This window comes from Lampetra fluviatilis, chromosome 71 (assembly GCF_964198595.1).
Source record: "Lampetra fluviatilis chromosome 71, kcLamFluv1.1, whole genome shotgun sequence".
Taxonomy (NCBI): Eukaryota; Metazoa; Chordata; class Hyperoartia; order Petromyzontiformes; family Petromyzontidae; genus Lampetra; species Lampetra fluviatilis.
This window is the reverse complement of record NC_136345.1, coordinates 2,108,958-2,170,389: the sequence shown is the minus strand read 5'-3', so window position 1 is coordinate 2,170,389 and position 61,432 is coordinate 2,108,958. Positions and strand designations below refer to the sequence as shown.

Sequence of the window (61,432 nt, the reverse complement as noted above, 5' to 3'; positions counted from 1 at the left end):
CTGGGATGTTTCCCAGTGGGACGTGCCTGGTAGAGTTCCAGGGACAGTCTATTGGGGGGACTCCTTACAGATAGTATATATTGATATCACTCATAGAACGATGCCTGGTGGCTAGCAGACCCACGTAACCCATTTGGGCTCAACCTGGAATGGCTGCGTGGCACCGTCCTGTGCGCCCACCATCCACAGGACGAAGGGTGAGAGGCAGGTGCGATGCCAATATGACAAGGAGAGGGGATGATCTCAGACAGACTAGACCTTGGTGATGGACACTCACAGCTTTGTATGGAGCAAAAGTCCAGGCAGCTTTCACAGTGTTACACAGTCTAATGAAATAATGCTGCTAGACAAATTTAAAGTGAGACTTTGGCTGCCAAACCAGAGCTGGTCGTGAACACATTAACCAGGCATGGGAACTCCTCCATTACTTGTAGAACTGCCTGATTGCTCATGGAGAGTTGAGCAGGTACAGTGTTGTATGACATGAAATTCCCAGGCAGGTGATTTATTTTTGTGGAACATACGCAAGGCCACCTTTCATGATGGAATTATCCAGGCACAGAACAAGATTATCTAACCCCATCTCATTGATAATCAACGTTTTTGGGTTTAGATCGCGTTATTTATAAATGTGTCGTAACCCTCTACCACCCGACACGGCCAATCAGGTTTACCAAAAAATATTCCGAAACTCGCAGACCATTGTTTAAATAACACTTACTTCTTATGGAGAGGCGAATTCTTTAAACAAAGGGAGGGAGCAGCAATGGGCTCTCCTTTATCTCCTGCTATAGCAAATTTGTACATGGAAAACTTTGAAACCAGAGCACTTGCCTCGAGCACATTAAAACCATCCTTTTGGTTTAGATATGTGGATGACACTTTGGTTGTCTGGCCACATGGTAAAGATACACTTAACGATTTTCTAAATCATCTCAATGCACAAAACCCGGCCATTCAGTTCACCATGGAAATGGAGGTGAATAACACTCTCCCGTTCCTGGATATTTTACTTGGGCATGGCCTAAATGGTAAAATAACACACAGCGTTTACAGAAAGCAAACGCACACTGATGCCTATCTGAATGTAGATTCGCATCATCACCCAGCTCAGAAATCCTCTCTTATCAAGACGCTCATACATCGGGCTAAAACAGTGTCAGATGGTGAAAGTCTAGTGAGAGAGATTAAACATGTTAAAGAAGCACTAAGACAGAATGGCTACAATAATGCTCAAATTAACAGAGCACTAAAAGCCAAATCACGATCGCAAAGCAACACTGCTGAAAGCGATCAGATTATTAAAACAATAAAAATACCATTTATCTCAGGAGTAACTGACAAATTAGCCCGTGTTTTGCAAAAGCAAAACATTACAGTAAGATTTGGTACAGTACACAAAATTCAACAACTAGTAACGTGCACTAAAGACGAATTACCTAAATTATCAACAGAAGGTGTATATCGGATTAATTGTGTATGTGGCAGATGCTATATTGGACAGACAGGGCGTAACGTTAGTGTAAGACTAAAAGAACACCAGAGAAATATTAAACTATCACAAACACAACTGTCGGCAGTGGCAGAACATGCATGCCAACAGGGACACTCAATTGATTTTGACAACGTTGAAGTGTTGTGTAAAACTAGTTACTACTGGCAAAGACTAATTAGAGAATCGATTGAAATTGAGAGAAACAGAAATAACTTTAATCGCTCAGACAGCTACAGGCTTAGTGCGGCCTGGAAGCGTATTATTAAATAAGATACATTACAATTCCTTATAAGGGAAACAAACACTAACTGATTACTAATGTAGCATAATCACAATAAAACACATTCCAAATGATTACTAATCTACAACTCGCATCGTAACAATAGCCCGATTACTAATCTAGTATATAATTACAATCACTCCCGCCTTGAATCTTTGCACCTGATGAGTTAATGATGACGTCACCCTGCTGCTGCTCTATATAAGGACGGGAGACACAGCAGAGCCTCACCATGCCCGATGATGCTGGATGCAATTACCAGCGAAACGTCGTACTCAAATTGTAAATGTTGTGGCTTCAACACACCGGTGGGCTAAAGCAGTGAACTATTTGTCTTTTGTCAACGTGACACTTTTTTGCTAATTGGCCGTGTCGGGAGGTGGAGGGTTACGACACATTTATAAATAACGCGATCTAAACCCAAAAACGTTGATTATGAATAACATTGGTCGCGAAAGCCTACGTGTTAAACCCATCTCATTGAGTAGCCATTTCCAGATCATCAGCCGATATAACATGGTTGACCAGGGAACGATCCCTTAACTATAACCAGGCATCGATGCGGGTATCATTTTAACTGTAATGAATGCAATTTATTTTTCAAACTGCATAACTAATGAAGATGCTATGTAATGTAATGCATGGGGACAGATTTAATTTCTGTCACAAGCCAAGTTGAACAGCAAATGGCTCCAACTCCTGGTCACGCAGCTTTAGACGGGCTTGCCCAAAATCATAAAAATCGTCAATGAATGTGAGCAGAGTCAGGGACATACAAAACAAAGAACCCAAATCCCCAAGCCTCGATATGGTACGATAGACCTTAATTACATAAAAAAGCAGAGACATTACTCTTAATGCTTGATTACTGAGACCTGAGCTAAGCCGGGTAACTTAGTTATTGCTGGATAAATACTATACATCCGATGAAGTTTGTGAGTGAGTGGGGAGCGGTAGTGCAACGGTTAGCGTGCTGCGCTATGAACCCAGCGAGCCGATTTCTATTCCCACAGAGCCAAGCCGCAACATTTGGCTGTCGTCTGATGAAGCTGGTTGGAATTACTGTCAAAATGTTGTACTTAGATTGCAAATGTTGTGGCTTGGCTCTCCAACACACTGATATTCTGTACTAGTACACTACACTATACACAACTATACACTACATTATACACTACACTATACACAACTATACACTACACTATACACTACACTATACACTACTATACACTACACTATACACTACTATACACTACACTATACACTATACACTACACTATACACTACTATGCACTACAAATTAGTGCTGTACTAGTGACGCATTGGCCACGTTCTGTTTACGTGACAAACCTCTTACTAAATGGCTGTGTCGGGTGGTGGCGGGGTTAACGACACATCGATTTATTTACGCGATCAATCCCAAACAAACCTGTATTATGGCTGTATATTTGGAGTTTGCGTGTCCCTCTCTCTCCGTGGTCGCGTGGATTTTCCTCCGGATCCTGCGGTTTTCCCTGCACATTTAGAGTCAACATCACCACGCGTTTAGAGTATTTGACCGATAAACATTTCCACACGTTGATCAGCCCACTGCGTTGTGGGCAGGTCGCTTCTGAAAACGAGCGGTGTAGCTCAAGTGGGCTATGCCTGGTAAAATAAAATAGTAGAAATATTTAAAGTAAAACAAAGTTTCAAAGTAGTGAGCCAGGTGAAGACAAATTAAACTTAAGCAGAGAATTATAAAGCAAATGCAATCAGGCGAGGGCAGGAGGCAAAGCCCAACAGGAAGTTAGCTGTCGAAATGTACCATGCGTCGGAAAATGTGAAATTAATCTTATCCAAAATAATAATAATAACAATAAATTGTCCTCAACTGGGTATTTGAACGGAGAAAATTGTCACAGGTGGAACGGGCGAGATACGGTGGCTTCGTGTGGAGCCGGGGAGGTTTGAGGGACTCGACTTTAGCCACAGCCGCCGTCACATGCGCAACGTGTTCCCTCGTTTTTGAACACTTTAACACACTTGTTGTTTTGTTGCGGTTGCACCCGATTCAAGAGCCGAATGGCTCACAGGGCAGGACATCTGGGAAAAAGAGCTTTATCGCTCATCAGATTCCTTCTACAGTATAAATAAATAAGTATAAATAAATAAGTCCCCGCATGGCTAGGCCCCGCTTTGTAATGTTCCAACCTGGACATCGATTCCATACTCGCTGCTACTCAATTGATATCCCTACGATAGAGAAGGAGCGAGGCTCTACCTGGGTTCACAACAACAACCACAACAACAATCACCACAACAACAACAACAACGACCACCACGATGTAAACTTCTCACCTCGGATCTCAGTGAGCGAGCGTGCGCGCAGCAGCAGCTACCTGGTAACTCGTGACGTCATGCGGCAGCAGGAGGTGACACGACGTAATTTGCGGGGTTCACAATTCTCTCCCCCAAGAAGCAGCAGGGTAACTGAATAAATAATGTTAATGAGAAGGACCCATGTTAGGTGATGGTGCTTGGCTGCTGACCCCGTCCAAATAAGCACTTTACTGGAACGGAAATCGGCAGACGTGACGTCACGCTCAAAATCACGTTGGAGGGGGTAAATACCTCGGTTACATGACGTCACTAGTGGGGGACACCTCCCCCTCGCATATAATGCAGAGTTAATGAGGGGTGACGTCAGAGAGCGAGATCAGGGTTAGAGTTCAAGTTTATTTAGATTCCATTTCTGTGGCTCCCTCTCTTGAACAGAAACCCATTGGGTGCGTGAGCTCAACAACAACGTGAACATTGTGTGTGGACACTGTTTGTTGGCGCAGTCAGGGGCAGAGGTGGTGCATTGGCCAGTCATTTAAGTCAGTCGACCCATGACACCTGGATCTGCCCCGTGCAAATAGCCTGGCACAAGCGCCTTGGTGACGTCACCGCCACTTAGTGGCGAATGGCGGTTGTTACTGTGTGTATACACTGTGCGTGTACAGACTGTTTGTATACTGTGTGGGTAAACTGTGTGTACGCTGTGTATATGGTGTGTGTAGACCTTGTGGGAACACTGCGTGTGTACAGTGTGGGTTGTCTGGATCAGTCGGGCGGCATTATCTTTTCATCGGCTGCGCTATGCTGTGTGGAAGCTACCTGGTCTGTCGCTCCGCATGAAGCTTCGGTTCTTCTCGGCCAGTTTTGCCCTCCCTTCTGTAGGCATGTGAAACGTGGACCCCTCTAAATGGAACATCTGCGCCAGTTAGAAACATTCAGGCTGTCATGCCTACACTCAGATTGAGGGAAGCCAAGTGGTAGCACATTCTCTATTTATTGCAGAGGTTCAAGGTTCAAATCCGACAGGCACGTCTGGCTACTCCAGTAACATTAAACAAAATATGCACCGTCTGCTTAACAGTGGATGTAAAACATACGATTGTGTCATTCAAAACGCATAGGTCATTGCATGTTGGTGTCATGGTCAATATTTGGGCAATTTCAAACATTATCCAGAAATTACATAATGAAGATTACACATCAATCATCACCCCCTACTGACAGACTCATGCCCATATGCAGGTGACAGCAGTGTCACCTTATGACACAGAGGCAGCTGCCACTTGAAGGTGCTCTTCGAGTGTTTGTGATGAGATATGAAACTGAGTTGCTGAGGCAATTAAACACCATATCAAAGCAAATATAAATATAACAGTGGAATACTTAGAAGCGTATTGGCTCTTGCTCCTGATTCTTCATCTACCCAACCCACAGGTCAACAAATACTCGCCGCTCTTACTCTGCAGGTTGAACCCAGGAATTCAGTGTTCAATTTCACGTTCTTTTCATTAAAGGCCTGTGACAAAGGTGCATCTATTGGAGCTTCATTGTCTCAAGTCTACCCATCTACCGGGTCTCCATTTGACTTTGTATTGTCTAAGAAGTCCACCCACACCTCCACTTCCACAAACTGCTGGGAGTTGCCTAGCTCTGCCTCGCAGTCAGAATTCTCCTCCTGCTTCACGTTGTCTCCATCGATGTGAAGGTACGATTTTGGAGTTGAATCTTCATCTTCACAGTTTACCGTCACTTTTTCGCTCTTCACCATCACTTCACATTTCACCTTCACTTCTTCGCTCTTCATCACTTCTTCACATTTCACCTTCGCCTCTTCACATTTCACCTTGATACCTTTAAAAGTGTCCAAGCTGGGATTCACTTCTGGTTTCATGAGGGATGGGCTCATTGCAGCACTTTGACTTTCACAAGCCAATTTCAGACTCCATTTCTTGGGGATCTTCTGATGCTTGTGTGTCCTCTGGTGTCTTTTAAGAATTGATGACTGTGCAAACGCCTTCCCACACAGAGTGCAACTGAAGGGTTTCTCTCCCGTGTGTGTTCTCTGGTGTCTATGAAGACCTGATGACTGTGCAAATGCCTTGTCACACACAGTGCACTTGAAGGGTTTCTCTCCCGTGTGTGTTCTCTGGTGTAATTGAAGATGTTGTGAATGTGCAAACGCCTTCACACACACAGTGCACTTGAAGGGTTTCTCTCCAGTGTGTGTTCTCTGGTGTAATTTAAGATATGGTGATTGTGCAAACGCCTTCCCACACAGAGTGCAACTGAAGGGTTTCTCTCCCGTGTGTGTTCTCTGGTGTATTTTAAGATGTTGTGAATGTGCAAACGCCTTCCCACACAAAGTGCAACTGAAGGGTTTCTCTCTCGTGTGAGTTCTCTGATGTAATACAAGAGCAGATGACTGTGAAAACGCCTTCCCGCACAGACTGCACTTGAAGGGTTTTTCTCCTGTGTGTGTTAGCCGGTGTTTTTTAAGAGGAGATTTATCTGAAAATGCCTTCCCACACACACTGCACTTGAAGGGTTTATCTCCCGTGTGTGTTCTCTGGTGCGATACAAGACCAGATGACTGTGAAAACGCCTTCCCGCACAGACTGCACCTGAAGAGTTTCTCTCCCGTGTGTGTTCTCTGGTGGTTCTTAAGAACTGATGAATGTGAAAATGCCTTGTCACACACAGTGCACTTGAAGGGTTTCTCTCCTGTGTGTGTTCTCTGGTGTATTTTAAGATGTTGTGAACGTGCAAACGCCTTCCCACACAGAGTGCAACTGAAGGGTTTCTCTCCCGTGTGTGTTCTCTGATGTAATACAAGAGCAGATGACTGTGAAAACGCCTTCGCGCACAGACTGCACTTGAAGGGTTTTTCTCCTGTGTGTGTTCTCCGGTGTTTTTTAAGAGCAGATGAATGTGAAAATGCCTTCCCACACACACTGCACTTGAAGGGTTTTTCTTCTGTGTGTGTTCTCTGGTGGTTCCTTAGAACTGATGGATATGAAAATGCCTTGTCACACACAGTGCACTTGAAGGGTTTCTCTCCTGTGTGAGTTATCTGGTGCTGTGTTAAATGTCCAACACGATCCGTGCTGTATGCACGCTGGTCGCGTTGTTGCCTTTTTGTACCGAGCTGCGCTGAGTGCCTTTGCTCCATCAAACCAATTTTGCAGAGGAAGCGTCAGCTGCAGAGAGAAAAAAGAGAATATCCACACCATCTACGTCAGTATTGAGGCACAAAGGAATGCATATATACAGTCACACATGACTTGCATGTCTATACTCATTCACATATTCATGATAATATGAAAAAGATTCCCAAATTCATCACACGGGCACACAATTAGAGGGCAAATGGTCAACCTGGAAGCCCTAGTATCTTCAAAATGAATGTTAACCTAAAACTCCAAGCACACAATTTCGGTTGTCTGGCTACAAAAGGAATATTTATGAAAGAAAAATGCAGCTAACATAGCAAAGGGTGTTGAAAATAATACTATTTTTATTATGCAGAAATGCATAAATTAATGTTCAATCGCTAACTTAGAGGCATGAAGCCAGGCTCAGATTTCCTTGAATGCTGGGATGAACAGATCTAACTTCAGCTGCATATGTGCAGTGTTAATTTCCTGTTTCCATTCTCCTAAAAATTTTCAGAAGAAAAAAAGTATATACTATTGTTTTGATTTAACCTCCGTGTTCAATCGAGTTAATATATTTTACTGCAAATACAAACTTGACACTGTAACACACACTGGCATGGAAAAAAGGTGGTGGTGTGTTCAGAACCATGCCTGGCCACCTTCATATGCTCAGTATTAATGCTTCCCCACAATAAGTTACGTTTTCACGAATCAATCACGTTTGTTGTCGGAGATAATCAAACTTTAATTGTGATAACACTATGTAACACAATTTTTGTTCCTGGGTACTAAGTGTTATTTTTTTATTGCTTATGCCTAAGAGTCAAGAAATTGGCTATTATTCCCCACAAATTTTGCTTTTGTGACCAGAATTGTACGTGAACGAAAATAACAAATTCACCTGTTTTTTCATTGAAAAGAGGTAAATTTCTAAATATCACTGTCCTGGTCACAAAAGCAAAGTTTGTGGGGAATAGCCATTTTTTGTACTTAAGAGGCAAAAGCAATTAGGAAATAACACATACTACCCAGGAACAAGACATTGTTTTTGTTACACAGTGGAAAAACTGCGCCACCGCTCCCCACATAGATAAACTCTTACATACACATATATTTCACATGAATGCCATGTAAGTGTGGATCACTTGTCAGCATGTCATGGGAATGATCCAGGTGTCAAGGGATGACTGACTGAGATGATTAACAGACGCACCAGCTGTTTTTCCTGCTGTCTTGCTGCATTTGAGGCACCCAGCGTTCCACCCATTCATGTGATCGTTGCTACTCCAACCTCATTGTTGTTGCAGAGCAAATACCTCCAACTGCCCTGCAGCATACGTCACGGGCCTCTTCCAGAGGCAGGTCTGATCAACTCCACACCCTCCAATCTCTTCTCTAGCCAATGCCATGCCCGCATAGCCCGTAACATCTGGACTAACAGAAGATGCTTGAGCATGCTGTCTGTTTATGCGGAATTAATGACCCAACCAATGCAGCCTCGCCTGCCAAAGTCTCAGATTATATTCTGTACTGATATTTTAGGGCTCTGTAAGGTTTTAATACAATCTTTGTTTGGTTCAATAGAGGGGATCATAAGCAGGCCAGCCTTAATTAAAAGCCAGAACAGACAGTCCTTAAAATAAGTTCATATTTTGCATCCACAGAGAAAGGAGTAATATATGTGGCCAAGAAGACTCACAGCTTTTGTTCATTCATTTATTTCTAAATCCTCGTCTTGGTGAGGTTGGTGGTGGCGGCACATTCAGTAGGGCAGTCTAGACCTCCCTTTCCCTGGCGACAGAATCTAGCTCTTCCTGGGGAATTCCCAGGCGTTCCCAAAGCCAGCCAAGCGACGTATTCCCACCAGAATGTCCTGGGCCAGGCCCCTGGGACGTCCCCCAGTGGGACGTGTCTGGTAGAGTTCCTAAGACAGTCTATTGGGGGAACTCCTTACAGATATTATATATTGATATCACTCATGGAACGATGCCTGGTGGCTAGCAGACCCACATAACCCATTTGGGCTCAACCTGGAATGGCTGCGTGGCACCGTCCTGTGCGCCCACCATCCACAGGACGAAGGGTGAGAGGCGGGTGCGATGCCAGTATGGTAGGGAGAGGGATGGTCTCAGACAGACTAGACCTTGGCGATGGACACTCACAGCTTTGTATGGAACAAAAGCCCAGGAAGCTTTCACACAGTGTTACACAGTCGAATGAAAGAATGCTGCTAGACAAATTTCAAGTGAGACTTTGGCTGCCAAACCAGAGCTGGTCGTGAACACATTAACCAGGTATGGGAGCTCCTCCATTACTTGTAGAAATGCTTGATTACTCATGGAGAGTTGAGCAGGTACAGTGTTGTATGACATGAAATTCCCAGGCCGGTGATTTATTTTGGTGGAACATACGCAAGGCCACCTTTCATGATGGAATTATCCAGGCACAAAACGAGATTATCTAACCCCATCTCATTGAGTAGCCATTTCCAGATCATCAGCAGATATAACATGGTTGACCAGGGAACGATCCCTTAACTATAACCAGGCATCGATGCGGGTATCATTTTAACTGTAACGAATGCAATTTATTTATATGGCTATTGAGCTTTTCAAACTGCATAACTAATGAAGATGCTATGTAATGTAATGCATGGGGACAGATTTAATTTCTGTCACAAGCCAAGTTGAACAGTAAATGGCTCCAACTCCTGGTCACGCAGCTTTAGACGGGCTTGCCCAAAATCATAAAAATCGTCAATGAATGTGAGCAGAGGCAGAGACATAAAAAACAAAGAACCCAAATCCCCAAGCCTCCATATGGTACGATAGACCTTAATTACATAAAAAAGCAGACATTACTCTTAGTGTTTGATTACTGAGACCTGAGCTAAGCCGGTTAACTTAGTTACTGCTGGATAAATACTATACTTCCGATGAAGTTTGTGAGTGAGTGGGGAGCAGTAGTGCAACGGTTAGCGTGCTGCGCTATGAACCCAGCGAGCCGATTTCTATTCCCACAGAGCCAAGCCGCAACATTTGGCTGTCGTCTGATGAAGCTGGTTGGAATTACTGTCAAAACGTTGTACTTAGATTGCAAATGTTGTGGCTTGGCTCTCCAACACACTGATATTCTGTACTAGTACACTACACCATACACAACTATACACTACATTATACACTACACTATACACAACTATACACTACACTATACACAACTATACACTACACTACACATTAGTGCTGTACTAGTGACGCACTGGCCACGTTCTGTTTACGTGACAAACCTCTTACTAATTGGCTGTGTCGGGTGGTGGCGGGGTTAACGACACATTGATTTATTTACGCGATCAATCCCAAACAAACCTGTATTATGGCTGTATATTTGGAGTTTGCGTGTCCCTCTCTCTCCGTGGTCGCGTGGATTTTCCTCCGGATCCTGCGGTTTTCCCTGCACATTTAGAGTCAACATCACCACGCGTTTTGAGTATTTGACCGATAAACATTACCACACGTTGATAAGTCCACTGTGTTGTGGGCAGGTCGCTTCTGAAAACGAGCGGTGTAGCTCAAGTGGGCTATGCCTGGTAAAATAAAATCGTAGAAATATTTCAAGTAAAACAAAGTTTCAAAGTAGTGAGCCAGGTGAAGACAAATTAAACTTAAGCAGATAATTAAAGCAAATGCAATCAGGCGAGGACAGGAGGCAAATCCCCGCATGGCTAGGCCCCGCGTTGTAATGTTTCAACCTGGACATCGATTCCATAATCGCTGCTACTCAATTGATAATCCTACGACAGGGAGAAGGAGCAAGGCTCTACCTGGGTTCACAACAACCACCACAACAACCTCCACGATGTAAACTTCTCACCACGGATCTCCGTGCGCGGAGCAGAAGCTTCCTGGTATGTCGTGACGTCATGCGGCAGCAGGAGGTGACATGACGTCACTTGCGGGGTTCGCACAATCCCCTCCCCGAGCGAGCAGCAGTGTAACTGAATAAATTATATTTCGATTTAAAGCTTTCGTGACTGCAGGGATTCATTTTCTTGGTTATTTCGGTAAAGTCACGTAGAAGGGAGATAATAAAATAATAAAAATAAACCATAATAAAATAAAATTCTCACGACGTTTCGGCCACAACAAAAGCAGCCGTCCTCAGGTGAAGAAGAGAGCTGTCGGAAAAACAGCGTCTCAATGAACGCTGCTAAGCTTGGCAGCGTCTTTTCAGCTGGGTGGGAGGAGCAGAGCGCCTTGACAAAGGAGTTACATATCAACAGGGGAATTTAGCATATTGACGCTAAACAACTGCAACTACCCTACTACCATACAATAAACCGACGTGAAAACAACTAAATATAAACTACATCAATATAATCAATGTACTCAATATACTCTCCAATAACCTGAGCTCTGAACATTACGTAACTGGGTATACACTACACTATATAATGACTACCAAAACTCCTTTGTCAAGCACTCTGCTCCTCCCACCCAGCTTAAAAGACGCTACCAAGCTTAAAAGCGTTCATTGAGACGCTGTTTTTCCGACAGCTCTCTTCTTCACCTGAGGACGGCTGCTTGTGTTGTGGCCGAAACGTCGAGAATTGAATTTTTTGATTTCCCTTCTACGTGACTTTACCGAAAGAACCAAGAATATGAATACATTATGATGTGCCGGGCTCATTAACACTTAGTGACGAATGGCGGTTGTTGAACCCGAATCCCGCTCCGTCCTCACACACCCCCTTATATCCTCCTCCCAATTATCCAGCTCCTCCCTTGTGTCTCTTTAGGGACCGACAGGCTGGCACCTGTCAGGCCATCAATCACTCCTTATCACACGTCTCCAAGGCGACACCTCCGGTGCCAGCGTATAACCCCGGACCGACCCAGTCTGCAACCGAATCTCCCGTTAGAGAGGTAGCGGTTTGCAAATGCAACCTTACTTTGCACACGCACACCAGCCTGTTCTCGGTTGCCCTCGGGCAGCAGTGCGCACCACGTATTTTACCACACTACATCCCCCCCCCCCCACGAACAAAAACGCAGCCATCCTGGCTGTAATATACATCCCTTGTGCGCACGCAACGTGACAACCCATAAACACAACAATATAGTGACCAGTGACCGACCCCAAACTACAAGACAATCATAAGCAGTGACCATGAAAATAAACAAGAACAAGGGAATGGGGAATTAACGAAAAACAATGCGTCGCGAATGGGTATGTGCAGCAGGCCCATCCCCGCAGGTCGAGACGGGTCTGCTTGAGTGTGATGAGTGTCCGATGAGGGAGTCCGCAAGGCTCCGTCCGTGGTCTTTAGATCCTCCAGCCCTGCAGGCAGTATAGAACATTCCTCCTCACGGCCTGTTACTTTAGGCTTGCCGGTTGGCGTACCAGACACATCAGACACCGGCCGGCAGGGATGTGGGGATGAATCGACCGGACCGGACAGAACGTAAGTTTTTAACCGTAAAGGATGCACAAACCAGCGCCGCCGGCCCAAACGGATACACACACACTGCGACCGCCAAACCTCAATGACCTCGACCGGCCCATGACAGGGACGGTACAGTTTCGGGGACGTGCCCACAGGCACCTGGAGGCAATGTCGCCAAGCCTTGTCCCCCACTTGCCACGGTATTCCGGGCCCTTCATGACCCTTCAGCCGCTCGTTACAGGTCTGTCTGCGGGCCGAGTTGACCCAAGCGGCTTCACGGCCCAACCGTAGCTGCTCCAGTGTTTTCAATATGGGGTCAAGTACTGCTGAACCTTTCCGCAGGGGGCTCAGTCCCAACTCAACTTGCACAAGGGGTTCGGGTTCCCTCCCATACATCAAATAAAACGGTGAGAAACCTGTCGAGGCATGCGGAGCAAGTCTGTATGCAGCAAGGACCCCCGGGAAGTGCAGATCCCAATCCGCCTGTCCGCCAGTCACTTGCTGGCATAGCGGTGAGGGTTCTATGCAACCGCTCAACCATCCCGTCACTCTGCAGATGATACGGTGAGGTGCGTATTTTCTGCCTGCCCAAAGACTCACATCCTGGAGCAATTTGGAGGAGAAATTCATACCCTAATCCAGGGGTCGGCAACCTGCGGCTCCGGAGCCGCATGCGGCTCTTTTGAACCTTGACCGCGGCTCCGGGGCGGATGCTAGCGAGGGGAGGAGGCGCACTGTGACACCTGCTCTGGCGTTGCCGCTGCTGACAGGTCGCCGCTCCGCTCCACACTGCCCGCCCGGTGACAGGCAATAACGTTGCCGTTGCTTTGTCACATGTTTGGAAGAAGTAAAAACCTTCCTGGGCAGCAAAGAGCTCACCTTTGCTGAGCTGGAACAGCCAGAGTGGCTGGAAAAATTACATTTTATGGTAGACATGACAGCACATCTAAACACGCTAAATACAACCCTTCAGGGGAAAGGAGGCACAGCCCTGCACATGCTGGAGGAGGTTTTGGCATTCGAGCGCAAGTTGACAGTGTTTGTCAAAGATTTACAGAGAGGTACACTGTCTCACTTTCCCTCTTTGAGAGAGTTCAAACAAAGTCATGATACGATAAATTTGGAATATTTCAAGTCTGCAATCACCACAATGCAAAGTTCGTTTGGGAAACGATTCTGTGAGTTCAGAGAGGAAAAAACGACATTATCCTTCCCTGTCACTCCCCTGGCGATCGATCCATCCCTATTGAATATGACTGCATTTGCAGGTGTAAGTCAACCTGATCTTGAGATGGAACTGGCCGATATAGCCGACAAAGATATATGGGTGTCCAAGTTCAAATGCTTGACCGCTACTCTTGAGGATGTTGCCCGTCAGAAGGCCATTCTGGCTCAGAATCATAAATGGAGTGATATTGAAAACCTTCCCAAACAGGACAAACTTGTATTCGAAACATGGAATGCCATCCCCAACACTTATATAAACATGAAAAATTATGCATTTGGAGTCCTGTCGATCTTCGGCTCCACATATGTATGTGAGCAGGTCTTCTCCAACATGAACTATATTAAAAACAAACATCGATCACGCCTCACAGATGACAGCTTGCAAGCCTGTGTGAAAATGAAGGTGACGTCTTACAGCCCTGATGTGCAGACACTGTGCACTGAGGTTCAGGAGCAAAAATCCCATTAACCAGGTAATTTAGCTATTAATTTGCAAAAATATATTTTACATTGTTAAGTGAAAAAGTCCTTTTTTTATTCAGATTGACAGCTGACTGCACGATCCTATATATATAGCAATAAGGTAAGAAACAATATATGCAGTGTTATATTTGTTTTAAATGTTGCAATGGTTTTGCGGCTCCCAGTTTATTTTTTCCTTCGGAAACGGGTCCAAGTGGCTCTTTATGTCTTAAAGGTTGCAGACCCCTGCCCTAATCCGTGAGCAGTTGCTCCGGGGCCCCCTTATCCAGGACATAGCCATTCACAAAGGCGTCGGCTATAGACGCAGTTGACTGGTCAACCAAGGGCCAGGCCATAGGCCTACGGGTCAAATATTCGACCCCCACGAGAGACCGGGAAGGGACCCAAATTGTCCAGGGCCACAAATTCATTCAGCCGTGACACAACAATGGACTGTGACGGAATCTGCGGTCGCGTGGCAGGAGATTTCCAACGCGCACAATCGACACAACCTAGAGATTAGATCAGGAGGATATCACTCTACATCCCGGGCCTGTAAAAGTCCTTTTTCAACGTCGCCAATGTTTTATGCACACCCAAATGCATTAACTTTTCGTTTACGGCCTTGCAAAATTAACCCCTAAGTGTCAGCGCTGGTGACCAGCGGACGAGCTGCGAGCGATATCGGGCACCGCCAAAGGCAATCATCGTGCAGACTCAACAATCATCCAGCAGTGGAGAAGCTTGGAGCTGCTATCAAGAGAGAGCGCCGTGTGTATGACACGCCCACACACACACACGACTCATCGCCCAGGAGGCAAGCGAACAGAGGTATTCTCGGTACAAGGAAAGCCCCACCTCGGCGCCGGCTTCACTCAAAGAGTTGAGCACGAAGACAATACACACACACACATCGGGAACTAATAAGATTGCTCCAAAAGTGATCTTTGTTTCGAAAAAGGCCATCCTAAGGTGGTGCATTAACTATTAGCTGATCGTGGAAAACATTGTCTGGTCCATTGAGCTGCTTGAATAAGGTCGTATAGAAGTATTTTAGTCATTCGGTTCGTTAATTGCATAGCTTTAGCAATACATTAATTGACGTTAAACATTTATAAGCGTCGATGTTATGAATCTACACACTCACAGGAATACTATTGTGTTGAGATTTATTTCTTTTGATCACGGAATCTTGCCCGCGGATTCAAGCCCATTAGCCAATTGATAAGCATTTATTAGGCAAACAGGCACACTGACACACATTATTGTTCCAGGGCATTTCGATCAATTGCATAATCTTACCAATTAATTCATTGAAAACTACTTTGGCCTTGGGCACATGTTTCTTTACTACTGTTCATATGAATATTGTAACAGATTCTTAAGGACTTTTTCCTATCGGCGTGTATGGTCGCTTTACTCTGAGCAATTAGCCGATTGTTCTGTTATCCAGTTAATAAACGTAACCATTGAGGGTTACTTGTATGGATCAATGAGTAGAACATTTCCAGGAGTACTGGGTTGACAATTCCTAGCGTAAGAGTTAGCATATTACAGTGTTTTGTTTTTAGATATTAAAGTTGCTTAACGCAGAAGAGTCTGAGTGTCCCTTCCCAAGTTCATGCGTAATAATCATAATTATAAGAACTGTATCCTGCGGTGAGATCTGAATTTTGAGACCTGACATAAACACACTAAAACATTAATCGGTAAACGTTCAAGCGAGAAAGACTGTATTATATTCTTTAGGTCTTTCGGTAAAGTCACGTTGATAGGTTCAAAGAAAATAACAAAAACCTACCTACGTGACTTTACCGAAAGGTCCAAAGAATATGAATCCAGCTTTAAGTCAATGTATTAGCACGATTGGTAATACACCCTGAGACAACAAAGCAGAGCCTAATTCGCATAATTACATACACTTGCATAACTTCATACAATTACACCTTCATATTATTATCACGATTGGTAATACCCCGAGATATAGCATAAATACATAATTAGCATCATTTCAAAACATTGCGCATTTTCAGTTATCATTTAATTTTCATTCTTTTTCAAGACCTAATATATACAATACTTGGGAGCTTATTGGCTCTTGCTCATGGTTAATCATCTACCCAACCCACAGATCCACAAATACTGGTCGCTCTTACTCTGCAGGTTAAACCCAGGAATTGAGTGTTCGACTTCACGTTCTTTTCATTAAAGGCCTGTGACAGAGGTGAATCTATTGGAGCTTCATTGTCCCAAGCTTACACATCTACCGGGTCTCCATTTGACTTTGTATTGTCTAAGAAGTCCACCCACACCTCTACTTCCACAAACTGCTGGGAGTTGCCTCCCTCTACCTCACAGTCAGAAATCTCCTCCTGCTTCACGTTGCCACCCTTGATGTGAAGGTCCAATTTCGGAGTTGAATCTTCATCTTCACAGTTTACCATTACTTCGCTGTTCACCATCACTTCACATTTCATCGTCATTTCTTCGCTCTTGATCACTACTTCACATTTCACCTTCGCCTCTTCACATTTCACCTTGATACCTTCAAAAGTGTCCAAGCTGGGCTTTAGTTCTGGTTTCATGAGGGATGGGCTGATTGCAGCACTTTGACTTTCACAAGCCGATTTCGGACTCCACTCCTTGGGGATCTTCTGATGATTGTGTGTCCTCTGGTGTGTTTCAAGAATTGATGACTGAGCAAACGCCTTCCCGCAGAGAGTGCACGTGAAAAGCATCTCTCCCGTGTGTGTTCTCTGGTGGCAATTAAGACCTGATGGCCATGCAAATGCCTTCTCACAGACAGTGCACTTGAAAGATTTCTCTTTTGTGTGTGTTCTCTGGAGTTGTTTAAGATGTGATAACACTGTAAACGCCTTCCCGCACAGACTGCACTTGAAGGGTTTATCTCCCGTGTGTGTTCTCCAGTGTCTTTTATGAGCAGATGAATCTGAAAATGCCTTCCCACACACACTGCACTTGAAGGGTTTCTCTCCCGTGTGTGTTCTCTGGTGTAGTTTAAGATGTGATGACGCGGCAAATGCCTTCCCGCACAGAGTGCACCTGAAGGGTTTCTCTCCCGTGTGTGTTCTCTGGTGGCTCCGAAGAACTGATGGCCATGCAAATGACTTTTCACACAAAGTGCACTTTAAGGGTTTCTCTCCTGTGTGAGTTCTCTGGTGCTGTGTCAAATCTCCAGGACGATCCGTGCTGTATGCACACTGGTCGCATTGTTGCCTTTTTGTACCAAGCTGCGCTGAGTGCCTTTGCTCCATCAGACCAATTCTGCAGAGGAAGTGTCAGAGGAAGCGTCAGCTGCAGACAGAAAAAAGAGAATATCCACACCATCTACGTAAGTATCGAGGCACATATGACTTACACGTCTATACTTATTAATATTCCCAAATTCATCACACGGACTGTTATGACAAACAATGAGGGCAAATAGTCATAAATATGCCTCGAAGCCCTATGTTAACCCAAAACTCGAAGCATACAATTTCGGTTGTCCGACTAGAAAATGAATATTTATGAAAGCTAAATTCAGCTAACAAAGAAAAGGGTGTTGAAAATAATACTGTTTGTATTATGCATAAATTAATGTTCAAACGAAACTTAGAGGTGTGAAGCCAGGCTCAGATTTCCCTGAATGCTGGGATTAAAAGATCTAACTTCAGCTGCATATGTGTCGTGTTCATTTCCTGTTTCCATTCTAATAAAAACTTTCCAGAGGAAAACAAAAATAAACTATTGTTTTGATTTAACCTCCGTGTTCAATAGAGTTAATCTACTTTACTGCAAATACAAACTTGACACTGTTACACACTGGCATGGTAAAAAGGGGGTGGTGTGTCCAGAACCATGCCTGGCCACCTTCATCTGCTCAATATGAATGCTTCTCTCACTTCACCAAGTAATTAATTGAAGATCAATCAACATAGCCGAGACCCACAAGAAGTTAAGTTTTCACTTATCAATCACGTTTGTTGTCGGAGATAATCAAACTCAAATTATTGAATTCATAATACAGTAATAATACTATGTAACACAATTTTTGTTCCTGTGTACAAAGTGTTATTTTTTAATTGCTTATGCCTAAAAAGTATACAAAATCGCTATTATTCCCCACAAACTTTGCTTTTGTGACCAGGACTTTATGTGAACGAAAAGACACAAATTAGTCCGTTTTCTCATTGAAAATAGGTAAATTTCAAAATATTACTGTCCTGATCAAAAAAGCTAAGTTTGTGGGGAATAATCTGTACTTTTGAGGAATAGGCAATGAGGAAATAACACTACCCAGGAACAAAAATGTTTTTTTGTTATACAGTGTAATAACTGCGCCACCGCTCCCCACAGCTAAACTCTTACAGATCTAGTGACATCGCGGGATGTCACTGTGTCGTGCTGGCCCTCGAGAGGCACGGCGTGCGGTGTAACGACATCGCGGATACCACTATGGTGGGTGTCGTACCAGCCCTAGAGCGCTGATTGATAGCGCAGGATGGCACCACGCTTGGCATGCAGTGCTGGCCCTACAGGATAGGGTGTGGGAGTGACGGCCGTAGGAATGAGGTTACTAAAGGCCATGGCACTCTGGTTGACCCGAGAGGACACGTGACCAGTTAAGTCTACGAAGGGGCCCCAAGTGGGGGCTAGGGGTGGTCACGTGGTCGGGGTCCAGATCCTGCTCGAGGATTCTGGAAAGTGGTCGTGGCCAAGGGAGGGAGCCAGCCATACCGCGGAAAATATAAGCCGGGTCCCCCAGAGGAACCGGCGTTGTTGTTCAACCTTAAGAAACCTTCGTCTACATCTACGGTCTACGTTCCACTGAGTCTCCAACACGTGGAACTGGACCCGAAACAAACAACCAAAAGCCCCAAGCCTCTTTATGATACTATAGGCATTAATTATATAAAAATGCAGAAATCGAGTTTCCGCTAAAAATCCGTACTCCTCTTCTGTACTCGATCGACAGAAAATAAATTACCTTCTTGGAAATTGCTGAGCGAAAGCTAAAAGTGCGATATTCAATACTTAAGTCTTTCCAAAGTAATGGTGTTAGGTAAAAAACAATCTTGCTGTGGTTTTCACACCTGATGATGATTGCTTGTGTTGCAATCGAAACGTCGTGAGAATTTTATTGTTTTTATTATTATTTTATTATTTCCCTTCTACGTGACTTTACCGAAAGAACCAAGAATAAGAATATAAAATTCACATCACAATCGAAACAAGTACTGTAGTGCATTCCAAATCAACTAAAAACTAAACAATTGAAATAAACATTCAGAAACCGTAAACAAAAAAAAATTGAAGACGAAAAATAGTATGAAGCTAATTAAATAAAGCAGACTTTGCGCATGTAAATTTTTTGTGAACCAAATTGTGCCAACACCATTAAACCTACACAGCGTAAACATTCAATGAGTACTCACAGGTGAGTTAGTGTGTTTGTCACACTATTTTCAGCTTACCTGCTCAACTTCAAAACCTCAGACACCTGCACACTCCAACCCCCCACCATTCCTCACCCCCCCTTCATTTCTATCACCATGGGTTAGCCACACACGCAAACACATTATGACATTTCATATACTACAATTCCAAGCACTCATCATAACATAAGTGTCTGCACTGCAATATTTGTTGTCATATTTACCATGTTATCCGTCCCTATTATCAGACCTGCGTTTTTGCTGCCAAATTAATCCACATAGAGCTCCTTACTGTCCTCTCTGCACATGCACGGCTCACCTCTAACACACACTGCAATATTTATTTTAAAAAGACATGTACGATTCTAAAATATCTACATCTATGTGCCAGGACTACCGACCTCCTCCTACACAATATAGACGCTATACAACAGCTACGACTAAATAAATCAAGTCTAGATCGCCTGGTAAGGAATAAAAAGCACGCACACACACATTCAACTTATTTTGTGTATACGCACCACCACACACATACTATGCATACCCACTTCAAGCACTACAAACAATTACTCCCTCCAACAACTTACATCCTCATACTTTATTCCGTTGCAGCTATGTCTTCATATTCTTATAACGATTCCACATTCAACTATAATTTAATAAACAATCTCACCACAGCATTTACTCACACACTCACTATTTATGCTTTTTTCTGCTTACTAACTTTTACCTCCACCTATAATGTTCCTTGCGGAAAACGTGCGCTTCTCTTCACCAAAGCGGATTACAATAATTGATGCTATTTGTGCAAGTGCTGCGATGGCTGCACCTATTGAGGACACTCCTGAACACCAAACAAGACGGCATGCTGCCAGTGCTGCTATGCCTGCACCTACAGTAAATGCATCTCATCAAAAGCAATAAGTTCCACAGAAAGTAACACAGCACAATTGGCTGTTGCCACAGCTAATAAACTCCAGTCCGCCAACAAGCACGTCAGCTTGCAAACAGTACTACAATGGCTGCAACCAGGTGCCTACCCTGCAGCCAAAAGGATAAGTATTTTTTTCCATAAATTTCTCACTTCATTTACACCGATCCATTAGTTGCTATTGGTTCCATGTCTACTTCTTGCAGCTACTGCCATACAATGACATTGAAAGGAGACCCTCCAAGGCTATTCTGCAACAGTACCATGGTTCAGCTTCCTACAATTAATGACCATACCGAGCCTATTCATGTATTGATACCTGAAAAGCCATTTCCAAAACAACAATTTAAGATTTAACTCATGGTTCCAAATGATCATGTTTTGGCACCGACCAACTCATCGTAACATCTGGCTACATGCCCACATTTAAGTACAGGGCCAGGTACATAATCACATTGGCAGTCTGCTGCCACTACCTAATAACCTACCTACATTTCCAGAGATCTACTTGCATATCTGACAATACCAGACAGGCTCACCAGCATTGCAAAAATGTCATAAACACCAAGATGCCAGTCCTATTGCTGTTGCAAGACATGCTCCATAAGGAAAACTCTTACATTCAGTTTCAAGTGTGCCATGGAAAAAATGACTTCAGAGTTACAATGTTGTCATTCATGCAGACTAAATTCCACATGGTCAACATGAGTGCCGCTTAAATGCACTCACATCTGAAGTCGCTGTCATTCTGACTGCTGAACATGGCACTCGAGGCATCGTCTTGCAACTGAGGAACAATACCTTACACAGAAATGAAACACACCGATCCTATGATGCTCTGCAATATCTACTGATTTTCTGGCAAGGTGATGATGGCTACAATTTTTCCGACTTCGCCAAACTGACCTAGCAATAGGCTTGCCAACACAAAAGAAGATTTCCGCCATGGACTGCTTTGCCTTCAGGATCATGGTGCGAACGGCAACTTCAATCTGTTCTTGAGATGCAAAGAGCTCTTCCACAAATTTTCTGTCGACATGTATACCAAAATGGAAGCTTCATTTGATGAAACCCACCAGATGGCAAAACATCCAACATTGTCTATCATGAAGCTCTCCAAGGGCCACTGATTTAGAAGTTGTCCTCATTATGAAACAAACAAGCCCTGATATTGTATAACACAACCAAAAAACCGAGACAATATACACACATTTACAGACTTCATTGGCAAAATTCAATAATTGTAATAAAGTCAGAATGGCAAGACATTACCCTTAATGTTTGATTACTGAGACCTGAGCTAAGCCGGGTAACTTAGTCATTACTGGAAAAATACTATACTTCCGATGAAGTTTTTGCGTGAGTGGGGAGCGGTAGTGCAACAGTTAGCGTGCTGCGCTATGAACCCAGCGAGCCAATTTATATTCCCACAGAGCCAAGCCACAACATTTGGCTGTCGCCTGATGAAGTTTGTTGAAATTACAGAAGAATCTCGGAGATGGAACGCACCAGAACTCGAACAAATCGGTGTTAGAACGATATTTCCGACCATTTTTTGCCCCGGAAACCGAACGAAATTCGGAGGTCGAACGGGCAATCGCGACTTGAAAGAACCTGTACGGCTGAGACGCGTATGGCCAGCATGCATGACGCTTGCCCAGACAAACGTTTTACCGTGCGAGAGGCTCAGTTAACGCGTAGCTCTCACCCAGTGCAGACCGGCAAAACATCGTTCCTTAACTTTTTAGTTAATTTCCTTTATTTTAGTGTTTTTTGGTGTTTATCCATACACAATGTCTCCTAAGAAGGTTAGTGGTAGTGAAGTTCAATGTTCATTTATTTCATTTATTGTTTGTTTTTTTGTATGATTTTATTCATGTAATTACTGTAAACTTCGTGTAAAAATGCTGTATGAGAGATGTATTGTGTCTGGAACCAATTCATGTCCTTAACATTAACTCTTATGGGGGAAATTAATTCGGTGTTCCAACAAATCGGTGTTCGAATGGCCTTCTGTAACGAATTAAGTTCGATCCCCGGGGTACCACTGTACTGTCAAAACGTCGTACTCAGATTGTAAATGTTGTGCCTTGGCTCTCCAACATACCGATATGCTGTACTAGTACACTACACACTACCATACACTACACTATACACTACTATACACTACACACTAGTGCTGTACTAGTGACACATGGTCCACGTTCTGTTTACGTGACAACCCTTGCTAATTGGCTGTGTCGGGTGGTGGCGGGGTTAACGACACATTTATTTATTTGCACGATCTCACACAAACAAACCTGTATTATGGCTGTATATTTGGAGTTTGCGTGTCCCTCTCTCTCCGTGGTCGCGTGGATTTTCCTCCAGATCCTGCGGTTTTCCCCTGCACATTTAGAGTCAACATCACCACACGTTTAGAGTATCTGACCGATAAACATTTCCACGCGTTGATAAGCCCACTGTGTTGTGGGCAGGTCGCTTCTGAAAAAGAGCGGTGTAGCTCAAGTGGGCTATGCCTGGTAAAATAAAAAACCGTAGAAATATTAAAAGTAAAACAAAGTTTCAAAGTAGTGAGCCAGGTGAAGACAAATTCAACTTAAGCAGAGGATTAAAGCAAATGAAATCAGGCGAGGGCAGGAGGCAAGGCCCCGCATGGCTAGGCCCCGCGTTGTAATGTTCCAACCTGGACATCGATGGCGGCGCGTATACATGCAGCGGCTCCTCTCTCCCATCAGATCGATGTTTTTTGTGTTATCCATCTACGTGCATTTGTTCGTCATCATCACGTCGATTAAACGTAAGGCGCACATACTCTCGCGAATTTCTGCTCGCCATCGGCAGAACCACACTCATGGATATAAACCCAGCAGACGCGGAAGAGCTACGCGACTGCGGTCTGCTCCAGAGGCCTGCTCTACCACCGACCCCTACTACTGCAACCAGCCTACAGTGGAAGCGCCACAGGCGGTGTATGAGGAAGCAGAAGAGGGGAAAGCGCGGAGGTATCGAGGCTAGGCGAGCGGCTAGCCCTCACCGGCCGGCTATCCCTACCACCACACTGGCCAACGTACGCTCGCTGGAAAACAAACTGGACTATATCCGCCTTCTTCGTACAACTTCCAGGACTGTGAGTGCTGTGTCCTTGTGTTTGTGGAAACATGGCTTAACGACAGCGTCCCGGACCATGCCATTCAGCTAGCCGGGCTAACATGTTACCGGGCGGACAGAGCGCTCATCGAGGGGGGGGAAGACTCGCGGCGGGGGACTCTGTGTTTACATCACCGATGCCTGGTGCCGCGACGCTGTTGTGGTCTGCCAACACTGCTCATCATTGGTGGAGTTTATGGTAATTAAATGCCGGCCATTCTACCTGCCGAGGGAATTTAGTGCCATATTGCTGGTGGCACTATACATCCCCCCTGGCTCCGAAAACAACAGGAACGAGGCACTGTATGAACTCCATCAGCACATCGGTGACCAGCAGACAGCCCACCCAGATGCCTTCCTCATTCTGGCTGGGGATTTCAACCATGCCAACCCCAAGAGCGTGTTTCCACAACTCCAGGGACACATCAACTTTCCCACACGAGGAAACAATATCCTGGACAATGTCTACACTACACACAAAGGTGCCTACAAAGCCCGTCCCCTCCCCCACCTTGGGGCCTCAGATCACACCACTGTTCTGCTAACGTCAGCGTACAGGCCGCTGGTTAAAGTCACCAAACCAGTTATAAAGCGGATATGCGTGTGCCTGAGGCGTCTTCAGAGGCACTCCAGGACTGCTTCTCCACCACCGACTCGAACATGTTCAGAAAGGCAGCCACCTACAACAACACCGTAGACCTCCAGGAGTACACGGAGACCGTCACTTCCTACATGAGGAAGTGCATGGAGGATGTCACGGTCACCAGAACCATCTCCATTCGGGCCAACCAGAAGCCATGGCTGACAGGGGAAGTCCGCAGGCTCCTGAGGGCTCTGAACGCCGCCTTCAAAGCTGGCGAGGAGATGGGCCTGAAGACAGCCAGGGCCAACCTGTCGCGAGGCATCAGATTGGCCAAGAGGCAGTACTCCAGGAGGATCGCCGACCGCTTCAATGACAGCAGAGACACCAGGAACCTGTGGCGAGGGATGCAGACCATCACGGACTATAAACCCTCTCCGCAGACCTGTGACAGCTCCACCTCTCTGCTGAACCAGCTGAAGGACTTCTTCGCTCGCTTTGAGGCAGACAACAGCACCCCAGCACAGAAGACTCCACCACCTCCCGGTGACCAGGTGCTGATGCTATCCCCAGATAGCGTGAGGAGATCCCTCAGAAGGACGAACCCAAGGAAAGCCCAGGGCCCTGACAACATTCCGGGTCGTGTCCTGAGAGACTGTGCTTAGGAGCTCACAGATGTCTTCACCGACATCTTTAACACCTCGCTGAGACAGGCTGTTGTACCCACGTGCCTCAAAGCTACCACCATCATCCCGGTCCCGAAGAAGTCATCTCCCTCCTGCCACAATGACTACCGCCCGGTCGCACTCACTCCCATCCTTATGAAGTGCTTCGAGCGGCTAGTCCTACAACACATCAAGTCTGTCCTTCCCCCCGCCCTGGACCCTTTCCAGTTTGCGTATCGGTCTAACCGCTCGACCGATGACGCCATCTCCACTACCCTCCACTCAGCTCTCACCCATCTGGAGACTAAAGACTCCTACGTCATAATGCTGTTCATCGACTTTAGCTCAGCATTCAACACAATCATTCCCCAGCAGCTCATCCACAAACTAGACCACCTGGGGCTCAACACCTCCCTTTGCAACTGGCTGTTGGACTTCCTGACAGGGAGACCACAGGCAGTTCGAGTTGGCAGCAACACCTCCAGCACCATCACACTGAACACAGGGGTCCCCCAAGGATGTGTGCTGAGCCCCCTCCTCTTCACTTTGCTGACCCACGACTGCACACCATCATTCAGCTCCAACCTCTTCATTAAGTTTGCGGATGACACAACTGTGGTGGGTGCCATCAAAAACGGTGATGAGACAAACTACAGGAGTGAGGTGAGCAGGCTGGCCTCGTGGTGCAAGGACAACAATCTGCACCTGAATGTTGAGAAGACGAAGGAGATTGTTGTGGACTTCAGGAGAGTGCACACCCAGCATACTCCGCTAACCATCAACGGTGCTGCAGTGGAGAGGGTGAGATGCACCAAGTTCCTGGGTGTGCACATCTCTGAAGACCTGTCGTGGAGTCACAACACTGCATCACTGGCCAAAAAAGCCCAACAGCGCCTGTATTTTCTCCGCCAAAACTGAGAAGAGCAGGAGCCCCGCCCCCCATCATGCACACCTTCTACAGAGGCACCGTTGAGAGCATCTTGACGAGCTGCATCACCGTGTGGTACGGCACCTGCACCGTGTCCTGCCGCAAGACTCTGCAGCGCATAGTGAGAGCAGCTGAGAGGATCATTGGTGTCTCTCTCCCCCCTCATCTGGACATTTATAACACCCGCATCACCAGCAAAGCAATCAAGATTGCAGGTGATTCCACCCACCCATCTCAGCCTCTTCAGCCTGCTGTGTGGGGGTCGCTAGCCCCCGAGGTCCCTCCCGCCTCCATCCCCTATTTCGTTTACGTTACCCCACCTCCCTATTACCTGCTACGGTTTCGCCGGCATTCGAACGCGACGCCCCTACTGTTACAGCCTCGCGCCGCGCTCCCACGCTGCGAGCATACGTGCGCACAGCATCATCACTCAAACGCCACACTCCCCCTCTTTACACCGCTACGTACAGCTCTCGCACACTGCGAGCGTGTGCCCGTCTATAGCCCTGTGCGGCACGTTACCAATGCGCATCCGTATCCGCCATGTAACGAACGTACGCGCACTCACGCACACAGCTCCCCGCGGCACCCACTCACCACGGAGCACTCACGTTGTGATCGCACACCTGTATCATACACGTCGTGAATGTGCGTGCACACACACACATACAGCTCCACACGCGATACCCGCTCTGCGCCGCGCTGGCCGCTCACGTTACGATCGCGCACCTGGGGTACGCCGATTTACGCACGCCGAGAGCTTACGCAAGTAACGAGCACACGCAAGCGGGGCACACGCCGACACAACGACTCAAGCCGCCGCCGCCGTGCGCGCGAGACAAACCGTACAACAATGCGCAGCCGATTACGCGCTCGAGCCGCGGGGTCGGGGGTCAGGGGTCCACCACCGCGCCGCACTTCACGCAAGTAACGAGCACACGCAAGCGGGGCACACGCCGATACGACGACTCGTCCCCTCCCCCACTCGCGCGTGCACGTCAACACAAGTATCGTACAAGGACGATTCTCCTCTCACACGGCTGCGTAGTCACGCCAACACACAAAAGTGCTCTCCCCGGGCGTTAACACACACACCTCCGTACCCGCACAATCGTACAGAGACCACGGCCTTTACGCATACAACGACCACACACCCGCGAATGCAGTGCACGCTAATACCACGTTCAAAAAACACCCAACAACACGGTTCCGTTACTACGCTCGAGATTTTATTAGCCCTTGTTAACCCACCGAGCCACCCGTGTGTGTGTGCGGGCCAGCAAGGCGCTTCTAACCCACTCTTTGGTGGCGTGCAGCCCTACTCTATGCTGCGCCCTCCGCTAAACCGCTTTCCTACCCGTCCTTACCCCGAACTAACCCTCTCCCACGGATCCTACTCTCCGCTCTGAGGTGTTGTAAGGCGCGCAACACGATACCGTCGGTAGTCCCTGGTGACCTTGCGGCGCTCAGATCGTCCTGCAGACAATCTAGCGGCTCGCCCGATGACTCCTTCGTCGCCGACTCCGTGTCCAAACTCCAGAAGAAGGGCCTTCACTACTGCCCCTGCGTTTTCTTTTAAACTATTCACATCAAAGGCTAGGCGCCCCCGTCCCGACCGCCTTGGTCTCTCGACCAATCCTGAGCCTAGGATTTCCCGCTCTTTTGCGATCCCGCCGGCCTTTGACCTTTCGACCAATCAGTCGTCCCGGGTCCTGATCCCAGCTATCTGCCCTGCTGACCCGTGTTTGTGTTTGTATGCGTTTCTAACTGCGGGGCTCTGAGCTCGCCGTGGTCGTGCGATCTCAAATCCGCCCACGGCGCCGCAGTGTTACTTGGCCTGGGAAGGGTCCTGTCCAATTCCCTGGCCCTGAGAAACCGTGGGGTAACCCCCCTAGGGGGCCCTCGGGTGAAAACTCAGGGTAGGTGACCCGACCACGAGGCCCTACGTGGGTGCGGGTGCGTGTTTATGTGGGGAGGGTGATGGGGGGCAGTGCGGCGGTGGAAGCCGGGCGGCTCCCTGGCTCGGCAGAGCGGCCCCGTCGCTGTGGCACCACAGCTGCAGTCAGGGAGGAGACTGCGGAGTCTTTGGGCCAAGACCAGCAGGCTCAAAGACAGTTTCTTTCACCAGGCTGTCAGGAGACTCAACTCCCTCCCTGCTCTACCATCACTCCCCCCCTCTGCCCACCCTCCCCCCTTTGCCCCCTGACCCCAACCCCCACACACACATTCACTCGTACATCCTGATCTCTGGACTGCACATTGCACTACATCGCACTACCACACCGGTTTAAATATCTTATTTCTTTAAATACTTTATTTAAATAATATTTTACATTTTATAATTCTTGACTGTTGTTTATTTTAAGTCTATTACATTTTTGAGTATTTATCTTGTGTTGATCGCCGATTGTTTATTGTTTATTTATGTCTGTTAATTGTGATTCATTTTTTAATTGCTTAGTTGCACCGTGGGACCAAGAGAGAGGACTGTAATTTCATCTGTGTTGTATGTCATGCATGTAACACACTTGACAATAAAGTGACTTTAAGACTTAAGATTTCATACTCGCTGCTACTCAATTGATATCCCTACGAGGGAGAAGGAGCGAGGCTCTACCTGGGTTCACAACAAGAACAACAACCACCACAACAACAACCACAACAACGACGATGTCAATTTCTCACCTCGGATCTCAGCGAGCAAGAGCGGAGCGGCAGCTTCCTGGTATGTCGTGACGTCATGCGACAGCAGGGGACATGACGTCACTTGCGGGGTTCACACAATCCCCCGCCCCGTACGAGCAACAGGGTCACTGAATAAATTATGATATTCTTTGGTTCTTTTCGGTTAAGTCACGTCTAAAAATAAAATAATAAATTAAAATAACATATTACGACGTTTCGATTGCAACACAAGCAATCATCATCAGGCATAAAAGAAACAGCAACAAAAATCTAACTAGAAAACTATAGACAGACATACAAGCAGACAGACATCACGACGGCACACAGAGAGAGGACACAAATCGGAAAACTATAGACAGACATACAAGCAGACAGACATCACGACGGCACACAGAGAGAGGACACAAATCGGCACAAAGAGAGGGGTCGTTTCTGTGACGGTCCTTAAATATATTTTCTTTCTGGCTATTTGTTCTCTCTGCCTGTGTCCTCTCTTTAGAATTTTCACACTTAAAATTCTAACTTAGCAAATTTTGAAACACGTAATCAACCAGGCTATGCGTTAATTGTGTGTTAACCGACTCTCTGTTGTATTACATCACATTTCGATATTTTGCTAGGTTATTTAATTTTCGTGTGCCTCCTAGTTTTCAATCTTGCGTGCCCGTTCCACAGCAGTACGTTGCCGTACACTACGTTGCCGTACACTCATTGATGTGCTAATTCTCTCTGCCCCCTCCCTCTCTCCGTCCCCGCCCCCCCCTCTCTATATTTAAGGACCGTCACAGAAACGACCCCTTGTGGGGGTCGCTAGCCCCCGAGATCCCTCCCTCGATAATGCTAACGGCCGGGCTAGCATCATCAATCGCCCCCCCCCCCCGCTGCTAGGTTCCTCACCCGTGGTGTGGGAGCCATCGCCCGAGGTTTCCCCTCCACCGCGGGTCCGCGTAGCCGGCATGGCTAATTACGTAAGCGCACACCCACACACAGCCCTGCGCGGCACTCACTCAACACGGAGCACTCACGTTGTGATCGCACCCCTGTATCATATAGTAGTGAACACACGCGCACCCACACGCGCACCGCTCTGCGCAGCGCTCCCCCGAGGCGAGCCGCAGCACTACAGAACCACTGCGTACGCACGCTTCCCCACGCGCTCACACTGCACGACAAGATCACGCGAGACCACGCTTCGCTATTAATGATTTATTACCTGGTAACTAATGTTGAATCAGTGAGTCGACGAGGCTGGCCTATTCCACTAAACCGGTACCTATTCCCTATTTATCGGCTATTATCCTACCTCACCTCCCCACTCACTGTTTGGCGCCCGCGGAGGTTCGCTGCTCTCTGCGCTAACAGCGTACCTTGATACGTCGCACGGACGTCCGGGTCGCTGGCTGGAGCTGCTGCTGGTCCGCTGGCCTGGAGAGAAGAGACCCCTTCCCCCTTGCGCCCCCCCCTATTTATTCTCCCTACCTCAAAGGGATGCTGCGCTGAACAATGGGCTCGTGCACCTCCAGCCCGCGCACGGCGGTTCCGGGCGCTTTTGATCTGCTAATCAGTGAGCGGCGTAAATCCTAATTAATCCCTTTCTCACGCAGGCCCCCATCATCGAGGTTCATGCGGCGGCGTCCCTTACAAAGGTGCGCCGTGGGAATTTGTGCACGGCTGCCCGCGTGACCCCGCTCTCCAGGTTATTCATACTAATAGCCTTATCCTTTAACTCCCCTAATAATGGTGCCTGCGTGCCCGGGCGTAATTACGTCGTCCCTCCGCTGCCTGTGCGGGGGTGCCTGATTATGCATTCAGATGCGCTGCGTGTTTTCTAATGATGCTCCTCCTTCACAATGCTTATTCCCTCTGCCTGCCCCGTCGATACTCGCGTGTGTGGGGGGAAATGCGCCTCAACCGCGGTGGCCAAATGCCCCACACCGCGACCACACCATATTAAGGCCGGCCGCAGCGCCGCGGTGCCACGTAGCACGGGGGAGGTCATCCAATTCCCTGATCGCCGGAAACCGTGAGAATGAATCCCGATAAGGGTTTCTCGGATAAAAACCGGTCGGTCAGGTGACCTTCCCTTCCAGCTCTATGGGGGGGGGGGAATGCGTGCGGGTGTGTGCTTATGTGGGTGGGGGGTGATGGGGGGCAGTGCGGTGGGGGAAGCCGGGCGGCTCCCTGGCTCGGCAGAGCGGCCCCGTCGCTGTGGCACCACACCCTCTCTTTGTGCCGATTTGTGTCCTCTCTCTGTGTGCCGTCGTGATGTCTGTCTGCTTGTATGTCTGTCTATAGTTTTCCGATTTGTGTCCTCTCTCTGTGTGCCGTCGTGATGTCTGTCTGCTTGTATGTCTGTCTATAGTTTTCTAGTTAGATTTTTTGTTGCTGTTTCTTTTATGCCCGATGATGATTGCTTGTGTTGCAATCGAAACGTCGTAATATGTTATTTTAATTTATTATTTTATTTTTAGACGTGACTTAACCGAAAAGAACCAAAGAATAATTCCTGCAGTCACGAAAGCTCCTAAATTAAGATTAAATTATGATAATGTACCGGGCTCATTAACACTTAGTAGCGAATGGCGGTTGTTGTTCTTGTTACTGTGTGTGTACAGGCTGTTTGTATACTGTGTGGGTAAACTGTGTGTACGCTCTGTGTGGACATGGTGTGTGTACACCTTGTGGATACACTGCGCGTGTACACTGTGTACACTGTGTATGGGTGGTCCGAATCAGTCGGGCAGCATTGTCATTTAATCGGCTGCGCTATGCTGTGTGGAAGCTACCTGGTCTGTCGCTCCGCATGAAGCTTCGGTTCTTCTCGGCCACAGTAATGCCCTCCCTTCTGTAGGCATGTGAAACGTGGACCCCTCTAAATGGAACATCTGCGCCGGTTAAAAACATTCAGGCTGTCATGCCTACACTCAGATTGAGGGAAGCCAAGTGGTAGCACATTCTCTTTATTGCAGAGGTTCAAGGTTCACATCCGACAGGCACGCCTGGCTACTCCAGTAACATTAAACCAAATATGCACCGTCTGCTTAACAGTGGATGTAAAGCATACTATTGTCATTCAAAACGCATCGGTCATTTCATGTTGGTGTCCTGGTCAATATTTGGATAATTCCAAACAATATCCAAAAATTACAGAATGGAGATTACACATCAATCATCACCCCCTACTTACAGACTCATGCCCACATGCAGGCTCGTGCAGGGTCACCTGATGCCACACAGAGGCAGATACCACTTGGGGGTGCTCTTCGAGTGTTTGTGATGAGATAAGAAACAAAACTGAGTGTTGAGGCAATTAAGCAAGCACCATATGAATGCAAATATGAATATAAGAGTGGAATCAATGCTTACGTGCCTTTTCCCAAAATTAATGTAGTGTCGTGCCGAATCACTCAGTCGGACACGTTGTTCCAAGCCACCTGCTTACACTATATTACTCTCTCTCGTACCAGTTATAGGCACTCCTATCTCTGTCTAAACGGTCACTTTGTTAACCAATTGCCCCTATCTAATTTACACCTCGCTGACCTGCCTGCGGCAGCTCTTCCTCTCAGTAGCTCCGCACTCACAGCTCCGCACACAGACAGCAGCTCACACAGCTTGCACACAGTCGTTCTCACACAGAGCTTGAACACAGCAGAGCTCACACAGAGGCATCGCTCACACAGAAGCTTCGTTCAAAGCTTGCACACAGCTACTCTCCCTCTGTGCTGCTGCCCTCGCCTACGTTCCCTCAGACCCACTCACTAGTCTGATCCGGGCGGGGGGATCAACCATCACCCGCCCATCGACTCGCGAGGGTTGAGGTTGTCCGTAGCTTGAGCGGCAGCAGCGAGATGTCTTCACCTTGGCCCCAGAACCCGAACTCCCGCTCCGCCCTCACACACTCCCTTATATCCTCCTCCCAATTATCCAGCTCCTCTCTTGTGTCTCTTTCGGGCCCGACAGGCTGGCACCTGTCAGGCCATCAATCACTCCTTATCGCACGTCTCCAAGGTAACACCTCCAGTGCCAACGTATGACCCCAGACCGACCCCGTCTGCAACCGAATCTCCCGATAAAGAGGTGGCGGTTTGCAAATGCAACCTTACATTGCACACGCGCACCTGACTGCCCTCGGTTGCCCTCGGGCAGCAGTGCGCACCGTGTATTTCACCACACTACATCATCCTCCTGCACGAATAAAAACACAGCCGTACCAGCTGTAATATACATCCCTCGTGCGCACGCAACGTGACAACCCCTAACACACAACTCTATAGTGACCAGTGGCTGACCCCTAACTACAAGACAATCATAAGCAGTGACCATGAACAATAACAAGGGAATTGGGAATTAACTAAACACGACACGTCGCGAATGGGTATGTGCAGCAGGCCCGTCCCCGCGGGTAGAGACAGGTCCGCGTGAGTGTGATGAGTGGTCCAATGAGGTAGTCTGCAACTCTCCGTCCGTGGTCCTTAGGTCCTCCAGCCCTGCAGGCGGTACAGAACATTCCTCCTCACGGCCTGTTACTTTAGGCATGGCGGTCAACGTACCGGACACATCAGACACCGGCCGGCAGGGATGTGGGGATGAATCGAACGGACCGGACAGAACGTATGTTTCTAACCGCGAAGGATGCACAAACCAGCGCCGCTGGCCCAAACGGATACGCACACACTGTGGCTGCCGAACCTCAATGAGCTCGACGGGTCCATGACAGGGACGGTACAGTTTCGGGGACGTGCCCACAGCCACCTGGGGGTAATGTAGCCAAGCCTTGTCCTCCACTTGCCACAGTATTCTGGGCCCTTCATGACCCTTCAGCCGCTGGTTACAGGCCTGTCTGCGGGCCGAGTTGACCCTAGCGGCTTCACGGCCCAACCGCAGCTGCTCCAGTGTTTTCAATATGGGGTCAGGCACTGCCGAACCTTTCCGCAGGGGGCTCAGTCCCAAATAAACTTGCACAAGGGGTTCGGGCTTCCTCCCATACATCAAATAAAGTGGTGAGAAACCCGGAGGCATGGGGAGCAAGTCTGTGAGCCACAAGGACCCCCGGGATGTGCAGATCCCAATCCGACTGTCCTTTAGTCACTTTCTGGCATAGCATAGCGGTGAGGGTTCTATGCAACCGCTCAAGCATCCAGTCAGTCTGCGGATGATTTGGTGAGGTGCGTATTTTCCACGTGCCCAAAGACTCACACATTTCCTGAAGCAATTTGGAGGAGAAATTCCTACCCTGATCCGTGAACAATTGCTCCGGGGCCCTCTTATCCAGGACATAGCCGTTCACAAAGGCGTCGGCTATAGACGCAGCTGACTGGTCGACCAAGGGCCAGGCCATAGGCCAACGAGCCAGATATTCGACCCCCACGAGGAGGTACTTGTGCCATCTCTAAGAGACCGGGAAGGGACCCAACATGTCCAGGACCACCAATTCATTCACCCGTGACACAACAATGGACTGTGATGGAATCTGCGGTCGTGTGGCAGGAGATTTCCGACGCGCACAATCGACGCAACCTCTAATCAGGAGGAGGACATAACTATTAATCCCGGGCCAGTAAAAGTAATTTTTCAACGTTGCCAATGTTTTATGCACACCCAAATGCATTAACTTTTCGTTTACGGCCTTCGTAGGTTTACCCCTAAGGACCCTGGGTACGATCAAGGTATATCGCTGGGACTCCGCCTCAGACCGCATGAGGAATCCTTCCCGCAGTACGATGGAGGGGCGACCCGCAGGGCCCGGACCCCGAGAAACATGCCGGCGCAACGTCAACAGTGAAGCATAATCGAACTGCAGCTTAGCCCACGTCTCGTGGTCGAGATAATAAATATAATTACATGGTGACTGAGCGCCCATATCCCACATTGTCCCTGCTGCCGTGAGCACCATGGGCGCCTCCCCTTTGCGGGGGCTTACATCTCGACGCGCCTGAAGTAAACGTGCACGCGACATGGGGCGGCAACCGGAACAAGGCGTCAGCATTGACGTGCCGGGTGCCCTTCCTGTGCGCCACCGTGAACGAGAATCCCTGAAGGATCTCGAGCCATTGGGACAACTGGCTAGACGGCTGGTCAATGTGCAGGGAATACTGGAGGGCCGCATGGTCCGTGCTACAAAGTCCCGTCCATACAATATAAGGACGAGAGAGCTGAATGAAATGGACCATGACGCAATAGCTCTGCTCAGCAGGAGACAGCACTCAACTGCCGTAAGCACTCACTCTCTCCGTTCCCTCGATAAGCTGGGAAAGGACCGCCCCGATGCCCGTATCGCTGGCGTCAGTGTCCAAAACGAAGGGCTTAGTGAAATTGGGGTACGCGAGCGGGGGGGGGGCATCGACAGTGGCAGTGCAGAGGGCGAGGAAGGAATCCTCTTCAGCCTTATCCCACCAAAATCTCTGGCTCTTGGCCGTGAGGGCATGCAGCGGTTTAGCAATGGTGGCAAAATCTTAAATGAACCGCCAGTACTAAGAAGTGAATCCAAAGAAACTGCAGATGTCTGCCACTGATTTAGGCGCCTGTCATGTGCGCACACACAAAGTCTTTTCTGGATCCGTGGCGACCCCGGCCAAACTAACTACATGCCCCAAGTACTTAACCGACATCTGAAGCAAATGGCATTTCTGTGGGTTGAATTTCAATTTGGCAGCACGCACTCTCTCGAAGACCGAGCGCAATCGCTGAAAATGTTCATAAAAAGTTTTGCTAAAGACAATGACGTCATCCAAATATATGAGACAAGAATCCCATTGCAACCCTGCTAGGACCAACTTTATTAATCGCTGAAGGGTGGCCGGCGCTGAATTCCATCCCATCGGAAGGAAATTGAAGTGATAAAGTCCTTGGGGCGTACGAAAAGCAGTTTTTGGTTTCGGCTCATCATCAAGAGGCAATTGCCAAATCCAGATAATAAATTGAGTGTCAAAAAGAATTGCACGCCCGACAATGCATCGAGTGAGTTGTCCATACGAGGTAGAGGGTATACATCCGCCACCGATATTTGATTTTATTTGCGAAAGTAAACGCAAAATCTCTAATTTCCATCACGCTTCTTGACTAGGACAATGGGTGCTCCCCACGGGCTGTTCGACGGAGCGATGTCTGCTGCTAGCATCTCGTCAACAGCCAGGCGCACCTGCTCCTTCTCCGCGGGGCTGAACCTATGCGAATTAATTCGACTTGGGGGTGCATCACCCGTATTCATGTGATGATGGAGGAGGGAAGTGCGTCCAATATCAAATTTTCCAGTGCTAAAGATGTCAAAAGCCGGCGTAGTTGAGCTCGCTGCACTACCATAAGTGCATGGTTCTCAGAGCACAGGGATTCCAACCACGCGGAAACCGACAACCAATCGAGCCGGCCCTGCATCATCAAGAAAATGCGCTGCTGAAGCGTGTGCCAGGATCGTACCTGCCTGAATCACAACCGGCGCATCCCACAATCAACACTTGCAGATACGTTGACTGCATGGCAGACACAACCGTCACAGCCCCCACTAACGAAGGGGACCGCGACACAACGTTAGATGGGGTTAACAGGATCCCCTCCTCTGGCCCCGGAGAAAGCAACTCTCTGCGCAAACACAGCGGCACGAGCATTTGAGCACCCGCAGGTATTTTAATGGTTTGGCTAGCCATCGCGTGAACGACGGCGTTCTGCGACGGCTTTTGACCGCGGCGGCCACAACATGATGAGCTAGCACGTCCCACTGATCGGTGCCGCGTGGCCAACACATGATCGAACGCGCACCCAGTGTACAACTCGCTGGCGATGTATCCCGCACAGCCGCATTTGTAGCATGTTCGGTAGGGGCGACCGGTCGGTTGGCGCAGCCTGGGGCGCCATTCCCGCACTTGCGGGAGCTGAGTGGCATCCCTCTCCTCCAACCCACAGTCAAAGGAGGCACCCCACCGAGCGCGTCTGCGTCCGGCCCTGCCGGCCGGTCGTTGAGGTCAAGGTGTGTCTGCATGCCGCAGGCCACTTGCAGAGAGGTGATGTTGTCGTCCTCCGTCACTGCGAGGGTGACCCCCAACTCCGGATCCACGGAGAGAAGTTGCTCCAAGGCAAGAGAGTCCAGGGCTTGGCTGTCCATTTTCGGAAAAAAACGTGCCCCAGAGCGAAGAGAGCACTGCGAAACGCCAACAGCGTCTTTTTCTCGCTCCATTGTCGCAGGCGGAATCTTCAACGCTCATTCGACGGCCATCTCGGTGTAGGCGCGCGTGAGGGTCGCCCTATCCGCCTCAGGAATGGTGAAGAAGGTGGAAAACGAGTCATCGTCGAGGGCCATGGGAAGAGCTTGGAGCGCTTCACCAGGCATCCATCCCACCGAGACGTAGGCAGCCTCGAACCGATGACGGAAGGCCGTCCAATCGCCCTCCGCGGCGGCAGTCGTCGGTCGTCCTTGTCCCCGACAGGCTGGCGCCTGTCAGGCCATCAATCACTCCTTATCGCACGTCTTCAAGGCGACACCTCTGGTGGCAGCGTACGACCCCGGACCGACCCCGTCTGCAACTGAATCTCCCATTAAAGAGGTGGCGGTTTGCACGTGCAACTTTACGTTGCAGAAGCGCACCTGCCTGCCCTCAGTTACCCTCGGGCAGCAGTGTGCACCGCGTATTTTACCACACTACATTAAGAATAATTCTGCCTATTTTTTTTTATAAGTTTGACCTGGATGTAGAGATGGGGCAAGGAAGTAGCCGTAAAATGTAATAAAACCCAAATGGGGTGGCTAATGAGACTGGGAAATCTCCACCGGGGCAAAGGCCACCATAAACCCGGACAAACAGCAGAGGACACGACCTCCACGGACGTTGTGGACACTGGGGAATTTCCCAAACAAGACCCTCCAGACTCGCTGGCGCCTTGTCTTTGCATCCAGCCTTGTTCATGCCCTGTTTTCACATCGAGACTTGCTGACAGTCTTTACTTCACCCCCATTCGGATCTCCACGGACGGCGAGAGCAGCAGGGTCGGTCGGACATTGCAACTGGCGGTTTTCTTTTTAACGGTAAAAGTTTGAAACTTAGCGATTAGAATAAGTCGACATTATAGACTGACCGTACACTCAGTCAGATTAAGAACCAGGCTGCAGTCTACATTAGTGGCTTGTATTATTATATATATTTGACCTTTATTCACCTTAAATCTTTTTTTCTATTTTCTATCTACGTGACTTTACCGAAATTCTGGCAGTCACAAAAGTTAAAGTAAAAACTTACTTATATCTTCAACCTCAGGATATCAAAATATAACTCGAGCATAAGAAGCACGGATCCCTGGCGACACAGACGGGGAACAAAGGTTAATAAAACCCTCGGAATACCGGTGGTAACTATGATATATTACAAATCTTGGTTAAACATAAACCAAATAATAATTATGAAGTATTAGACCTAGGGTCATTCAGAAGAGATACAAGGCGAAGTAGGTCAATCAAACACAACCAAGATAATACGTATTCCATAGGATCAGAGCCTCACCAACCGCCTTTGTCTCATGCCGACTCAACAACACCCTCATGGCTTGGCTTCGCGAACGAAGATCTAGGAAGGACATCCACGTCTTCTGAAGGCACGCTGGTGGCTGAAGAGGCCTATGCGGGACAAGCAGGTCCTGCCACAACAGCTGCAAATATAGGTCTGATCTGGGATGGGTGCTGAGGGATCATGGTTCTTCCTCCTTCTCCTTTTGTCCTCCATACGGGCCCTGCGGGTTTCTTCAAAGAAGGAGGTGGCCTAGTGGTCTGTGTGCCGCCAGGAGTTGCGATCAGCTGCTTGTGTTGCCCACTGACGGTGATCGATGCAGCAAGCAGCGAGGGACTTCTTCAGGGAGTCTTTGTATCGCTTTCGTGGTGCCCCTATATCGCGATGGCCAGAGGACAGTTCCCCATACAGCACAATCTTAGGTAAGCGGTGGTTCTCCATCCTGGCGATGTGCCCTGCCCAACGAAGCTGTATCTTGAGGACCATGGCTTCGATGCTGATGACCCCCGCTGACTCGAGGACTTCAGTGTTGGCGACTAAGTCACTCCAGTGAATATTGAAGATTGTGCGGAGGCAGCGCTGATGGAAACGCTCGAGGAGACTCAGGTGACGATGGTACATGACCCAGGACTCAGCACCATACAGGAGAGTGGTCAGCACAACAGCTTTGTAGACGTTGACCTTCGTGTCTCTTTTAAGGTTGCTGTTGTTCCAGACACGTTTGTATAGTCTGCCAAAGGCACTATTTGCCTTGGCCAGCCTGTTGTCGACTTCGTTGTCGATCTTGGCGTCAGACGAAATCACGCATGCCAAGTAGCTGAACTGGTGGACAGCTTTCAGTTCTGTTTGTTCAATGAAGATGCTTGGTGGATGGTGCTCCTCATGGGGTGCGGGCTGATGAAGAACTTCAGTCTTCCTCAGGCTGACTTCAAGACCGAAGATCTGAGCTGTTTTTGCGAAACAGGACGTAATTCGCTGCATAGCTGCCTCTGTGTGAGCAAGGAGGGCGGCATCATCAGCAAACAGCAGCTCCCTGATCAGTTGCTCCATGGTCTTTGTGTGGGCCTGCAAATGCCTGAGGTTGAACACGCTCCCGTCGAGACGAAAACGGATGTATACGCCATCAGCGTCGTCGAGGTCCTCGGTGGCCTGCTGGAGCATCATGCTGAACAAAATGGTGAATAGCGTGGGAGCAAGAACACAGCCCTGTTTCACGCCGTTTGCAATAGGGAAGGGCTGCGAGAGATCGTTGCTATGTCTGACGTGTCCAAGCTGGTCTTCATGAAGCTGGACGATCATGGTGAGGAACTTCGGCGGGAAGCCTAGCTTTTCCAGGATTTTCCAAAGTCCCTGCCTGCTCACAGTGTCAAACGCTTTCGTCAGGTCCACAAAGGTGGCGTACATCGCTTTGTTTTGCTCCCGGCACTTCTACTGAATCTGCCGCAGGACAAACACCATGTCTGTGGGGTCTCTGGGAGGTGATCTTCAGCTATTGCGGGTACCAGTCTATTCAGCAGTACTCTTGCGAGGATTTTGCCGGCGACGGACAGAAGTGTTGTGCCACGATAATTGGAACAGTCTGATTTCTCCCCTTTGTTCATGGAGTTTGGTGTGCAGTGCTGGGCCTCCGTTCTTCCATACTTCAAGAGGGATGCCATCAACTCCTGCAGCTTTACCACTCTTCAGCTGTTTAATGGCTTCCTCAGTCTCTTGTAATGTTGGTGCCACATCCAGTTCGGTTTTCACTGGTTGTTGTGGGATGCGGTCAATCGCTGGTTCTTGGACTGAGCGGCGAGCATTGAAGAGCGTGTATAAGTGCTCAGACCACCGGTTCAGGATTGAGTCCTTTTCGGTGAGCAGTTCTTTCCCGTCTGCACTCCGCAGGGGGCTCAGGATTTGCTACGAGGGGACACATACCGCTTTTAGAGCTTCGTAGAATCCCCTGTAGTCGCCAGTATCAGCGCAAACCTGAGTTTTTACTGCAAGGTTGGTCCACCACTCGTTTTGAATTTCTCGAAGCTTGCACTGGAGGGTGCTGCATTCCAGGCGGAAGGCTGCTTTCTTGTGCGGGCAGGATGGTTGGGCCAGGTGGGCCTGGTGTGCTGATCTCTTCTTTGACAGCAGCTCCTGGACTTCTAAGTTGTTCTCATCGAACCAATCTCTGTTTTTCTTCGTGGAGAATCCGAGGGTATCTTCAGATGTTTGCAGAACAACAGTTTTGATGCGGTCCCACAGCACTTCAGGAACCGGAGGCGAGTCTGCTAGGCAGCTCGGTTCCTCTAGCCTATAACGTAGGCTTTTCTGGAAAGCTGCTTTGACCGCGGCAGACTGAAGGCTGTAGACTTTGAGCTTCTTCCTCGGGGCGCCACCTTTCCTTGGTCTCGGCTTAAAGTGGAAGCTGAGTTTGCAGCGGACAAGACGGTGGTCTGTGTGACACTCGGCACTGGGCATTACCCTGGTGTGAAAGACATTTTAGGTCATGCTGGCGCACAAGGATGTAGTCTATGAGATGGCAATGTTTTGACCGAGGGTGCATCCAGGTTGTCTACAGACTGTCTTTCTGCTGGAAGATGGTGTTGGTAAAGGAAAGCTGCTGTTCCGCGCAGAGTTCAAGTAACAAGCGTCCATTGTCGTTGCAGCTGCCCACACCGTGCCTTCCAAGTATGCCTTTCCAGGTTTCCGAGTCTCTGCCCACTCTGGCGTTGAAGTCGCCAAGGATGACAATCTTGTCGTCAGCTGGGATATCCTGCAGAAGGCTGCGTAGGTCGGAGCAAAACTTGTCTTTGTCAGCGGGATCTGCCTGGAGAGTTGGAGCGTACACACTGAGCAGCGTTGCGTGTTGCTGGTCACGAAGTGGTAGACGCATTGAGATGATGCGGTCAGAGTGGCCAGTTGGCAGGCATGCAAGCTTGGTAGCGATAGAGTCCCTGATCATGAAGCCGACACCTGAACGGCGTCTCTCTGTCGCTGGTTTGCCTGACCAGTAGAGAGTGTAACCTGCGCCATGCTTCCTCAGACTGCCTTCCTCTGAAAAGCGGATTTCGCTGAGGGCGGCGATGTCAACATCCAGCCGAGCGAGTTCGTGTGCAATTAAAGCAGATCGTCGCTCAGGTCGAGTGCTGTCAGCTGAGTCTAGCATGGTTCTGATGTTCCAGCATGCGAGTTTAAGTCCTTTCCCACCTTTTAAGGCTAGTGGGATGCGCCGTTGATTCTTTGATGTAGTTCGACCGCATATGAAGATGCCCATTGACCGCGGTAAGCCAACTAAGGGAGGAGGAGACGAGCTTTGTTTAGGCCACCTTTTCTAGGCCCCTCTCCGTGTGGAGCAAGCAGTGCTGTCCCTAGAAAAGGCTGCTTGGTCGCTCAGGGTGCTGCCGGGTGATGATGTCGTCTCCAGGTCATCATCAGACGACCAATAGCACCTGAGCCTCCTGCATGCAGGATTGAGACTGCGGCTGCCAGTGTCATCTTACACCTGCCGAGTTCGCCCCTTTCTCATCGCTAAAGGACTTAGTGAGGCCGGGGGGGGAGTAGACGTGAAGATTTCCTTCTTGCCTGCGCAAAGGAGCTTTCAAGTGGAGTGCATTATGCGCAGAACTGACCCCACCCTCTAAACCTGGGGTTCGTCTGCCATGGCCTAGCAAGCTGACAGCGAGGTCCTCGGGCTGTAAGATTTACATCAGAGTTTCCTTCTCCTAGGTAGACGGTCTTCCAAGGCTGAAGAGATCCACCGTCCCTGCTATTTCAAACCATAGCTGGTAGGCCACAGCCGCAGTCCACAGTAACGAAGTGGCGCGCTGAAGTCCCGAACACTTGGCCGTTGGGTCCTAACGAGACCCTTCCGCCCTGGCCGGTGACTCCGTCGTGGGAGTTCATTCGCCCAGTGATGCAGTGTTGACATCACCCCCTCACGTCGTTTAGCCCGCCAGCTGAAGCGGCTTACCAGGGTGTGGCACTAGGAGCCAGACATGAGAAATTTAGGAGATGGATGAGGACCAGTGTTTCCGTCCACTCAAACATTGAGTGCAGGTACCAGAAAACAAAGGTACTACCTCTACCCAGAGCCCCCGACACCCCTAACACATGTTAGCAATAAATTACGTATGAAGGGAGGGCGCCTTCCCTGGAGATAGCAAACACCATGAAGAAATTCCAACCACAAGAAAAGAGGGGGGGGGGGACACAAACCAAAACATAAACATGGTGAAAAATTTAAATTAATGAAAGTGAAATTTAAATAAAATTAAAATCACGACGTTTCGGAGGCAACACAAGCTTCCGTCTTCAGGTGGAACCGTCACAGCACGATTGCTGTATCAAGTAAGAGAAATTCCAAGAAAAAACCGTCCTTGTATATATACTGGTTGAGGGTAGGAGGAGCTTGTGAAGTTGGTGCGGCTAAAGCCGCTGCTAGGAATGAGCCTTTGTTGTGTAGACTGGTTGAACTGGGAGGTTCCACGAGTTGTTAATGTGCGGCTGATGTAAAGGTGCGGCTGCTGTAAATGGGACTGAGCCTTTGTTATGTAGAGGTGGTGCGGCTGAAACCGCCGCGAGGAATGAGCCTTTGTTGTGGAGACTGGTTGAACTGGGAGGTTCCAAGAGTTGTTAAGGTGCGGCTGCTGTAAAGGTGCGGCTGCTGTAAATGGGATTGAGCCTTTGTTATGTAGATGAAACAGCACTTTGCTACGTTGCTGGGATTAATTCTAGATTTGCCAAATATGTGTGGTAAAACTTAAAGCAGGAAACCAGTGTGTGAAAAAAGAAGAAACTATTTGGTAACTGAAGAATAGTGCCTGTCAAATAGATAGTCCAAATATGTGTAGTTAAATCTTTTTTTGCATGGTTAATAACATTTTTCCAATGATTACTAAGTTTGTACCCATCATCACGGTTAAAATTATGTCTGTGTTTGTATATTTGGATGGCTTCGTGTACAAACCTTTGATGGTAGTCAGGAGGTTTTCAGAGTACCTTGGTCTCGGAAAAGACAATTTCATGAGAGCCCACATCGTTGTAGCAATGATCAGCAACGGCGGAAGAAACAGTTTTGCCGTGTTTCAGATCTGACTTGTGCTCGCGGACACGATCAGAGATATGACGTTTCGTTTCTTCAATGTAGCAATCACCACAGCTGCAACTCAGTTTGTAGACTCCAGGGTATTGTAAGTCAGGAATAACATCTTTCACAGATGGAATTAGATCACGGATTTTATGTACTGCACTCAATCGGACTTGGGTTTTATGTTTGTTTACAATTTTGGAGATCTTTTTGGTCACGCCTGCTATGTATGGCAACGTGATAGTTTTGATCGGAGTTTCAAGTGGCTGTTTCTGTATGGTGGGAGAAACAGCTTGGCGGATGGTGCGGTCAGAGTATCCGTTCATCCTGAGGGCCCGATGTACATGTCTTAATTCACTGGCCAGGTGGTGTTGGTCAGAAATGCCATGAGCTCTGTGGTATAGCGTTTTGATGAGATAATTCTTTTGAAATGGGTGGTGGTGGGAATCAGGTTTCAAGTAGGAATATGTGTGGGTGGCTTTCCTGTAGACAGAATGTCCCAAGGATCCATCAGGTCTCCTCTCAAACAGAATATCTAAGAATGGTAGTTTACCATCTTTCTCCACTTCCATGGTGAATCTGATGGATGGGTGTCTGGAATTGATGTGGTCCAAGAAGTGGTTCAATGCTGGGAGGCCATGTGGCCAAATGACGAAAGTGTCATCCACATACCTCTTCCACAGGGAAGGACGCAGGGTGGATGTCTGGATGGCGTCTGATTCAAACTTTTCCATGAACATGTTGGCTATCACTGGTGACAAGGGGGAGCCCATAGGGTACCCTCATTATGTTTGTAGAAGGTGTCATTCCAGGTAAAGTAAGTGTTGGTGAGGCAATGCCTAACCAGCGCAGGTACATCCGAATTCAATCCATGTTGGACCAAGTCCTCAATTATTGTTAGGGTGTCAGGTACTGGGACATGGGTAAACAGAGATACTACATCAACACTGACGAGGATATCATCAGGAGATAGTAACATGTCCTTGACCATAGAGACTAATTGGGTTGAGTTGAGTACTGCCGAAGAGGCCTTGCCTGTGAAGGGAAGCAGAGTGTCTGATAGAAACCGGGCTCGTTTGTAGGAAGGAGAGTTGATCGACATGATGGGTCGTAGCGGGGTGCCTTCTTTATGGATCTTGGGAAGACCATAGAGTCTGGGAGGTCTTGTCGCCGATGGTTTTAGAGAGGGACGTTTGGTTGGTTCGATTAGGGAAGTCGAACTCGTGATGATTTTGTTAGTTTTTGTCGTTAGGCTGTTAGTAGGATCGTTTTTAATTTTGGAGTAACTCCCATCATTAAGTAGGTCCAGGATTTTGTTGTATGAATCTTTATCCATGATGACTCTGGCATTGCCCTTGTCTGCTTTAGCCGCACCAACTTCACAAGCTCATCCCACCCTCAACCAGTATATATACAAGGACGGTTTTTCTTGGAATTTCTCTTACTTGATACAGCAATCGTGCTGTGACGGTTCCACCTGAAGACGGAAGCTTGTGTTGCCTACGAAACGTCGTGATTTTTATTTGATTTTACTTTTATTAATTTTAATTAAAAACATCTTACCTACGTGATTTTACCGAAAAAAAACCCCTAAGAATATGAATTTTTGCAGTCACGAAAGCTTCAAATCTAGAATAAACATGGTGATGGAAAAGCAGCCAGACAAAGGTGAAAAGTAACCCCCCCCCCCCCAGCTTCCAAATTATGGCAGGAAATTGGGAAAACCAGCCGCTCTACGCGGGAGGGGGGGGGGCAACCAAGCAGCTGCAACCACAGGAGAACTAAATCAAAGGGATTCCGTTTTATTTTCCACGAGAGACGCACAGAGGGGGAAGAATTTCAGATAAAAGCAAGAAAACAGAACACGCAATTGAGTCTTGCTGCGTCAAGCTCCGGGGGTGGGCCCCGTCAACGACCGAGGATGACGAGGCTTGCAGAGGGCCGATGTGTCGCCGAGTGTAAGTTCGGCGCTGACAGATGAAGTATCGCTAAAAGTTGTATTCTACATTGAGTGCCAGCTCCCACCAGCAGCTGCAGCAAGAGAGAAAGAGTGATGAGCAACAAGCAATCAACCTGGAGAAAGGGCATAAAGTGCCACGCATTGACCAAGCGAGCATCGCACAGGACCAGCAGCAGCGGCAAACGACTAACCATGAGCGTGTGGACTTGGAAGCGTAGCACATTCCTGCAAAGGTTGAGTCTACAAGGATCAACCGTGCCTGTTGCAAGAGAGAGCGCGTGACCGGCGCAACCGAGAAAGAGTGTCAGCGCTGGCGACCAGCGGACGAGCTGAGAGCGCTATCAGGCACTGCCGAAGGCGAGCATTGTGCCGACTCAACAATCACCTAGCAGTGGAGAAAATAACTTGACCAGCGCAACCGAGAAAGAGAGTCAGCACTGGCGACCAGCGGATGAGCTGCGAGCGCTATCGGGCACTGCCGAAGGCGAGCATCATGCCGACTCAACAATCACCGAGCAGTAAAGAAAAGAGTGTGACCAGCGCAACCGAGAAAGAGAGTCAGCACTGGCGACCAGCGGATGAGCTGCGAGTGCTATCGGGCACCGTCAAAGGCAATCATCGTGCCGACTCAACAATCACCTAGCAGTGGAGAAGCCTGGAGCTGCCACCAAGAGAGAGAGCGCCGTGTGTATGACACGCCTCGGTTCGGAGGGAACCGAACCGAGGTATTCTCGGTACAAGGAAAGCCCCAACTCGGCGCCAACTTAACTCAAAGAGTTGAGCACGAAGACAATACACCCACACATACATAATACACATATCGAAACTAATAAGATTGCTCCAAAAGTTAGCTTTTTTTTTTAAAAGGACCATCCTAAGGTGGTGCGTTAACTATTAGCTGATGGTGGAAAACATTGTTCGGTCCATTGAGCTGCTTGAATATGGTCGTATATAAGTATTTTAGTCATTCGGTTTGCTAATTGCACTCCAGGAATACAATTGTGTTGAGATGTCTTTCTTTTGATCACGGAATCTTGCCCGCGAATCAATTCAAGCCCATTAGCCAATTGATAAGCATCTATTATGCAAACAGGCACACTGCTGCACACTATTGTTCCAGGGCATTTCGATCAATTGCATCATCTTACCAATGAATTCATTGAAAACTACTTTTGCCTTGGGCAAATGTTTCTTTAACACTGTTAATATGAATATTGTAACACATTTTTAAGGACTTTTTCCTCTTCTTGGTTCTTTCGGTAAAGTCACGTAGAAGGGAAATAATAAAACAATAATAAAACATAATAAAATACAATTCTCACGACGTTTCGGCCACAACGCAAGCAGCCGTCCTCAGGTGAAGAACAGGTCTGTCGGAAAGACAGCGTCTGAATGAACACCACCAAACTTGGCAGCGTATATTTAAGCTGGGTTAGAGGAAGAAGGGCGCCTTGACAAAGGATTACCTTAGAGTCGCGGCATCTCTTCAGAAAGGTGAGACTCGATTAGCTCAGCCTTCTTATCCCGGAGTTTGTTGAAGGATCTAAAAGTTATGTGGAATCCCTCCCCGTAGAGGCGGTTAAATTTCGATTTAAAGCTTTCTTGACTGCAGGGATTAATCTTCTTGGTTCTTTCGGTAAAATAACGTAGAAGGGAAATAATAAAAATAAAACATAATAAAATACAATTCTCATGACGCTTCGGCCACAACGCAAGCAGCCGTCCTCAGGTGAAGAACAGGTCTGTCGGAAAGACAGCGTCTGAATAAACACCACCTATTGGCATGTATGGTTGCTATACTGTGAGGAATTAGCTGATTGTTCTGTTATCCAGTTAACAAATGTAATCATGGAGGGTTAATTGCACGGATCAATTAGGGCATTTCCAGGAGTACTGGGTTGACAAATCCCAGCATAAGAGTTCGCATATTAGAGTGTTTTGTTTCTAGATATTAAAGTTGCTTAATGCAGAAGAGTCTGAGTGTCCCTTCCTAAGTTCATGCGTAATAATCATAATTATAAGAACTGTATCCTGAGGTGAGATCTGAATTTTGAGACCTGACAAACACACTAAAACAATCAGTAAAGTTCAAGTGAGAATCACTGTATTATATTCTTTAGGTCTTTCGGTAAATTCACGTTGATAGGTTCAAAAAAATAACAAAAACCTTTTTACGCGACTTTACCGAAAGACCCAAAGAATATGAATTCCTGCAGTCACGAAAGCTTTAAGTCAATCAAATAAACAATGAAGCAGAGCCGAATTAGCCTAATTACATACACTTGCATAACTTCATACAATTACACCTTTATATTATTGTAGTGACATAAGAAGGGAGGGGCTGCTGGGGGCTCTGGGACCCTGGGTGGGCCAGACGCTTAAGCCTCTTGGCACCAGGCGTTGGGTTCCCAAGCGGGTCCAGACGCTTAAGCCTTTTGGCACCAGGCGTTGGGTTCTCAGGCGCTTAATCCCCTTGGCGCCGCCAAAGGGGGGGGCTGTGTGTGCTCTGTGGGAGATCTGGGGGCGCACACGGCCCCACCCCTCGTTGGGGACTAGTTATAAAAGCGGAGCTCCCTGGACGATCAGGGCCAGTCGTAGCTCAAGACCCAAGACCCAAGACCCAAGACCAGCCATCGGAGGACCCTGGGACGCTGTGAGAGCCAGTGGTGGGACTCGGGAACTCCCGACTCTACGACCTTGTGAGGGCGAGTTCCAGAGCGTAGCCAGAGTAGAGTATCTAGGCTGTGTACCTAGGCTGTGTACCTAGGCTGTAACAGAGTATCAGGACTGTTGGAGTGTTGTGTTGTAATAAAGAAGTTACCTCTACATTTGGCGTCAGAAGTGGCAATGGAGACAAAAAGTGAGCCACGTACCTTCAGTCCTGACGGCGATGTTGAAGAGCAAGCGGCGACGGGGCAGCCAACTCGGGCCGACAACGACGCCGCACCGCCGGCTGAGCAGTCGTCCACCACACCTGCCGATCCTCCTCCTGCGTCGGGAGCAGCAATGGAGGAAACGCTGCTTCGCCTCACCGAGCTGCTCCACGCCACCGTCTCCATCCTGGACGACATGCGTCGCTCACAGGTGGAGACAGGAGGGAGAGAGGCGGCGCAGTGGCCGCGCCATTCCGCCGGCTCCCACACAAAGATGGCAGCCGTTCCCGCCGCAAATACATCCGGGTGTGTCGTCACTTCTACCGGGGGAGCAATGACCGCTGGGAGCGACGTCACTTCCGGGCCCAGCGTGGGCCAACTAAACGACGCCGCGTCATCAGCGCTGCGTCCCTCACCGCCGGGTGACAGCTGTTTGCAACCTAGCAACGCCGCGTCATCAGCGCTGCGACCTTCACTGCCAGACGACAGCTGGCTTCAACCTAGCATTCCGCGTCATCAGCGCTGCGACCGGACAGTGAGGGCGCCATTCTTACTGTATCCGGCGGCGGGGCCAGCACATCGACGGACACGCTGGTTGCCGCCTTTGCTGCTCTGGCCAAAGGTTGGAGGTCGGGAGACCAGGCCCCTGACATTTCGTACATTTACACGCTCCGGATTAATGATTTTTTTGTTGATATTCTCTTCGTTGTCGTCGGGGAGTCGTGACTGTTGTTGGGTAAACTGTGTGGAGCTTCGCTCGTGAGTGTTGTCAATGTGTGTGCGAAACTTTGCTTGTGATTGTTAACAATCTATGGGTTGTATTGAGCTTTGTTCGTGATTGTTAATGTATAGCTTGTGCTGTCATTGTTAACGATGTATAGACTGTATGGGGCATTTATCTTGAGATGATGACATGCTGCCAAGGATTTGGAATTGTCAGGCTGGCTCTCAAATATCTTGGGGTGCAGATCCTGACCAGGATGGGCCAGCGGGTGTTGCGTGTCTAACACGAGAGTTGTGGTCCCGTCATGCTATGGCTGACGGCTTGACCTGACAGCCCGGAGATAGAGACACTCCGTGCATGTCTAGCCTAGTGGGCTGTGTGCTCACATGGCTTGGAGAGTGTGGTCCCGTCATGCTATGGCTGACGGCTTGACCTGACAGCCCGGAGATTGAAACACTCCGTGGCATGTCTAGCCTAGTGGGCTGTGCGCTCACATGGCTCGGAGAGTGTGGTCCCGTCATGGAATCGCTGACAGCTTGACCTGACGGCCCGGAGGTTGAGACCCTCCGTGGTGTGTCTGGAGCAGTAGGCTCGCCCTGACGGCCCGGAGATTGAAACACTCTGAGGCGCGTTGAAACAGTGGGCTGGAGATTCGTGGTGTTCAGGTGTAGTTGTCCCGTTACGTTGGGACTGTTTCCCTCAGTTGTTAGGGTGCATGTTGTGCAGGGAGTGAACGATGGGTCGTCTCAGCTCGGTCGGTACAACTATATGCTGCGATGCGAGTCTTGGAGAGAGATTGGGTCTCAGCTCGGTCGGTACAGCTATATGCTGCGATGCGAGTCTTGGAGAGAGATTGGGTCTCAGCTCGGTCGGTACAGCTATATGCTGCGATGCGAGTCTTGGAGAGAGATTGGGTCTCAGCTCGGTCGGTACAGCTATATGCTGCGATGCGAGTCTTGGAGAGAGATTGGGTCTCAGCTCGGTCGGTACAGCTATATGCTGCGATGCGAGTCTTGGAGAGAGATTGGGTCTCAGCTCGGTCGGTACAGCTATATGCTGCGATGAGAGTCTTGGAGAGAGATTGGGTCTCAGCTCGGTCGGTACAGCTATATGCTGCGATGCGAGTCTTGGAGAGAGATTGGGTCTCAGCTCGGTCGGTACAGCTATATGCTGCGATGCGAGTCTTGGAGAGAGATTGGGTCTCAGCTCGGTCGGTACAGCTATATGCTGCGATGCGAGTCTTGGAGAGAGATTGGGTCTCAGCTCGGTCGGTACAGCTATATGCTGCGATGCGAGTCTTGGAGAGAGATTGGGTCTCAGCTCGGTCGGTACAGCTATATGCTGCGATGCGAGTCTTGGAGAGAGATTGGGTCTCAGCTCGGTCGGTACAGCTATATGCTGCGATGCGAGTCTTGGAGAGAGATTGGGTCTCAGCTCGGTCGGTACAGCTATATGCTGCGATGCGAGTCTTGGAGAGAGATTGGGTCTCAGCTCGGTCGGTACAGCTATATGCTGCGATGCGAGTCTTGGAGAGAGATTGGGTCTCAGCTCGGTCGGTACAGCTATATGCTGCGATGAGAGTCTTGGAGAGAGACTGGGTTGAAGCCCCCCGATATAGCCGACGTGCGCGGTTTTAGGATGGAGACGCCACGTTGGAAAGGCGGGGGTGCTAACGGTTGACATGTAATGTCGGTGGTGGTCCTCATTGAGGGCTGCTGGGACGCAAGCACGGGATGCCTTTTGGAGATGCGGTTCGCGCGTGCGGCCACCATTTCTGGGCAGGAGCAGGCAGATTTATTTTGTTTGTGTCATGTAAATTTTATATATATATTTAAAAATGTAGATACTGGAGCAGCCCTGAAGTGCGACTTCTTTGCCCAGTACATGGGTCGGCCCTGAAGTACGACTTCTCAACCTGGGACGTAGACAGACGTCCGGATAAGTGTGTGTAGAGGGGTGATAGACATGTTGGTCTTCGCCTTCTCACCACCTGAAGGATGGGAGGGTGGCAGGGTGGTGTGGATCCCTGCCATCCATGCGGTGATTGTGTGATTTCGGTTCGATTACCGGTGTTGGTTGTGCATCCAACGCGTCGGAATCTGTATATTTGTTGTTAATTCTCTGTTTTCTATACGGATCCCGAGGAGGGCTAGGTGTGCCGCGGGTCGTTTGTTCACGTGTCATTGCTTCACCTTTTTGTTGATTGATGCTTGTATATAGTGTAAAGTTGTACAGGTTGGTTATGGTATTTATGGTTGCTTTCTTGTTCTCTTTTCTTTTCCTGTTGAGGCTCGCGTATTTTTTTCTCTCGCTCCCTTTCGTTAATTTAAACTTTCTAATTATTGACAGCCGGGACGGCTGGAGGCTACATAGAGGAGGGTAATGTAGTGACATAAGAAGGGAGGGGCTGCTGGGGGCTCTGAGACCCTGGGTGGGCCAGACGCTTAAGCCTCTTGGCACCAGGCATTGGGTTCTCAGGCGCTTAATCTCCTTGGCGCCGCCAAAGGGGGGGCTGTGTGTGCTCTGTGGGAGATCTGGGGGTGCACACGGCCCCACCCCTCGTTGGGGACTAGTTATAAAAGCGGAGCTCCCTGGACGATCAGGGCCAGTCGTAGCTCAAGACCCAAGACCCAAGACCAGCCATCGGAGGACCCTGGGACGCTGTGAGAGCCAGTGGTGGGACTCGGGAACTCCCGACTCTACGACCTTGTGAGGGCGAGTTCCAGAGCGTAGCCAGAGTAGAGTATCTAGGCTGTGTACCTAGGCTGTGTACCTTGGCTGTAACAGAGTATCAGGACTGTTGGAGTGTTGTGTTGTAATAAAGAAGTTACCTCTACAAGTGTCTCCGGAACCCGTTACATTATCATCACGATGAGTAATACCCCTTGGCAACGAAGCAGAGCCTAATTAACATATACGCATATTTAAAAAAATACGCATTTTCAGTTTTTATTTTTTAAGACCGAATATATATGTAGTGGCCTTTATGACGACGGAGAGTGTTGACTTGAGACAACACGGATTTATTAAAGATAACTTCAAATACAGCAGAGTAGCGACCCTGACACTCGAAGAGGTAGCGGCCTCGTCACCCGTTCTATTGAGGAAAGTATCCCAAGTTAACACCCCACGTTAACTCCCTACTTCCCCCAATTCTAGACCTCCTTCACAAGGAGGCTAACTGACCTGGCCCAGCTTCGGCACATGTCTCGACCACCAGCCACACGAGTCCGGCCCTTAGAAGGACATCGGCCCTTGTGGCTCTGGGGTCGCACCACTGGCTTGCTCTGCCCGGCCCTCAAAAGGGCAGCGGGTCAGGGGAGTCCCAGGGTCTAGATAGCTGGACTTCGGTCTTCACTGGCTCTTCGTCTTGACTTGGGTCGAACTGCCTCTCTGCTCTCCGGGTCCCACCTTTTATACGATTTCCCACCGAGGGGCGGGTTTCTGTGGGATCACACAGACCCCCCAACCCCCTCCCCGCAGGAAGCCTGGTCAGAGATGACACAATCACCCGCACCGGTAAGTATTGTAAGTTGGCCGGTTTGGTGTGTGCGTGCTCCAACATCACCACCACATCACCCCTCCCTGTACAGCCCGCAGCCGTCCTGGCTGCAACACAATTTCCACAATAAAGAAACCTTAACAAGAACCGGAATTCCGCGTGCCTCAATAACAAGAACAACAATAACATCAACAACGATAACAATCGCAATAAATTACCCCAACCCACCTGTACAAATAAACACCATGAACATATATACACTTCCGAGGAGAAAAAAATACCCCCCCCCCCCCCACATCACCGGAGCCCGCGACACAACAAGCCCGACTCGACACACACTTCGTGAAGAGAAGAGGGACATACGGACAGTCAAGCAGCCGCCACGACGTGCAAGTGGGTGTGGTAGATCCAGCCATCCCTTATGAAAAGCGGTGTGACTTAGCACGAGTCCGAATGGCTGGCCCGTCGTCAGGCACGAAGTGGGCTGCCCAGTTCCGCATTTGTCTTCGGGATCCGGTGGCTGACGCTCTTTGGAAGCCGTCAATTCCGGGGCGTCTGGAAGTGGAACAGTCAGCGGCATGGGAGGGTCAGCCGATGGCATCACATTCCCTGAGTCGACGGACACATCACATGCTCGGCCCTTGGGACATGTAGGGGAGGTATGAGGTGCAACGAACGGTTTCAGCTGTGAGGGGTGAACATACCAACAATGCTTTCCCCACTTAATTCGAACACATTGTGGGCGTACGACCTGTACAACCTCGACCGGCCCCCTCCACGGCCTCAGTAGTTTCGGTGACGTTGCCAATGGTGCCTGCGGACAATGTAGCCAGGCCTTATCGCCCAGCTTCCACTCGTGCATGTGCGTCCGATGCGCGCGCGACCGCTCATTCGCCTTTTGGCGAGAGTTCGAGTTTTGTGCCGCAGCCTCCCGTGCCTCGGCCAATTTTAAAATGTTAAATATGACGTGATCAGCCAACTTAGACTTTGCGCAGGGCGTGGGAATCCCCAACTGGGCATCCACGGGCGGATCAACGTCCCGCCCGATACATAAGAAAGAAGGGGGAAAACCCAGTTGCCGCGTGGGGAGCCATCCACTTGAGATTCGCACACCTGATGGCAAAACATGGACGTGAGCGTGCTGTGGAGCCGCTCCATCATCCCGTCCGTTTGTGGGTGGTACGGGGAGGTACGCAACTTTTTTTGTACCCAGAAGGTCGCACACCTCACGCAGCAAGGAGCTCGAGAAATTCCTTCCCTGATCGGTCAGCAGTTGCTCCGGTGCACCCTTGTCCAGGACATAGCCCTGGACAAAGGCCTCGGTAATGGCTGCTGCCGACTGGTTAGCGAGCGGCCAGGCCATGGGCCAGAGTTGAATATTCCACGCCAACCAGCAGGTACTTATTACCCCTAGGTGTTGCTGGGAACGGCCCCATGTCGAGCGCAACGAGCTCGTTGATGCGTGAAACCTGAATAGATTTCAGTGGTGGACTGGCTGCCTTGGAAGGCGGCTTTCCATGCCCAGCCAGAAGAAATCAAGCTGGAGCATGGCAAGAGTCTTGTGAGACCCCAAATGCAACAGGCGTTCGTCAGCGGCCAAAATGACCCTACCCCGCAAGGCGGATGGCACAACGATTCTATAGCGAAGGGACTTACCGTCCCAATTCATGAGGAGACCCTCCCGCAATACCCAAGAATCCACCCCGACCACGCCTTCCGTAGAGCTATTTGCCTTACGATGCAGTGTGAGTAGAGACGCGTCCTCCATTTGTAACCGGCCCCAGCCAGCGAGGGTCAAATTGATTAACGAAACCCCGCCGTTTTGAGAGAGAGGAATTTCGGGAGCCGGGGTGTAAGCAGCGGCGGCCAAAGCCGTGGAAGGGATGACATTCTGTGGTTTGCAGGGTCCTGACCCAAGAAAACATGCACATTCCGTGCCGAGCGGCAGTCGCGACAGGACATCCGCGTTTGTATGGCGAACAACCTTGCGGTAGGTGGTCGTGAATTGGTAGTCCTGAAGGACTTCCAACCATCGAGACAGTTGTCCGGATGGCTGGTCAACACGGAGTGCATATTGTAACGCTGCGTGGTCCATACGGACAGTGAAGTGCCGCCCGTATAGATACTGTTGAATAAAAAAATCGATAACCAACAGCTTGCTGCGGGTGACGCAGTACCGCTGTTCTGTCGGTGATAAAACCCTGCTACCGTAGGCGACGACGCGTTCGACTCCCCCAATGACCTGCGAGAGCACTCCGCCAATGCCGGTGTTACTGGCATCCGTGTCGAGCAGAAAAGTCTCGGTGAAATCAGGGTAAGACAAGGGCGGAGCACTCACCAGGGCGACACGAAGGGAGCGGAAAGCGGTCTCTTCCTCCGCACCCCAGCTAAATTTTACGCCTTTTGCTGTCAAAGCGTGGAAGGGCTTGGCTATGGTGGCAAAGTGTGCGACAAATCGCCGATAGTAGGAGGCAAACCCGATGAAGCTACGGACCTCACTTACCGAAGTGGGCGTAGGCCATGAGCTTAGCGGGATCCGTAGAGATGCCTGAACGACTCACAATGTGCCCCAAGTACCGCACGGATTCCCGGAGGAGATGTTCCTCGAACGTCCTGCTGAAAACAATAACGTCGTCCAGGTAAATTAAACAGGTATCCCATTGGAGACCGGTCAAAACCAATTCCATTAACCATTGGAATGTCGCGGGAGCTGAGTGGAGTCCCATAGGCAACAGATTGAACTGAAACAGGCCCAAAGGCGTCCGAAAAGCGGTCTTGGGTTTTGACTCCTCGTCAAGGGGGAGTTGCCAAAATCCCGATAGCAGGTCTAACGTGGAAAAATATCGTGCCCCTGCCAAGCCGTCCAGTGATTCATCCATCCGGGGGAGTGGATATCTGTCGGCCACAGAGATCTTATTAAGGCGACGAAAATCCACACAAAACCTCAGAGACCCATCGTGCTTTTTAACGAGCACGATAAGAGCCCCCCATGGACTGGTGGAAGGGGAAATGATGTCAGCAGACATGTCATTAACAGCCGATTTTACGTGTTCCTTCTCGGCGGGGCTTAGTAGGAAGGGATTTTAGCGAATGGGGGCGGCGTCACCCGTGTCATTGTGGTGGTGTAACAAGTTAGTGAAGCCGATATCATATTTATGTTCGCTGAAAACGTCGGAGAATTCGAGTAAAATCGGCGCGCAATGCAGCAAGTTGCGAACTTGACAGGTCACTGGATTCAGAACAAAGTGAATCCAGCTACCCTTGATCACGGCCAAATTTCGGATGCGGGGCAGGACCAGTATTCACATGCCCTATCACCGGCTTCCTCATGGGAGCCGGCGCCGCGTGAGCGAGCACGGAGCCCTGTGGGACCTTTCTCCCCACTATCGTCTGTGCCACCGCCAATTTCAACCCCTTCACCGCTGCGTTATACGGACCCAACAGGACACTATGATCCGTCATACCCACACAGAGAGATTTTCGCAACCTCAGGGCCACCAACATCTGTGACCCTGGCGGTAACGTGTACCGTCTGGGTAACCATCGCTTGCACCATTGCACAGGCCGAGCGTAAACTGCAAGGGGAGGCCAAAAATGCTATGCGGCGACCCGAAGGAAGCTCAATACAGCCTTGATCAATGAGGATTTTGATTGGCATTTTAGCCAAAAAGTCTGTTCCCAACAAACATGGGACTGCGAGAGAGGATGAAACCAAGACTTGCCCAGACAGTTTAATATCTCTAATGCAAATTCTTGCCCGGATTTGACGATGCTCAAAGATCCTCCGTTTGCCGCATAGCACGGAATGTCAACTGGAAGTAACGGCCGACATCGAACAGGAAGTATGTTATAAATGAGGTCGGAAATTATCGTTGCCGATGCCCCTGTATCCACTAGCACCCGGACCTCGACAGCCTTGATCGACCCCGTAACCACGGACGACCCGGCCGATGCAGCAACCACCCTATGAGCCAACTCGGACCACTGATCTGGTCTCAGCGCCCGTACAAACCCACCTCCCCTCACCGAACCGACGCCCAAATCACCAGATTTGTCAAACGCGGCGCGGTGAGTCGTATGTAATGTGTGTGGGGGCCAAGCATGTGTGGTGCCGTGACTTGCCGGAGAATGCTGTGACGACTTGGGGACTTGGGCGTCATCCGGCCGAGGTCCTGATGTACGCTGCCGCGGAGCCCGGCACCCTGAAGCAACGTGGCCCCGGAGGCCACAGTTGTAACAGGTGACGAGGGCCGTCGCTGGTCTTGGTTGCTCCTGCTTGCGCGCCGGGTGCTGGGAGGGTCGGCCACCCGACCTCCAATTCCCCGGTCGAGCCGCGGCGAAAGCTTCCTCCGAAGGCTGAACGTCCTGTGGTCCACTGGACGCCGAGGTCGAAGCGCTGGCGATGAGAGGCTGTTTCCGCTTGAGGACCTCGTGCGCGTGAATGTTCGTAGCGACTCGCAAGGAGCATATGTCGGACTCGTCTGTCGCCAGGACCACGATGCCCAACTCCTGTGCAGTGCTAAGAGCTTCTCCGTCACCATGGCATCAATGCCTTTGCAGTCCATGCGCGTAAAAGCGGCCTTAGCGAGGGCCAGAAGTGCTGTGCAGTACGCGAGAGGAGTCTCCTCCTCACCCTTCCGCCGGTCGTGGAAGTGGTGGCGACTGGCAGACAGCGGTCCATAGATGGTTGCAACCAGATGAAGCGCCGCTGGCAGTCTAGGGCGGCTCGATCTTGGGGTCGAAATGAGAGTGGCGAGAGCATCGTTGTCCAGAGTCGCCGGAAGAGCACGCAACGCCTCGTCATCAGTCCAACCAGACATCTACTGATGAGCGAGGAATCGTCGGTGAATAGCTATCCAGTCACCTCCCTCTGCTGCGAGAGCTGTTAAAACGGGCAGTCGCTGCTGGAACGTCTGCTCCATTCCCGGCTGCCAACTGTCCCGCACAGCGTCGTCATACAGTGCAATGGCGGCTCCCTCCGTAGGTCGCAGCACGTCTGACGCGGAGGCCGCTGGTTGTTCTCGGCAGCGCCCGCCGCCTGGAGATGACGTGGCGGGCAGTGGTTGGACTCCGACTCCCACGTGGTGCGCTTGGCCCCCGCCACTCCCGGAGCTTGTTGCAGAACTGGCGCCAATTTCAACTTGCGGCACGGTGCCGGTGGCGGGAGCAGCTGTTTGGCGCCAATTTTCCCCGCGCTCTCCAGCAACCGCTCCTCCCACCCGAGTGATCTCCTCTAGTATGGAGGCGGCAACGAGCAGCAATTCAGCGAAGCGGGAGTGAGCATCCTGGAGCCCACCCCCCGATCGCGGCGGCACGTCAGACGGCTGCGGCGGTTGTTGAAGCGCCGGCATCGCCTCAGACTCCGTCTCCGAGTCCAGCGGACCCGTCTCCGCCGAGTCGTCTAGTTGCCCCGGTTCGTGCACACGAACAGTCCTCCCCGCATCCATATCGTGCAGGTAGAACCACTTCTGACCCCAGTTGTAGTGGCCTTTATGACGACGGAGAGGGTTGACTTGAGGCAACACGGATTTATTACAGATAACTTCAAATACAGCAGAGTAGCGACCCTGACACTCGAAGAGGTAGCGGCCTCTTCACCCATTCTATTGAGGGAAGTATCCCCTAAGTTAACACCCCACGTTAACTCCCTACTTCCCTCAATTCTAGATCTCCTTCACAAGAAGGCTAACTGACCTGGCCCAGCTTCGGCACAGGTCTCGACCACCAGCCACACGAGTTCGGCCCTTAGAAGGACATCGGCCCTCGCGGCTCTGGGGTCGCACCACTGGCTTGCTCTGCCCGGCCCTCAAAAGGGCAGCGGGTGAGAGGAGTCCCAGGGTCTAGCTAGCTGGACTTCAGTCTTCACTGGCTCTACGTCTTGACTTGGGTCGAACTGCCTGTCTGCTCTCCGGGTCCCACCTTTTATACGATTTCCCACCGAGGGGAGGGCTTCTGTGGGATCACACAAACCCCCCAGCCCCCTCCTCTCAGGAGGCCCTGGGCGTACATCACACAACCGCCCGGAACAGGTTGGTACCGCTTCCCACAGAGGGGCGGAGCTCTGTGGGATCACACGTACTCCACAGCCCCCTCCCCTCAGGAAGCCTGGTCAGAGACGACACAATCACCCACACCGGTAAGTATTGTAAGTCGGCCGGTTTGGTGTGTGCGTGCTCCACCATCACCACCACATATACAACACTTGGGAGCTGATGGGCTCTTGCTCCTGGTTAATCATCTAGCCAACCCACAGGTTCGACTTCACGTTCATTTTCATTAAAGGCCTGTGACAAAGGTAAATATATTGGAGCTTCATTGTCTCAAGCATACATATCTACCGGGTCTCCATTTTACTTTGTATTGTCTAAGAAGTCCACCCACACCTCCACTTCCACAAACTGCTGGGATTTGCCTCGCTCTGCCTCACAGTCAGAATTCTCCTCCTGCTTCACGTTGCCTCCATCGATGTTAAGGTACGATTTTGGAGTTGAATCTTCATCTTCACAGTTTACCATCACTTCTTCACATTTCACCTTCACTTCTTCGCTCTTCATCACTTATTCACATTTCACCTTCACCTCTTCACATTTCACCTTGATACCTTTAAAAGTGTCCATGCTGGGATTTAGTTCTGGTTTCATGAGGGATGGACTCATTGCAGCACTTTGACTTTTGCAAGCCAATTTCAGACGCCACTCCTTGGGGATCGTCTGATGCTTGCATGTCCTCTGGTGTATTTTAAGATTTGATAAACCTGCAAACGCCTTCCCGCACACAGTGCATCTGAAGGGTTTCTCTCCCGTGTGTGTTCTCTGGTGTAATACAATACTAGATGACTGTGAAAACGCCTTCCCGCACACAGTGCACCTGAAGGGTTTCTCTCCTGTGTGTTCTCTGGTGTAATAAAATACCAGATGACTGTGAAAACGCCTTCCCGCACAAAGTGCACCAGAAGGGTTTCTCTCCAGTGTGTGTTCTTTGGTGTAATACAAGAGCAGATGACTGTGAAAACGCCTTCCCACACACACTGCACTTGAAGGGTTTCTCTCCTGTGTGTGTTCTCTGGTGGTTTTGAAGACCTGATGACCATGCAAATGCCTTGTCACACACAGTGCACTTGAAGGGTTTCTTCTCTCCTGTGTGAGTTCTCTGGTGCTGTGTCAAATGTCCAGGACGATCCGTGCTGTATGCACATTGGTCGCATTGTTGCCTTTTTGTACCAAGCTGCGCTGAGCGCCTTTGCTCCATCAGACAATTCTGCAGAGGAAGCGTCAGCTGCAGACAGAAAAAAGAGAATATCCACACCATCTATGTAAGTATCGAGGCACAGAGGAATACATATATACACAGTTACACATGACTTACACGTCTATACTTATTCATATGTTCATGATATAGTGAAAATATTCCAAAATTCATCACAGGGGCTGTTATGACAAACAATGAGAGGGCAAATGGTCATAAATATGCCTGGAAGCCCTAGTATCTTCAAAATGAATGTTAACCCAAAACTCCAAGCACACAATTTCGGTTGTCTGGTTAGAAAATGAATATTTATAAAAGCTAAATTCACCTAACAAAGCAAAGCGTGTTGAAAATAATACTATTTGTATTATGCATAAATGCATAAATTAATGTTCAATCACAACTTAAAGGTGTGAAGCCAGGCTCAGATTTCCTTGAATGCTGGGATGACCAGATCTAACTTCAGCTGCATATGTGCCGTGTTAACTTCCCGTTTCCATTCTTATGAAAAGTTCCAGAGGAAAACTAAAATAAACTATTGTTTTGATTTAACCTCCGTGTTCAAAAGAGTTAATACACTTTACTGCAAATACAAACTTTACACTGTCACACACTGGCATGGTAAAAAGATGGTGGTGTGTCCAGAACCATGCCTGGCCACCTTCATCTGCTCAGTATTAATGCTTTTCTCACTTCACCAATTAATTAATTGAGGATCAATCAACATAACCGAGACCCACAATAAGTTACGTTTTAACTTATCAATTACGTTTGTTGTCAGAGATAATCAAACTCTAATTATTGATTTCATAATAATCGTCCTATATATACAAGTCTCTGTGCGCTCGCGCTTGCGGGGGATTTGGCTCTCGGACGGTGGGGTTTAAGACCGAAATAATTTGCCAGGCGGCACGCCCTAAGCCCCGTGGTGGGAATAGGCTATTTCGTTTTCACATCTGTAAACTTTAAAGTAGTTTAATTAACACATTTGTGCCGTTTCATTATTCATTATTTACTTATTGCACGACACCGACCGTACCAAGTGACGCCAATTGCGTGGGGGGGGGGGCGGACCCTGCCAAGTGATGCGCGTTCGCTCCAGCTCACGGGGGACATTTTCTTTCACGCGTTTTACAGCCAACACATACACACATCACGCTGCGGATATTTCTTCACAGTGTCATGTCCTCTTCGCCCCCCCCCCCCCCAACACGATGCGTCCAGTTTATACTACAGACTCCGTAGATAATAATATTATACTGCTTACATAGCATTATTCTTGCACGGGTAGGGGATACTGGGGAGGGGGGGTAGCGGCCCAGCCCCTAGCCTGGCAATGTGCCAACTCCGCTGCCTCGCCAATGTAGGCCAGGACGGGGGCTGCGCATGGCACAAGGCCTCAACACGCCTATGGTAAGTACAAATTTCCTTGCTTTTTACACTAATAACTCAAGTCCATTGTTTAATATTGTTAAACACATTAGTTGACAAACATTACTATAATAATGTTTGTGTGCAGATAAGAACTCACGTTGATTGCTTAGTATTATCAAACAAATACGTTGGAAGATATTACAATAATAATGTTTGTGTGCACAAAACTCTTTATTTTTAGGTTGCTAAATTTTCCCTTTTTTTGCTGCGCTTTTATGAAGCTGCGACGGTCTGCCAATCTGTGATGTGGCCATGTACGTCCATGTGTATGTGTGTGTCAGTCCATATGTGTGTGTGTTAGTCCACATATGTGTGTAAGTCTATACATGTGTGTGTCACTCGATGTGTGTGTGTAAGTCAATGCGTTTGTGTGAGTCCATATGTGT

At 49.0% G+C, this 61,432-nt stretch overlaps 2 protein-coding genes across 8 annotated transcripts; both read right to left on the bottom strand.

The window, feature by feature from the left end:
* Positions 1 to 5,069: 5,069 nt before the first annotated feature.
* LOC144953003 (uncharacterized) lies at positions 5,070 to 11,184 on the bottom strand. Of its 4 annotated transcripts, none has more exons than XM_078883493.1 (3): positions 11,123 to 11,184; positions 10,615 to 10,699; positions 5,070 to 7,291 (listed from the first exon to the last, which is right to left on the bottom strand). In XM_078883493.1, the coding sequence occupies exon 3, from the start codon at positions 7,261 to 7,263 to the stop codon at positions 5,653 to 5,655; it is 1,611 nt and encodes a 536-aa protein (XP_078739619.1). In that variant the 5' UTR covers positions 7,264 to 7,291; positions 10,615 to 10,699; positions 11,123 to 11,184; the 3' UTR covers positions 5,070 to 5,652. The 4 variants fall into 4 exon arrangements, with proteins under 4 accessions (XP_078739619.1, XP_078739617.1, XP_078739620.1 ...); XM_078883491.1 differs by having other exon boundaries at positions 11,120 to 11,171; XM_078883494.1 differs by having other exon boundaries at positions 11,070 to 11,161.
* A 4,144-nt stretch (positions 11,185 to 15,328) lies between these two features.
* On the bottom strand, positions 15,329 to 28,796 carry LOC144953017 (uncharacterized). 4 transcript variants are annotated; one of them, XM_078883531.1, is made up of 3 exons: positions 28,759 to 28,796; positions 23,051 to 23,136; positions 15,329 to 17,696 (listed from the first exon to the last, which is right to left on the bottom strand). In XM_078883531.1, the coding sequence occupies exon 3, from the start codon at positions 17,654 to 17,656 to the stop codon at positions 16,637 to 16,639; it is 1,020 nt and encodes a 339-aa protein (XP_078739657.1). In that variant the 5' UTR covers positions 17,657 to 17,696; positions 23,051 to 23,136; positions 28,759 to 28,796; the 3' UTR covers positions 15,329 to 16,636. The 4 variants fall into 4 exon arrangements, with proteins under 4 accessions (XP_078739657.1, XP_078739655.1, XP_078739656.1 ...); XM_078883529.1 differs by having other exon boundaries at positions 15,329 to 17,666; XM_078883530.1 differs by lacking the exon at positions 28,759 to 28,796 and adding an exon at positions 25,851 to 26,292.
* Between the last annotated feature and the right edge of the window lie 32,636 nt (positions 28,797 to 61,432).

Coding starts and splice junctions, on each gene's coding strand:
- LOC144953003 (XM_078883493.1), bottom strand. CDS start 7,263: ATGGAGCAAAGGCACTCAGCGCAGCTCGGTACAAAAAGGCAACAACGC.
- LOC144953017 (XM_078883531.1), bottom strand. CDS start 17,656: ATGGAGCAAAGGCACTCAGCGCAGCTTGGTACAAAAAGGCAACAATGC.